Genomic DNA, 72,089 nt, shown 5'->3' with positions numbered 1-72,089 from the left:
AGGTAGCTTCTGGGTTAAGGATGAGGCCATTTTTCCACTTCTTTTTTCAGCTCTAGGACACCATCTGGTGCAGACCCATGCAGGCCCTGTGCATGCTGCCTTAGTCTCTGTGAGTTCATATGCTCATTGATCTTGTTGATGTAGAGGGCCTCGTTTTCTGGTGTACTCTATCCCCTCTGGCTCTTTATACTCTTTCCTCCTTCTCTTCTGTGGGGTTCCCTGATCCCTAAAGGGAGGGATTTGGTAGACATACTCCATTTAGGGCTGAGTTTTCCAACATCTCTCATTCTCCACTTAATGTCTGGCTGTGGGTCTCTGTATTTGTTCCCATCTGCTGCAGGAGGAAGCTTCTCTGATGATGGCTGAACAAGACCCTGTTAAAATTTATCTTTTTATTTTTATTTTATTTTCTTTATATACTTTTTCTTCTCTCTTTTTACCTTTGAGTGCCTTTGTATATATACATTTTGGCTCCCACTTTATTGTTTTTATGGGATTCTTGAGTGTGCAAATGAGTGGGTCTCTTTCTTGTGCCTTTTCTTATTCTTTTTTCCTTCTGTTTGTTTTGTCCCATTCTGATGTATTATTTTTTGCTTTATCTTCATATATTCTATTATAATCATGTAGAAGCCTGTTTGTTTTCTAATGAGAGACAGAAAGGGGGTGGATCCAGTTGGAAAGAGAGGTGGGGACGAACTGGGAGGAGAAGAGAAAGGACAAACCATAATCAGGATATATTATGTGAAAAAACAATCTATTTTCAATTAAAAGTAAAAATAATTAATTTTTACATTTATTTATATATGGTTTATTCTTGAGATCCCAACAGTTTTGCTCCTAGAGAGCCCTGATGGAAAGAAGGTAGGTGGTCTGATAGTCACTCCATTGCTCTACGTCTTCACTTGTTGGACAGATTGGCTCATTTCAAAGTGCTAGAAAGTGTAAGGGAGAGGTTACTACTTCCTTCTTAGTTTTAAAATAATCTTGAAGTAATTATATTTGTCACTGAGGTAACTTACCAGTAAACAAATTGCCTTTCTGGTCTATAAATCTGTGAAATCAAATATTATCATTTTATATTTTGGAAGACATCTGTAGTGTAACCACTCTTTGCAAAAATGATAATCCCTTATGTGTTAAAATGATATTCAGTTGTTAAAGTTCCAGTCACACTAAACACATCCTCTAAAAGGAATCCCCAAGTCACATTGTGCTTAGGTATTTGTTAGAGTGGATTCTAAGAGTATGTGGAATTTTTAGTATCATTTAGTTGAAGAAAACAGTGTCTGCCTTGTGGCCATGAGAGCTCAGAGGACCCCTTTGTCTGAATTAATCAGAGGCACATCTGATGTCCTGCAGGTCTAGAGATAGTGTCAGTCTAGGCTGTCTTTTAGCCCCATTTATCCCCCCTGGCTTTGTGCCTATGACTGCTTAACCAGTCACAGCACTTGGCAGGCAGAGGCAGGCAGATCTCTGGTCTACAAAGTGAGTTCCAGGAGAGCCAGGGCTAAACAGAGAAACCTTGTCTTGAAAAACAAAAACAAACAAAAAAAAAGTCACTCAATTTAAACAAATAGTAAACAAATAGCATTAGCCATTTATATGGTGTTGCTTGCATCGTTTAGATGTGGAAGACTGGTCAGTGATTTGGCAATTCAGTCAGTCGCTTGATGAACAGCTGTTATTAACAGTCAAGTCTGTGATGTTAGGTTTTACTTAGCAAGGTTCTTTTGAAGATTTATCATGTAAACTAATGAATTTATAAAGTCAACTAAGAATTTTGACACTGGTTGTTACTCATAAATCTGTTTCTTGAGACTAGAGCGTGGTACTAGGTAGTTCTGGTCTTTGGCTTGAGTCTGGTATGAGTGAGTAGCTTTATTATTTTCAGTGGTCATACATTAAGTTTCTAAGCATGTTAAATCATCAAACAAATGCTTTGTGGTAATTTGATGTCACTCATTTGGTAAGTTATGTTTAGTTTCAATTACAACTAATGCTTGACACAATATTCTATATATTTTCTTTATAGAAAATATTGTTCAACATTTCTTTCATAGTATAGACAATAAATAAGTTATGATATAAAGTAGTTTGTGTCTACTTATTTAGTTTGATGAAGAAACCAGATATCAATGTACATAGTTTTCGAAAGTCATAGTAGCACAAATCTAAAAATTATTGCACACCTTTAATCCCAGCACTCAGGAGGTGGAACTCTGTGAGTTTGAGGATAGCCTGGTCTACAGATTGAGTTCCAGCATAGCCAGGGCTACAAAGAGAGACCCTTTTCTGAAAAAAACAAAACAAAACAAAAAACAAAACAAAATAAAGCAAAACAAAAAAACAAATTAAGATATACGTTAGGAACATTTATGATGGACATGAAAGACACAGATTTTAGTGACCTGATGAAGCTGACAGCTGGGTGTCAAGACGGTTGTAAAAGAGAATCAAGCTTCTTCAGGTATTTAAAGTGCCCACTAGAATCATGTACTTACCAGCATTGTGAGTCTATTCTCTATATTGATGAAGAATATACAGAGGTACACACACGCACAGAATTACCCATGTTTTCTGCAGTATACTGGTAAATCATATGTGTTGTTTGTTAGGTTAAACGAATAAGCAAACACAGCTATCAACTTAAATGCTTGGGGCCATATAAGGAAGCACACCAGTGCAAGGAGATTGGGCACTCCTGACCAAGCCCATGCTTCAACACTATATAGTACCCTACTCCTATCATGGTCTTTTTTGTTTGTTTGTTTGGTAATTTGCAAAGCTCCATGAATTTAAGTACCTTATTTTTCAGTCTTGTTTTTACTTTATGGATCGTTTTCTGTGGATAAGCTTCAGACATAAATTCATGTCTTACAGTTCTTGTGGCTAGAAATCCAAGATGGCGGTGATAGGAGGCCCCACTCCTTCTTGCTGTACACTCCAGTCTTTGCTAGTGCACACACATCCCTGGTGACCCCACATCTTCACATTTACCCCTCTTATTTTGTCACCACTCAAACTTAATTAGGCTTTGCCCTGGTGGCCTTCTTTTAACTTAATCCTTTTAAATGACCTTGTTTTAAAATGTAGTCACATTTTGAGGTTCTGGTGTTTGAGTTGGGAACTTCTACTACATATAAATCCTGCAGGGACATAGTTCAGCCTGCAACACTTAGAGACTCTACTTCAATTCATTTACTAGGTTACTTTAAAGATTTCCATCTAGTAAATATTTGCTGGTGTGTGTATATCGTGTTAGTGCTGTGTTTGAGTGTGCTCACATGCACACAAGAATGTACACCCTAGTGTTCAAGGAGAGAGAGACAGGGAGAGGAAAGAGGGAAGGAGAGAGAGAGAGAGAGAGAGAGAGAGAGAGAGAGAGAGAGAGAGAGAGAGAGAGAGAGAGAGAACTTGTCCTTTTGTGAGAAAGATAAGGCATAATAAAGATTTATTTCACTTAAGCCTCCACAGTACCTTATTTGTATCTTTTTATGATATAAAAGCTGTCTGCCGTCTTTCAGTGTTTAGATTGTAAATTTTTGAGGAGAGACACTGACTCATTTTGTTTTTCCTAGTATTTCTCTGAATAAATGTTTATTAGGTTGAACTGAACCTAATATAATTTGAAAGAGAAATTTAGTAGGTTCCATAGCAGAGGTGCACATGGGGTGGAATGAAGAGACAAGGAGGAAGATACTCATCCTGACTCAGACATTTAGAGGACAATATAGTTAGCTAGTGTCTTGATGTAAATAGGGACAGAAGGAAATAAATTTGTACACATATAAATGCCCATATATTTATGTACCCTACTGATTATTTCCATGGACCTCCTTGACTAATATACTTTATGTGTTCTTCTTATCCTTGTATCCATACATCTGGTTTTCACCTAAATCTCTATATGTGATTGTTCCCAGAAGCAGATGATGTACTTCATATCTAGAATTTAAATTTATCTTGTCCCCAAATTTAGTATTTCAACTCATTTTATGCTATCATCATTCTCCCAGTTGCACATATCTGAAATCTCAGGATCTGAAATTGTGGATCCTTTTTTATATTTGTTTAATCAGTATTCAATTACAGTGTTTCCATTTCACAATGCTCCTTGCATTCAAGTTCTCACTTATTTTCAATTATCTCATTAGGGCATCTTTTCCACTTCTTATTGAGCTTTCTATTTTTCATTCTCCAGTAAACTTCAACCTTGTCTCTATCCCATTGTCTTCTATGATGTCATGGTTACTTCCCCAAAATTGATATTTGGCTGTTTTACCCTTCCCCAAACTTGTAATGGTCCCAATTTTCAACAATTAAGAATCAAAGATACTGCTTTGGTATTCAAGATACTTCTCTGTATGGACTGCACGCAACTTTTCAGCACATCTCACAGCTCACTGATTTTCTCCTGTTCTCTGCTATGAAATACTCATTCTTTCAATTACATACTTTCTGTTGCTTATTTCAGACTTTATCTTGTAAAACATTACATTTGTTATTTCTCTTTCTATGTACACACATATTAATGTATATGTATACTGTCTACTTGTATACTCTATACACACACACACACACACACACATATATATGTTATGGTATATACCCTCTCTATATGCATATATCCTATCTCATATTCTTATGATTTGATATTATAAGGAATAGCTCTTACGATTTTGGAGACTGAAAACTCCTATGATCTGTCATCTGGAAGCAGAGCTAGGAGTACAAATTCCAGTCTGAGTCTGAAGGCCTGTGAATCTGGCACTCTTGATGGTGTATGTTCCATTCTGAGGGCAGGAAGGTCAGTGTCTCTCAGCTTATGACTCAGGCAAAAAAACACATTCAATCTTTCTCTGTATTCTGGTTCTATTCAGTCATTTAATGGGCTGGATGATGCCCACTGTCTTAGTTACTCTTCTATTGCCATGAAGACCATGATCAAGGAAACTCTTATAAAAGACAACATTTCATTGGAGGACTCAATCATAGCTTCAGAGGTTTAGCTCATTATCATGGCAGGGGGCATAACTACAAGAGCATGGCAGAAGGCAGGCAAGCATGATGCTGTAGAAGTAGCTGAGAGCTACATCCTGATCTTCAATCAGTAAGAGAGAGAGAGAGAGAGAGAGAGAGAGAGAGAGAGAGAGAGAGAGAGAGAGAGAGAGAGAGAGAGAGATAGATAGATAGATAGATATGGGGAAGACCCTGCTGCTTAAGGTTGCAGTCCATCATGTCTGGACAGCTCCCTGAGCTCAGCACAAAATGGAAGACTCTCTTCCCCCAGCAGGGGCTTCCTCCTCTCTGCCTGACCTTATTTGGAAGCTGTCCCTGAGCTTGGATGCCTGACTTAAGTTTTAAGTGTGACCTTTGACACAGTTCCCTGCAAATGCTCTCCCACATCCACCAATGTGATAATTAGGTACTGTGGTCCCATCGATGTGATGGGACCATGCTGCTAAATGCAAATAAAGCGTAGTATGAGCACATACTGAGTCACAGCTGCTGTCCCCGTCCTATATATTCCCTTCACTCTGGAATAAAGTTGAGCTGACTCTGGGAAGGCTATTTCTGAGGTACTCACAGCTGGCCAAGCCCTACCTGCCACTCCACCTCTGCTCCCTTTGTCTTCATAGCCTGGTGGCGAACACACCATGAGGAGAAGGGAGAGAGGGAGAGAGGGAGAGAGGGAGAGAGGGAGAGAGGGAGAGAGGGAGAGAGGGAGAGAGAGAGAGAGAGAGAGAGAGAGAGAGAGAGAGAGAGAGAGAGAGAGAGAGAGAGAGAGATTGGGTCTGGCCATGGGCTTTTGAAACCCAGTGACACATCTCCTCCTCCAAGTCCACACCTCTTAATTCTTCCCTCCCTCACAGCTCATCATTGGGGGATCAAGCATGAAAATATATGAGTTTATTGAGTCCATTCTTACTGAAGCCACCACACCCACCAGCACTGAGGAGTGCCATCTGCTTTATTCAGTGGACGAGTGCAAGTGCTCTTCTCCTGGACAAACCCACTGTGTTAGTCAGATCTCCTTTTCTGAGACAATGTATAACTTAATTTAGAATGAGGAAGAGCTCAGTTTGGCTCACATTTCAGAGGCTCTGGTCTATGATAGTTTCTTTTGCTCTTAGGCATATGCTGGGAAGGTATGATAGAGCAAAGATGCTTGCCTCCTGACAGACAGGCAGAAATATGGAAGGAGGAGGAGACCAGATGCCATCTTCCAAGGTACATGCCCAGTGACTTCCTCCCCACCAGGCACCAGTTCCTAATAGTCCATCAGCTATAAACTCATCAATGGATTCTTTAATTACTCAGAATCCATCCGCTAATCAAGTTAGTCCCCCAGGCACCAGCCCTTCTGCTATAGTACTATGAGCTTCTTTTCAAGATTTGGACATATGAACCTTTCTATGAATACCTCATATTCAAACCGAAACAGCTAGCAATAATGTCATTTCTTGGCTCCATTGTCACGGAAATTAACTATCACACAATGTGAGAGTTTTAAATTAAAAAAAAAGCTTACCATGAAGATATGATATTTAAAGATGAAATTACTCAGGAAAAGAAAAAAACCCGAAATTTAAAAATAAAGTGATTATTAGGCAATTAAATAATGTGTGTTCATGTACACATATCAGTTTGTTGGGATATATGAGAGAATTATTACAGAAGAGACTACAAAGGAGCAAGCTAAGCACTTAAAAAAACTAATTTATGATTCAGTTAAACTGATTATTCAAAGTGTAAAGGAGAATAGATCCATCCAATGTCTTCCATAAAAATAAGCCTAGTGGTCAGTCACACTGCACTCTACAACAATAACTCAAACTAATATTAATTACAAAATGACTAGGATGCAGCTTACTGTTAGAATGTTTCCCGGCACATGCAAGGCTCTAGGTTTAATCAGCAGCACTACAGATTGGGTAAAAGTAAATATTTTGAGTTCAAAGTACTCTAAAAAGATCTATACATGAGGTCTAAATACTATTATGTCACATTTATAAACTAAAAATTTAGGTACAATCTTAGCCTTGTTTGATTGACTGATGTAGTAGTTTGAATGTATTTGGATCCCATAAGCTCACAGGGAGTGGCACGATTAGGAGGTGTGGCCTTGTTGGAAGAAGTGTGGTCTTATTGGAGGAGGCTGGATGGCACATGCCTTTAATGCAGACATTGAGGCTGGAGGGCACACTTTTAATCTGGGCCACACTTTCTGTTGGAAGTGTGTCACTGTCAGGGAAGGCTTCTCTTAGCTCCAGCACCACATCTGCCTGCATGCTGCCATGCTCCTTCTCATGATCACAATGGACTGAACCTCTGAAACTGTAAGCGAACCACCTCAACTAAATGTTTTTAGTTTTGAGTTGCCATGGTCATTCTGTCTCTTCACAGCAATAGTAAACCCTGTGTAAGACAACTGGTTAGATGTTTGAAGTCGTTGCTTTTCTGTTGCTGTGATAAAACACCCCCACCAAGGCAAACTATAGAAGAAACAGTTTGCTTTGGGTTATGGTTCCAGAGTGTTCCATAATGACAGGGACAGCACGGCAGCAGGTGGCAGAAACATGAAGCTGAGAGCTCACATCTTTAACCTAGAACATGAAGCAGAGGGAACCAACTGCAGTGTGGGGAGGCCTTAAGCTCTCAAAGCCAGACCCCAGGGTCGTGCCTCCTCCAATAAAGCTTTACCATCTACATCTTCCCATCAGCACTGCCAGCTGCCAGTCAACTCTTTAAAAAACTGTGAGGGGGCATTTCTCATTCAAACAGCCATGCATTTTAGTGTTGTTCTCACTAAAATATACCCAAAGAGGGAAGGACATAATCAAATGTACACACATACCCATGGACATATGCGCAGACACATATACATGCACACAGACACACACACATAGACAAACATATACACATGCACACACAAATAAATGTGCACATACACACAAATATTTTTGCTAAGAAACTTAGGTCCATTAAAAAAACTTGTCCATTTAAAAATAATCATTGTTCTGAAAGTACCAACTTCCAAATGCAAGCATAATATTTTTATTATTGAGACTAATGTCTATCAGGTGTGGTTACTGTATTTATAGAATTTCCTAGTATCAGAGAAGATAAGCTTATTATATATATATATTATAAAAATAGAGGTTATAGCAACAATCTCCCCAGGGATGACTATGGCAAAATAAATCCATGTAAGAGAATGATGATGTAATACTGTGGAGGACCATTAAGGTCCAGAAGTATTTCTGTTTCTTGATTTAGTGAATGATTTGAAATTTCAGTGGTACCAATTCTTAGTTTGTGTTCTATGGGAACACTCCAAGTTTGTGCTTTTTATCTTGCTTAATTGTGCTATGATTCTACTTGCAGGTAGATAATTAGTGTACCTGGTACTTTATCTAGGCATTTATATAGCAGCGATTTTGGAGTTGGGAATGTTTGTGAAGGAATTGGGTATAGAAGTGCACTATGAAATGCCACACAGGGACGATAGAATTTTGTAAGGATAACAGTTGTCTGGCTTGTGAAAAGTTGCTATGACTTTATATAGGTTGTTTAATCTCTCAAGATAGTGTTTCTCAATTTATTCCTAGCATTTATTTTCTGCCTGGCAGGGATTTTTAGATGACTGCCATTTACTGACATCCAGTTTTAAACCCAAGAGATTAGTACTTCGTGTTCCAAAAATGTCTCTCAGAACAGGAAACCTTCCAGGTAGTGGAAATATTTAACCATAAATAGCAGAGGTATTCATCCTAACCAAGTATGTGGGTTTGGAATAAGCACATCTACATGTCTATTAAAAGTTTTATTATGGTGGATCCCTAATATGTGATGTCTAACTTACTGCTTTATAAATATTTATGGTAGATACTTGACTCAATATCCATGAGGTAAATTTAACTACAAAACAATTTTCTCCAGATAAACTTTAAAATTACATTTAACGAAAGCAAAACAAAACCAGAAAACATTCAGTGATGGTTCCTTTAGACATATAGATTGTTTTGGCTAGGGAGTGTAGTTGGGTTTAGTTAATTATCAAGAAAACGGAGGTTACAAGTGTGAGCTCTTGCCAGCTGGCTTCCTAATACTCCGGAATTCCATGCTTCCAGGGACCTGTCTCTGCTTTCAGGTACAGTATGAGACGTAATACCAAGATCTCTTTTCTTTTTTCTTAGAAAACTCATTATAGCATATTGAAAAGAGGTCACGGACACCATCTTCATCCATTGTGGGGTATTTTTTCAATATGCGAATGTTAACATTTCCAGTGAGAAGCTCTAGTCACCATTTGAACATACTCAAGGCTCTTAATATCTTCTTGTCTTGGATAAAGTAGATTTAAGGTAAAACTTATGGAATATGATTATTTTCATAGCCAAAATTATTTTGTATTATTTCCTGAAGATATTGTTGTCTAAGTTATAGAATACTATTAAATTTACAAATTGTATTAAATACATAAAGCAAAAAATGTGTATGCTAATAAAATTGTGACTGTTTAGGTAGAATTATCTCAGTATCTCCTCAAAGCACAGTTGTGAAGTTGGATGCTGTTGAGTAGAAAATGTTTGCCCAATGAATGATCCATTTTCAAGTTGGTCATTACTTTCAAAGTTTTACTTTTTCTGTATCAAAAACAGCATTAGAGTAGGATATTATTTCTATAATCCCAGAACTTAAGTAGGTGAGGCAGGAGGATCACCATGAGTTTGAAGGCAGCTTGGGCTATAGAATGAGTTCCTGGCCAGGTGTGGCTATGAAGTAAGGCCTGTTTCAAACAAAAACAGAAACAAAAACAAAACAAAACAAAACAAAACAGAATAGAGCAAGCAAGGCAGTAAGCAGGCTAGCTGAAGAAGCTTCCTCTTCCCTTTCTCCTCTGTGGAGAACTGAAAAAATATAGAAATTTTCATTCCCTTGGCATGGAGAGCGAGTGCCTCATCCCAAACTTAGAATACCGATAAACAGAGAGAGGGACTATGTCTCATTCCACATGTGAAGCACGCAGCTGTCATTTTGCAAACTTATTGTTAGAGCAGAATTCCCTCCAATTATGCCACAGCATGGTTGAAGAGAGAGACAGCTTGGCACTAGATAGTTCTGCATCTGAATTACCATCCACGATATCCTCACTGAGTGTCACTGGAATCTCACAGTTCCTGTAAGCCTCAGTTTCTTTAACTACAAGGGGAATATAAAAATGCAATGCAAGATTCCATAATATGACATAAGATACAACATGTTTAACATGATGATTGGCAAATATTTATCACTCTGAGTGGGTATATCAGAATGCAATGATTGATCTCATTGTTGAACATTCAGCACATGAAAAACTAGATTTCAAAAACAAGATCCGAATACCCAGGAAACTTTTTCATGATAAGTTAGGAAGAAATAAAAATGGAAAAATTATCAGTAAAGCAAAAGACCTAGAAGAAGGAGAAGGAGGAGGAGGAGAAGAAAAAAAAAGCATACCAGAAGGACTATTGTCTTAGCCATACTAGCTTGTATTTTACCGGTTCCATTCTGAGAAAGGTGTGGAAGTTTATTCAGCTCCTCCTTTTTCCCTTAGGATGATATTATGTGTAATATTATGTTATCAACTTGTTTAATACATTCACATATGTTCTAATAGTGTTTAAATATCCATATGCATTTTATTCAACTTGTGATTATGCTTACTTAAGTTCTCGAAGTCTTGATTACCTCATTACATGCTGGAAAAAGAACACCATCAGTCTGATTACACATAAAGAGTTAAACTAGATTCCTTTGCTGAATGAGAAAGCCAATGAGCCTGAAATATTGCAAAACCTTGGGCTTGAGCTCAGATATGCCTGCATTTGGGTTTTACATTTTCCTAGTCAGATCAGATAGTACTCTTATTTTCTCTGAGATTTCATTTTTTTTTTCACCTATGAACTGAATAGAACATTGCCTCCTATGTGTAAAAATAAAAAAAAAAAACACATGTGTGGGGAAGACTAACCTCTTCCATCTGGGTTCAGGTAGAGTCTCTTTTAGCTTACACTCATTACATGCCCCGATGTGTCACTGTTTCCACTGTGTGCTGTTAATCATTACCATGGTATACCTCTCCTCGTGTTGATTACACCTCACCGAGAACAGCCACTGCCCATCTAACTTTATATTTTGCCAACACTTTATGATGTTCTTGATTATGATAGGATTTATTTTTAGATACCTAAAAGCAGAGAGAGATAAATTATGGTCCTTGGCTTACATTCTTCTTTTCCTTCTTTGTTCAATCTGGGACCGTGGTCCATGGATGGGGCCACCCACATTCGGCGGGGGGGGGGGGCTTCCTTGCCATTTAAACTTTGCTGGAAAGACATTTTTAGAAGACACATCTAAAGCTGTCTTTTCTATAAACAAGTATTTCTTTTATTTTTTTGAAATTATAATTACATCATTCTGCACGTCCCTTTCCTCCCTCCAAATCCTCCCATAGACCCTTCCTTTCTCTCTTTCAAATTCATGGTTTCATTTTTTATTAATTGTTGTTACTATAAATGCAAGCTGCTCAGTCTGTATAATGTTAGTTGTATGTTTTCAGGGCTGATCACATGGGATTGCGTTAACCAATTGGTGTGCTCTTTCCCAGGTGTGCTCTTCTCCTGCTCTCAGTATTTCTTAGTCGCCTGTAGTTTCTTTCTTTCTTTTTTTTTTCTTTTTACTTTTCTGTTTTTGTAGGGCTGAGGTCTCATGGGCTTTTACCACTATGTGTGTTAACATGTTTCTTGGTGTCTCTCTTGTTCAACTCATGTTTAGTCAGTCATATTGGTGAGACTTTTTGAGTGTAGCTTTTGAATTTCCTATGAGACATTATCTCACAGCAAAACACCTGATCATCTGGCTCTTGCAATTTTTCTGCCTTTTTTTTTTTCTGCAATGATACCTCAGCCTAGGTGTAGAAGTTGTGTTGTAGATGTGTCCATTGTGACTGGGATCCACAAATGTGCATTTTGATTAGTTGTGGTTTTCTGTAATGGGCTCTGTCTGTTGCAAAAAGGGTTTCCTTGATGAGGGGTGAGGACTACACTAATCTGTGGGTATAAGGACAAATACTTAGAATGCAGTTAAGGATTGTGCTGGTTTAATAAAGTGGTGGTTGTAGGTTCTCCTCCCAGATCCATGACTAAATTATCCCTGGCTAATTGGCTGAGTTTCCAGAACTAGAGGATTTCTCTTTTGCAGAGGGGTCTTAAAACCAATTAGGGAGCTTTTGGTTACTGCCAAGGTATGCATGCCATTACCATACCCTTAGATTTATCATGCCATATTCCTTTTTGTTATGGTTCATAAATGTCATAGCTGGGTAGGACTGTTGGTTACTTCTCCCCTTTAGAAGCTTGCATGGTGCCTTCTGGTGCCATGAAAGCTAGTCTTCAGGGAGGAAGTTTTTCAGGTCAAATCCAGCTTAGGGATCTCTGGGCCCTTTGTCTGAAATGCATGGTGTCTTCAGCAATAGGGACTTAATTTTCAACCTTGCAAAACAAGGGCAATAGCAATAGTCTATGATGTTTTGGGAGTCTCTTGGATAGTCTTGACTTTTGTGCCTGATGTTGGGGTTTTAGCTAGATAGTCTTTATATCTTGAAGGGAACATTGTCAGCCAAAAATGGGAAATTTTTATTTAAGTTATATATGTACATTTGTGGACAGCCATGTGTGTTATATTATTTTTGGAAGATAGTAGTATGATTCCTTGTGACTTTTTCAGACATCCTTACTTTTATTTTACCCTCCTCCCTCCTGTATTTATCTTCCTTTGCCTTCCCTAATTAAAGCCCCCCAATTTTTCCTATATGATACCTTGTATCTGGCTATTTCCATCTCTCTTGATTCCCCACCTCCTCACCCAGCAATGGTCCTTTTTACTTTCCTGATTTCTGCAGTTACTCAAGGATGTATCCTCACATCTGAACACTTGGAGCTAGTAGCTTCCGATGAAGGAGAACTTGAAGATCACGTTGAGTGAGCTAACCCAGACCCAGAGAGATGTGTCTTCTAAGTGATTCCACATCCAGCAGTGTTGACGATGAAGATTAACCGTCACAGCTAGCCGCCCGTAATGCACAGTCATGGCCGGTCATCCTCTCATTGGAGTTATCCAGTCAAAATTGCCAGTAGGTGATAAGGTTAGGGTTCTCTGCTCTGCCTAGATTAATGTGTGTGCTGGAAGAACTGGAGATGGTAAAGTTTTATGTTATGTGCTACAATTTGCCATTAAGACATTTTGGGATATTAGGTGCCTGCTAATTTTAATTTATACCTCAACATCAATTAGTTAATTTAATCAAAACTTGCAGGTCAGAACTGGTACATGAATGTTCCAGGCAGAAGCAGAGGCAGTCCCAGGACTTTGGTATCTGTTGTTAATATAAATTGCATTTGGGTTAGTAAAGTGGGTGTGACTTTTTTTTTAACATCTGTAAAATGCACCTGATCAGGCATAGGTTTATGGAAACTGGTCTAAAAGTGAGATACTGGGATCCAGTGTGCCCAATATGTTCAATGCTTTAGGAAGGCGTTCCAGCTTTGGAACACTAACCATGTTATCTGTCCAGCTGTGTAATTAATCACCAAGAGTTTAAGTGACATGTAGAGCAACGATCCAGAGCATCTGAGACTAGTTAGTGCAGGTGTACTTGCTGAGATTGGTGTGATGATGACCTTTAGAATGTACATGTTAGAGACAGTTTCATAGGTAAGAGAGAACAGTGCATGTGGACCTGCCAGATCTGAGATGATACAGGCAGAACTTTGGAGGAGGTGTTGACGTATGAACTGCTGTTCACAGTATCTGTCAAAGCCGAGCCAGAAAAGATAAGAAGAGCCAAAGCTCTAATCCCACTAAATTAAAATGTATTTTCTTGGATTTGTGTTTGTTGTTTATTTTTTTGTGTGGATTTATTTAACTTTTAGTGCTTCAGTAAAACTAGATAGCAGCTGCTGAGTTTTATTTTTCTTCATAAACTGTGTAGGAGTCAGGTCCTTTAAAAGTTTGTATCAATTACATCATTTTAAGCACAGTTTTTAAACACACATCTCTGATAATTACATGTATTAAAATACAATGTTGGCGGAAACAAAAGCATGAGTTTCAGATGACTATAATTCCAGGAAATTTAGGTTATATGGAACTCGTGGTTTCTAGGTGTATAGTCTAGATACACACTTTATTCCCTGATTTCCACATTTGCCACTCGACCTCAAAGGATGAGTCAGAACCTTCCTGAGAACTTTGTGGAAGACTGTTGTAGCTCCTCAAGGGGCTTAAAAGTTTCTTAAGTTCAGGGCATCAGTACTTCCAGAGTTGTTATGGCAAACAAGTCAGACTGTCTGATCCTTGCCTTTGTCCTGAGGCCCAAGTGCTGGATGCCAGTGACAGACCCAGTCACTGGATGCCAGTGGACACACCCAAGCACTGGACTCCAGTGGAAACATCCAAGCACTGTACTCGAATGGACAGACCCAAGTGCTGGACTCCAGTGGACACACCCAAGCACTGGACTCCAGTGGACAGACCCAAGCACTGGACTCCAGTGGACAGACCCAAGCACTGGACTCCAGTGGACATACCCAACTGCTGGACTCCAGTGGACAGACCCAACTGCTGGACTCCAGTGGACAGACCCAAGCGCTGGACTCCAGTGGACACACCCAAGCGCTGGACTCCAGTGGACAGACCCAAGCACTGGACTCCAGTGGATAGACCCAAGCACTGGACTCCAGTGGACAGACCCAAGCGCTGGACTCCAATGAACAGACCCAAGCGCTGGACTCCAGTGGACAGACCCAAGTGCTGGACTCCAGTGGACAGACCCAAGCACTGGATTCCAGTGGATAGACCCAAGCGCTGGACTCCAGTGGACATGCTCACAGTCACTCCTGTTGTGTCCTGGAGACACTGCTAGACATTTTACAGAAAGATGGTTTTCCATGTTGTCCTTCCTATTGACTTGCTTACTGTCCTGATGGCATTGCCGTTCACTTCCTTAGCAGCCTTCACTTCTAAAGTTGTCATCTGTGCTCCATCTTACTGTACACTGATTCTCCTGTGGAAATGCAATTGTGTTGATATCCGGGGGCTTTGTTCTGTCTTTAGTGCCTAAATGAAAGTCTGACACATTGTAGGAACTGAGAACTGAGCCTAATTCCAATATCTTTGCTGAATGCTACTGAGAAGTTAAGATCAAAACTGCTTACGTATAAAAACTAACTGCTTGCTAATCCAGATGCCTTTGTAAACAGCTTACTCAATGGTGGCTTTAATACCTCATCTTGCTGAACCTGTCATTAATTCTGCCTGATCTTGTTTGGTTTTTAGGAACTATCTGAGTTCATGAGAAGTTTTAACTGAGATGATACTCATTTTATTGAGTGATTATGTGCAAAATAAGTGTTGACATTTACCCTTTAATAGCTATACACACTAAAAGCTTACTTATAAAAGTAAGCACTTCTTTTTTGTGGTTATGTAACATGAATAAAAAAATTCTTAATGAAAAAAAGTAAAAAAAAATAAACACTTTAGGTCAAAATTTTTAGTCTTTTTATAATGCAATCTATATCTATATCTATATCTATATGTGTGTGTGTGTGTGTATGTGTGTGTGTATGTATGTGTGTGTAAAGGTTGTGTGAACCTGCCTGAATATGCATTATTTGGGTGGGAATGTGGAAAAAGGAGATAGAGTGTTTGTATGTGCTGTCTTCTTCAGGGGATGGATCTTACCTTAGGGAAGTACCCATTTCACCAATTCCTACTATGGATGAGTTTGTGAAACTGAGTAAGAATATATAATTTAAACAATGGTAAAGAAAAAGTAGGATGAAAACTCTAGTTAACAGTCTCAAAATGAATGGTATTATCCCCAAGGGATAAAATTGATAGCTCTGTGCATAGTAGATAATATCTGTGATATAAAAATTTCATGGGTAGAAGAAGGCGAGGGAAATTTTGTCAAGGCATTTTAGGGGAGCATCACATAAAAATGCTCAGGAGACACTGTTCTTGTGGTAATTTCTTCTGGAGGGCCACGATTTCAAACTCCTTACTTTGGATTCAAAGTCTTAAAACCTATACTTGATGTGGTACAAACCAGTTATGGCTCACACAAGATATTGGGTCATGTAGACAAATAAGCTTGTATTTAAAAATCAATCTTTTAAAACAATTTAAAGATTACTTTATTGTGTGTTTATCCACTTATTTATTTACTGTGCATGTGTGGGGATGATAGAGGTGTGTGTGCATGCCACAGCATGTAGAGGGTGGGTAGTGGACAATTTATAGGTGTTGGGTTTCTCTGCTATTTCAATCCCAGGGATTGAACTCAAGTTGTTAGCTTGGTGTTGCCTTTACCTGCTGAACCATCTTGATGGCCTCCAAATGTATTCTAACATAGAAAGAAGATAATGTACTGTAGACGAAATTCTAAACAGTCTTATTAAATAAGAAACACAGAGCCAAATACAGGGGTAATAGCTGAAGAGATCAGAGAATTAGCGAAGAGCCACTGACTACCCTTTAACTTACCACCAAGCCGTAGTTTCCCACACGAGAGAGTTTCTTCCTGTCTGACTTGTGTTTTTATTGCCTTTCTGTTCTGCCTTCTCATTGGCTCTAAGCCCAGCCACATGACTGTTGTCTATTGTCACTGACTGTCTATACAGACCTCCAGGTCTCTGTGGTTGGCACTGGAATTAAAGGCTTGTGTCACCACGCTTGGCTATGTCCTTGACCACACAGAGACTCTGCCTGCCATGTGATTGGATTAAGGGCATGAGCCTGACTCTGACTCTGCTTATGGCTTGCTATGTGACCTCTGATCTCCAGGCAAACTTTATTTATTAACATACGAATAAGATCACATTTCAGCACAATTAAAACATCGCCACAATGTATATATAAACCTCTGTGGGTTTAGCTTTGCATAAAACTGAAGTGTGTGAGTTAGGGCTATCAGCAGAAGATGTTTGGGAAATTCAGATGGTCAGTGTTGGAGAAACTCTGCCAGTTCACCTGTCTTGAGAATACCACCACTCTCTTGATGTGAAATTCACTTAGAAAAAAAAGGAAGATTACTTGAATGTACCAGAACATTGACAGATTGTAGAGAAAGCTACAAATGAAGCATGTCATTAGTGAGCATGATTTCCTTGCCCAGGAAAGAATAACAGACCCTAATATTTACTGTACTCCATAACATTACAAGATGTACCAGTCAAAATCAATCAGTCACAGCCACTAGAGAGCAAATAATTAACATATCTCATTATCATTCATCCTGTTAGCTGACAGCAGATTTGATAATGTGTGCTGTGTGACATGACTGTTTGCATTTAATTTGGATTGTAATCAGAAAATACTCAAAGATTCTTAAAACATTAGATGGCAAAAGACACTAGCCCAGGCTTATTGACATAACAGTTGCTCATTTGTTTCTAAATAATTGGTTTCCAGGAAATATTAAATACTAAAGGATACACTGTTATATAAACATATTTACTAAAATGAAATTATCCTAAAAAACGTTCTTATAAATACCCTGATATCATCTAGGTGTGATGTGGGAGAAGAGCTGGTTCATAATGTAATAAAAACAACAACCAGCTCTTTTATGAGTTTTTTTTCTTAGTCTACATTACTCTACAAGTATAGATGGACATCTGAAGTTATTATTCATAAAAAATACAGACCAATACACCAACATGTCTCTGAATTTTCAGACTAACAATTGTGTTTCGTGCTTTTCCGTTTATAATATTGAATAAGCACACCCTAGACAGCTGTATTTTCCCATCTATAAACAACAGAATGGCACAATAGAAACAAAGTGTGTGTTTATAAACATTTATTGAGAACTGTTGTAGGCTGGTTGGCTTGTTGGAATTTTAACATAATCTACCAGTCACCTTTCTGTTGCTATGACAAAATAAATAATTTAAAGGAAGGGAGATTTATTTCAGCTCCTGATTTCTAAGTTCATAATCTCTGGTCTCTTGCTCTCATTGTTGTGGTCTTATGGTGAGGCAGAGCATTGTGAGGGGGAGTACTCTGTGGAGTAAGGCTGTTTATTTCATGTTGGGAGAGAAGCAGAGAGATAGATAGGAAGAGCCAAAGAAATAAGACATGGCCTTCAAGGCCACACCTTCAGTGACATACTCTCTCTCTGTTATACTTCCTCACAATCCATTGAGCTATGAATTCATGATGGATTAATCCATTGATGGTGTCAGGGCTCTCCTTATTCAATTACCCCTCAAAAGCTGCCAACTAAGACGTTAAAACGTTTTAAAGTTGAAGCCATAACATGTACACTTCATTAGAACTTTGGGATGTGACTTTGCTTAGGAAGCACACCTGCAGATCTCTGCACAGTCAGTTTCCTTCTGTCGTGTCTTTCAGTCCTTAGAAATCTCCTACTTTTCAATCTGTAAGGAAATGGAGGCTCACGGATGTTAACTTCCCTAACTATGGTAAACTTCCAAGAAACAGTAGATTCTACAAGTGCTGATTGTGAAAGGTTTTCTTTCTTTTATTTCACTTATTTTGCTTAAAACATGTGGGGTACTAAACAAAAGCTCAAATATATAGATTGAGATTAAAATATTGATTATTAGGCAAGGCAATAATTACAGTTCAAATGATACAAAGTCACAGATATGCAGGGTGATTAACCAGAGTTATTAACCTGACACAGAGAGTAAATAAAATTGTATGGCATTAGGGTTTTTTTTTTTGTGTGTGAAATGAACAGATGTTAAGTGTTCTTGCCCTTGGCTAAAATTTCAAGTTTTCTGTCTTCCCAAAATTGGATGGAATTTGTTCATTTGTTTTACTTTAGCAAATTTTACCATCTACCTGTATCCGCATTATAAACTTCAGTTATGAATAGAATAGATTAAAGGGAAAAGTCCAAGCCTTATATTCTTTTCCTATAATATGATATATTGGAAACTAAGATAAATTTTCAAATCTAGACTTGGTCATGTGGATGCTTAACCAAGTCCTTCCTCTTTGGGGCAGAGTGAGACTTGTATGTAATAGGGATTAACAGAAAGCAAACATAAAATATGTGACAGTTGTAAGAAGAATTCAATCAGAGGGTAGAAGGGGGGGGGCTGCAGCAATGTTAGCTTGCATGGGGTCATCAAAGAATGTCTGGGGCATTGGAGCAGAGAACAGGCAGAAGGATGATGAGTGTGTGTATCTTTGGAAAGGAAGGAGAACAAGAGGCCCCCCCCCAAGTTTTCAGATGTAAGAGGGTGGTTACATTCGTTGTGGTGGTTTGAGGGTAGTAGACAACATGAGAACAAGGGATTAGTTTGCTGTTGGGGTACTAGGGCCCATGTAGAACATGTCAGGATTTTGGATATTTTTCTGTATGTGCGATGGAAATTACTTGAGAGCTCTGAAGAGTGTGACACGTTTTCAAATGAATGCTGGTGTGTGTGTGTCTGTGTGTCTGTGTTTGTGTCTGTGTTTGTGTGGTGTTGGGCACAGAAGTGCGATTGGGAGGTAGAAGGTGAAGGGACTGTTAGGAGCCTGTTGTAATAATCCAGGCAAAATAAGGCAGTGGCTTGGTTGCTGGTAAAGCTATGGAGGTGATAGAGAATGGGATCTGTAGGATATATTTCAAGGGGAGAGATGACGTGATGGCTTGATTAATGGCATATGAGATGTGAAAGATAGATTTTAAGAAGAGTCCACAGCTTGGGTCTTAAAGTGATATTTTCTGCCGCCAGGTAAAATAGGGTAAAACAGGTTTTGGAGAAGATAAAGTCCACTTTGGGGATATGAATTTTGAAATGTTTTCTCAGAACCCTCATTACTATCCCTCAGACAGTTCGTATTCCCTTTACTGGTAAGGTTTTTTTTTCTTTTGCCTATCTGGCACAGTAAACCAAGAACAAACAGTACTGAACAGTACTGCACTCAAAGTGCCTTATAATCTCCCTGTTCTTATTTTCATTATTTCTGATTCATGCAGACGAGTTTTTGCCAAATTCACATTCTATTAGGAGGCGTTTACTGAAGAGAGAAACTGCTTCACTGTATCATGGTGATTTAGTTGACAATAACTCTTTCATACAAGCCTTACTTTTTGACTACCTCATTGTCCTTCGTGATCACTACCAGCTTGATATTTTGAATTCATTGTCTAATATTTGTGAAATCATGACAATTTGTTTAGTGTTCTGATGTACTTTATGTTTTGCTAGGGTGATTTAGTTTTTCCATAAAGTTTTTATTTCTTCATTAAAGCCATGAGCCAATGTTACCATCATCCATGTTTTATATTATGGAATCTATGCCAGAGGGCTGTTTCTTTGTTCCTGGATGACAGTTGCTGATAAAGAATGTACTTCCTAAAACTTTTTTATTCTGTCTGTTTCTGATAAAATCAGAGATAGCAGTTAAATGGAAAATGCAGACAAGTAGACATACAATCATTTTTAACAAATAACCATCAATATTATCCATTATTCTTGTTTTGATTTTTTTTTTTTGAGACAGGGTCTCACTATATAGCTCTGGCTGACCTGGAACTCATTACATAGGCTAATGTGGTCTTGAACTCAAAGAGTTCCACCTGCCTCTGCCTCCTGAGTGATGAGATGCTGATTAAAGGCATGCACCATTACTCCTGGTAGTCCCCATTATGGTAAGTAATACGGAAAGAAAGCAGAGTTTAGAACATGAACATATTTAGTTCTGGGTATAAAAACCACTGAGAGATATTTAGAGCAAGCAAGAGTTGGAGTTGTGGTGAGAGGAAACAGGTAATGCAGAAATGAAAACTTATCTGGGCTTCATCACTTGTGAGGGTATGACTTCAGGGATGCTGCATTCCACCCCTGAAAAATGGCGGTCTAGTTGCTAACCCTGCAGAGGTTCTGAGGGTGGGTGACAGGCACACATCACATGGTGTGTTCCCCAGGGAGAGAAACTACTTCTGGCCAAAGGCAGTTTGTCCAAAGTGTCTTGATTTCTGAATATGTTTGACCTGCATGGTTATTCAGGTCTGTGTCAACTGAAGGATTCCCCTAGTTTGGGGTGACAACATTAATCTTAAAAAATGTCTCTTAGACTTTTAAAATTAGGCCTTTATGACTTCTTTTCTTAGATGACACCTATTGACCTTTTTTTCACAGAATTTTCTAGTATGTGTATGTTTAAGATGATAAGTGCGGCCATGCTCAAGATATCACTGCAATGTCAACAATAACCATCTTGGGATTTACTAAGACGATCCATCGTAAGTTGTGCAGTGACCACTCAGTGTTAGTGGCTGCTCTCCATGCAGTGACTCAGCAAAGGAAGGTTGCACTTTTGGTCTTTACTGTGCAATCTTGCATTTAATTTATTAGAAAGCATGAATTTGGAGTTAGTCCGGTGACTTAGTCTTGGCTTGACTTTTCATTGCCTTGAATGAGTTTGGATAAGTTTTTAATATCTTTGTGCTCAGTCTTCTCCAGGTTAAAGTGTAGTTAATAATAACATTGTTGTACATTTATTATGAGACAGGAGATAGGAGGAATGAAATGACCATCTGTGGTGCCTGGCATCCAGGAGCGTCCAAGCTTTTCCTGGAAATGAGATTTCAGAATCTTATTTTTTTTCTCATTCTTTTCTCAAGAATAAGCTCGCATGACACATTTCACCAAACTTTTCAGCTAATAATAAAATCCATCGTGGCAGGTCGAGATACAAACTGCCAAAATGAGGCATTAAAAACTCCTTACACACACACTCCAATTTTAGATTGAGTTGCTTGGGATGGACTTTGGGTATCAGTCACCGATAGGGTGGGTGCTGCCAGCTCAAGACAGACTTTATTTACCTTAACTGTCACTTCTCTTTCTCGCTTGCAGAGTCTTGTGAGAAAGAACTTGTTGATAAGCGTTGCCAGAGGAACAGGTCTGAGTGTTCAGTAACAGCAAATACATTATTAGAAACAGCAGGTCATGCTATAATCTTGTCCAGAAATCAAGATGCCCCCACTTCTTTCTGCACACTGTTCATTTTAAAGGACACATTCCACATTTGAAGTTCACAGCTCTGCCATACTTCTTCATTTCTCCTTATTTCTTTTCCTTGCTGAGTCCAGGCATTCTCTAGATGATGAATGTTTACCATTGTAAGTATTACTTGTTGTATGACATTTTTTGCATTGTGACAATTTATTCATTTATCTTTCCTTCCTTCTTCTATCATCTTAAAGATTTAGACCTAATTTTATTTGTCTCCTGCACACCATCTACAGCTAGCCAAATACTCACATGTTCTAAATGTTAATGAAATGCTAATGAAGCAACTCATAAATTTGAGCTTGATAAATTGAGACACACTGGCTCTATGCATACTGTTTGACATTGGAGGATTACTGCTCTCTTCTCTTTCTCTTCACATATTTCTTTTCTTTCTTTTTTTTAAAATTTTCTCTTGTAACAAATACTGTAATCCATTTTGGTTTCCATCATCTATTTTCTCTAAATCCACATGTTCTCTTTTAATACGTGTCTTTTTAGGATTATAATTCTCTATTACATACTGGGCACCTACCCACCTGGGTCTAGCACCTATCTCTTTCCTTTGTTCTGCTTTCTTTCTGTCTTGTATTGCTTATGAGAATGGATAATGGTGTTTATTAGCGGTTCATATGATTGTATGTCAACTTGTCTATTATGTACTGGTTCTACACCTCTCAACTCACTTCATTCACACAGCACTGTGCAAAACAGGTTTCATGATCACAGTGTGGCTAGATCTTTATGTGCTCACACCTCACCATTTAACCACCAGTCCACAGAGCACCAAGCATTCTGCCACTTGGGCTCCATCACTCTCCTCCGACATATGTCAGGATAAAGATGCATTTATAATGGATTTAGTTTGAGGCTCAAGTCAAATGAGACCACTGAAGGCATTCTGTCCATAAAGTGTTAAATATGTATTGATAGATTTATGCAAATAAAGTCAATGTATACTTTCTCTATACTTTTCTTGTTTATGGGAAGCTGCACTTAAAATGGATAGGGTATGAATATCAGGAAATAATCTTGGTTCTCATTAAGGTACACTGAAGAAAAGTTATTTATTAAGATCCTTAAACAATGTTAACATAGGTTGTTAGGTCCCCCCCCCCCCCCCGCCCCCTCTCCCCCCCGGTTGTAGGAGTTATATATTTGGATACTAACTTCTTATCAGAAGTTTGCAAATACTTTCTCCCATTTTCCAGGATGACGTTCACTGTGTTTCCCTGTTATTATTTTCTTTGCTTTATAGAGGTGTTAGGTTTGATGTAGGCTGACTTGTCTCCTTTTATTTTTGTTGTTCATGTTTTGGTGTAATATGAAGGACATCATTGCTAAAGCTGGTTTCATGAATCTTTCCCTTGGATTTTTATGTGGGGAGAGGGTGCAATTTAACTGCTATGTTTGAATTATGTTTATGCATTTTGAGTTGAGTTTTATGTGTGACATAAGATTAAGATATGCTTTATTCTCCTGTTTGAATGTATCAATTTCTCCAGTACCATCTTTTCCCTTTTGTTATTTATTAACAAATATTAATTATATCAATTAAAACATTTTAGTGATGACATTTCTGTACATGAAGGTATTGTGCTTAGAGCTTATCTGCTTTCCCTTCCCTTCTCTACTGCCCTCTCAGGTCACCTTCCCCCTCTTGCCTTCTTATTTCCAGTTATGGTGTTTAATTACATTGGTTCATGTATTTACTTTTATGCAAGTTCCATGTTATAAAGAAGATAATGCCATGCAGAGCAAGTAATTATACAAAACCATGTTAAATGTTAATAATCATCAAGGAAATGCGAGCAGAACAGAACACAGACATTATGACATGACTGAATGGGTAAATTAAGCCATGTTCCCTTCTTGCAATAGAATATTATTTAACATAAAAGGTCCTATATTTTATAACACTATAGATGAATGTTCAGAGCATATTGCTAAACAAAAGAAGCATGTCAAAGAAGGACAAACATTTCATGATTCTAGAAATCTGAGATGTTTACAGTAATTAAACTTGAATAGCATGGTGCTTTCTTGAGTTCAGGGGAAAAAGGACCTGCAGAGTTGCTAATCATTGAGCATGAATTTTCAGTTATGTAAGATGAATAAAATCCATAGATTTACTGTACAATATTTTGTTTGTAGCTAATAATACTGAGATTTTAAAGTACATGTTTTAAAATATGCAAAGAGGGTAGAACTTGTGCTCCAATATAACAAGCATATACATGCACACATATACATGTTAATTAATTTCCTAAAACCTTGGATTCCTTGCCTTTGGTTAGTAATGCTAGAAAGTGAATTGTGTGTGTGTGTGTGTGTGTGTGTGTGTGTGTGTGTGTACTATGAAAACATAAGCCCAACAACTTTCTCCAGTACATCCCTCTGCTCCTCTCTCATTCTCTCTATTATCTAGTTTTTACTTTATTTATAGAACTTATTGTAATCTTATGTGATTTTTTTTAAAAAATAAAATTTTTATTTTATTTTATTTCTTTTACTACCTAGAGACATTGTAAGGTTCATGAAGACATTTACTGATTGGTTTGTTGGTAGTAGGTTCGTTTCTACATCTGATCACCATACTGGTTCACATAGATGTTTGACTATTTGTTGAATGAATCAGTGTGAAGACACTGCATACTACTACTTAAAAACCTAACAGATTATCTGTATCATTGCTGTAACAGCATAATGAGCCTACAGTGAACATCTAGGGATTGTTAGCCCATTGCTCTGTTTCCTAGGTTTGTTTGTGCCTTGTGAGTTTCGGCTTGCTCTCCTGCACAGCTCCCCCTCTCAGGGTCACTCTCCCTCAGTGACTCCGTCCTACAAATGGGTCTAGTCTCATTTCTGTTGCTTTGATAAAACACCTGCATAAAGAGCCACTTAGGAGAGAGGAGGTTTATTTTAGCTTACAATTACAGGTTATAGTCTATGACAGCGTGAAGTTAAGATGGCAAGAACTGAAACTAGCTAGTTGCATTGTCTCCACAGTCAAGAACAGAGAGCCATGAACGCATGTACGTCTGCTTTCTTGTTTGCTTCTGCTTTCTTCCAATTCTCCACTCTTATGCAGTTCAGGACCCCTCCAGTTCTTCCCCCTTAGGCAATGGTGATGCCCACAGGGGGCTGGGTCTTCCCACATCAGTTAATAAGTCACTGAGACTCTCTTCTCGAGTGATTGTGGATTGTCCCAAGTTGACAAGGCTGACCATCACACTTAAGGGTTCCAGATTTGTAATCCGACCTCCACCTTGTTCCTGAGTCCCACTTACAGCATGTGATCACTGCACCCTCAGCATGTTCTCCAAATCCTGCTTACATCACTTTCTCATATGATGGTACTTGAACTTATCATGATGGTTGCTTTAGAAACCGGATCATCCGTGATCTCTCCCTCGTTCAAATATGATCTGTTCACAATTTCTCTCTCAGAAATATTTCTCTTTTCCTCATTGGCAAGTCCTCCACTTGCATTTCCTTTCATTTGGGCTTTATAGGTGACTGATATGTCTACTTTCTGTGCTCCTTCTGAAGAGAGAAGCCTATATCAGTAAATTAATTGTGTTATTTCATAGACAAGAATAGAATAAATTTCCATGAGGTTAAGTGGTTTTCTGAAATGTGCAGAGCTGCTAGGCTTTGGAGCCAGGCTGTGAACTCGGAGCAGCCTCAAGCAGACCCCCCCCACACACCTTCTGCATCTTCCCAAGTGTCACATGCTCTCCTGCCTCCTTGCCCCCCGCCCCTGTTCCAGTTCATACAGCCTTCCCCTCTTCCCTGAGAGATCTCTTAATTATTCGTCAAAGCTTCTCTCGAACAGCACATCTCCCGTTCTTTACAGAGTCCACTGGGTAGAGGAAGGTGCTTCTGCTGGGTTTCCAAGGCAGCCTTTGCCCATGTGTGCTTGGTCATCACTGCTGTGTGCTTTTGTTATCATCACCCTTGTCCTTGAGAGCAGAGAAGTTGCCTTAATTAATGGCTCTCTGTATGGTGTCTTGGCCCACTGGAGCTTAGGCTTTTTTTTTTTTTTTTTTTTTTTTTTTTTTTTAACAAAGGCCTCTATAGACGTCACTTATGTAATATCTTCACTCTTTTCTTTTCACAGGGACATTATATTTTTTATACTAAGATACATAATTCTCATGAAGCTTATTTCTTCATTTAATCTTTTTATTAACAACCCTGTGAGGCTTTTATAAATAAGACACTCTGTTTGCCCCCTTCACTGTCTTCAAGCCCACAGTGTCCCTAATTAATGTCTTTGTTCCTTGAGCCTACATACTTTCCTATTCTATACTATATTACTGCATTTTATTTTTCCAAGTTTTATTTTCTGCTAGGCAACAGCTAAGCATTAGTGATTCATTTTTCTTGCCTCTACTATGAGTTTAGATGCTATTTTTCATCTATGATCAGTGGTGGGAATTTCAGGTCCTAGATATATGAAAGATATTTTTGGACAGCGGGACTTACTATTTTCTCTAAATTACAATCTTTTATGCCTTTGAAGAAAACTTTGTATATGCCTATTCTTTAGTCATTATTCTAAAATTAGTATTAAGTCCTTTGAGATGATGAGATTGTTGTATGCCTGGTGAATTATAAGTAGAAAAATGTTCATCTGTGCCAAGATGCTTGAATTCTGAGATATTCCTTTATCACGATTTTCTTACTGAAAAGATTGTATCTTTACTCAAAATTAATGAATTCGTGTGTGTGTGTGTGTGTGTGTGATGTTTTTATATGTCCATGTACACACACACACACACACACACACATACACACACATACACACACACACACATACACACACATACACACACATATGCAGGTGTGCATGCATATGTGTGCATGTGGCAGTCAGAGGTGTCATGTGTCTTTCTTGATCACTCTACACCTTATGATTTAAGAAGTTTAATGTTTTTTAGTATGTGTGAATGCTTTGCCTGCATGTATTGGTGCACCATGTACATGCCCAGTGACTTCAGAAGTCAGAAGAAGGTATCGGATTCACTGGAACTAGAGTCATAGAAGGTTGTGAGCCACCATGTGGGTGATGGGAACTGAACTGAGGTACTCTTCAAGAACAGAAAGTGCTCTTAACTGCTGAGCATCTCTACGGCCTCCATCTCCTTAGTTTTTGAGGCAGAGTCTCTCACTGAACCTGGAACTCACCCATTTAGCTAGGATGTCTAGCTAATGATGCTCAGGGATCCACCTGTCTCTCCGCGACCCTAGTCCATGGGTACCAGCTGTGCACTGCCGTACCTAGCTTTGACATGGATGCTGGAGATCTGAACTCGGCTCTTCGTGCTTGTGTGGCAGGCACTTTACCAACTGAGCCATTTCCAATTCCCAGGACAACAATGTCTTTTTGTTTACATCCTTAATGTTTGAAAAAATTTCTATAAAAATGAAAAATAATAAATATATTTGGATTCTGATCTCAAAAATTAATTTTTAAGTAGATAAGTCTCCAGATACTAAGGATAAAGCAGATAGCATGTAAAACGTATTAATATTAACATATCTGTGTAGCCATTTTACAAATGTCAATTTTTGAATTGTGTTTAACAAAACAAAAATATTTCTCTAATAAATTTCTAGAAAAATAATAGCATGTGAAATATTAATGTTAAAGTCATCTAAACTATTTTAATTATGAGCAAAATGAAATACACACTTCTATAAAGAATTATTGGAAAGATAGCTCTTATGAAAAAGTGGAGGTAGAATTCAAGTTTATAGTTTCTTTTTTTTTTTTTTTTTGGTTTTCTGAGATAAGGTTTCTCTATATAACAGCTCTGAATGTTCTGGAACTCACTCTGTAGACCAGGCTGGCCTCAAACTCACAGAGATCTGCCTGCCTCTGCCTCCGGAGTGGTGGGATTAAAGGCGTGCACCATCAGTTTCTATTCTTGTTTGTTTGTTTGTTTGTTTGTTTTTGTTTTCTTGAGACAGGGTTTCTCTGTGTAGCTTTTGAAGCCTGTCCTGGAACTCACTTTGTAGAACAGGCTGGCCTTGAACTCACAGAGATTCACCTGCCTCTGCCTCCCAAGTGCTGAGATTAAAGGCGTGCACTACCACTGCTTGGTCCAGTTTCTATTCTTTTTTTTTTCTTTTTTCTTTTTGTATTTTATAATTTAATTTAATTTAATTTTACATATCAGCCACAGATTCCCTTGTTCTCCCCCCGCCTCCTGCCTTCCCCCCAGCCTACCCCCCATTTCCATCTCCTCCAGGACAAAGACTCCCCTGAGGATTGAGTTCAACCTGGTAGATTCAGTCCAGGCAGGTCCAGTCCCCTCCTCCCAGGCTGAGCCAAGTGTCCCTGTATAAGCCCCAGGTTTCAAACAGCCAACTCATGCACTGAGCACAGGACCCGGTCCCACTGCCTGGATGCCTCCCAAACAGATCAAGCCAATCAACTGTCTCACTTATCCAGAGGGCCTGATCCAGTTGGGGGCTCCTCAGCCATTGGTTCATAGTTCATGTATCTCCATTCGTTTGGCTATTTGTTCTTGTGTTTTATCCAACCTTGGTCTCAACAATTCTATTCTTTTTTTGGGGGGGGGGGCGGGTTTTGAGACAGGGTTTCTCTGTGTAGCTTTGTGCCTCTCCTAGAACTCACTTGGTAGCCCAGGCTGGCCTCGAACTCACAGAGATCCGCCTGCCTCTGCCTCCTGAGTGCTGGGATTAAAGGCGTGCGCCACTACCGCCCGGCTTCAACAATTCTATTCTTAAGCTAAGTTTTTCTAAAGGTTTCTATGACTCATTGTTAAATGCAAAGTAAACATTTAATCATCTACTTTCTCATGAAAACTGTAATATTGAATAAATTACTCCTTAAAATGAGTCCAAGATAGTAATATAGAAGAAAACAAGGAGCAAATTTGTAATGGGATGTGATAAATCACATATATCATTTGTTTTACCTAATCATGAGATTGTTATAATTTTATTTTGTAGATGAGAACATTGAAATATACTGAAACTAAAAGTTCAAAAACATCAGGTTAATGAATAGACACTGATTCAGTTGTTCCATACCTTCATTCAAATAAGTTTTGTCACATATATGTATTCATACACACACACACACACACACACACACACACACACACACACACACACACATGAATACAACCAGTTGTGTTCATTTAGTGTTCTTTAGATGTATATATGTTTTAGGCTGACGGTTTGGGATTGGATAACCTATCAAGAGACTAATCCCTAGTCCCTTGAGAGGACTGATTCTCCATCTCTTAGCAGCTTTTAATTGCCTCTAGCTCTTCATCTAGGGGTGGGACATGATGAGATTTCTCCCATACACATTGGGATATCAATTGTGTTGTCATTGTATAGGTCTTGTTTAGGTGACAACACTGTGAAGATTTCATGGCACATATGGAAGGCACTATCTCCCAGCAAATGTCCTGGTCTTCTGATTCTTACAGTCTTTCTGGCTCCTCTTTTGCAGTGCTCTCTGGACCATAGGTGTGGGGGTTGTATTGTAGATTTATCACTTGAGGAGGTTGCTGTGGGATGTTCTGCATGCTGTAAATGTGTTGCTCCAATTGGTGAATAAATAAAGTGCTTATTGGTCAGTAGCCAGGGTAGGAAGTATAGGTGGGACAAGGAGAGAGGAGAATTCTGAGAAGGAGAAGGCTGAGTCAGGAGTTGCTGCCAGCCACCACTGTGATGAGAAACAGATATAAAGTACCGGTAAGCCACGAGCCACATGGTAAGGTATAGATTTATAGAAATGGGTTAATTTAAGATATAAGAACTAGATAACAAAAAGCCTGCCACGGCCATACAGTTCATAAGTAATATAAGTCTCTGTGTGTTTACTTGGCTGTGGGACTGGTGCGTGAGAGATTTGTCCTGACCATGGGCCAGGTGGGACCAGGAAAACTTCAGCTATAAATGGTGCCCAATGTGGGACAAGAATTTCCACCTAAAACCTGAAAAAGCTTAAAAAAAGATTCTAAAATGGAGCTAAAACAGCTTCCTAGTTGTCTCTCTCAAGTTAGCCACAGCCTGTGCGTGCTTGACCTGTAGTATGGCGGGAATGTGGCATCTTCAAGCTGCACATTACGCTGCTGCTGCATGGTGGATTTAGCCTTTGTTAATACAGACCAAAAAAAAAAAAAGGTTTCTGGGCTACACGCTGTTGGATGGAAGAACAGATCCACTGCTTCTTAGAGTCTGTGGAAGCATGGCAGTAAACTTACCACCACGATGTTGGGAAGCTGAGATGGGCGGAGCATGCTACAGTTTAAAGCGATAGATTCACAGTTAAGATAGTTTCAGATGGAATAAACCTCTAAACAGTTTACAATACCCCCAAATCCAGTTGTTCTCTGTATTTTGACCAGTTGTGGTTTTCTATGATGGTATCTATCTGCTGCAAAAAGAAGTTTCATTGATGAGGGGAGAGAGCTGCACTTATCTGTAGAGATGATAATAGGTATTTAGAGTGCAGCTGGGAAGTATACTGGTTTAGGAAAGTGGCAGTAGTAAGTTCTAGAATCCATGAACTTACCGGCCATAGAAACTTGGCTAGGTTTAAAGTACCAGGCATGAATTTCTTCCTATTTAGTAAGCCCTTCTAATTTGATGACTATTGGTTACTAACAAGAAAGAAGTGCCACTATTGCACTCTTGATTGTATCTTACTATGCTGGCCATTGCTGTGGTTTGTAGGATGGTTGATTTCGTTTCTCCCTTAACAGTTTGTGTAGCACCTCTAGATGCTATGAGAGATAATCTACAGGGGGAAACTTACAGGTCAGTTCCAACTGGATTCTTCCAAGTTTTGTGTCTGAAGCATTTGGTGTCTTTAGTAGTAAGGCCTTACCTTCAAATTCTGTAAGGCAACCAAGGGCAATGGCAGTTGTCTATAGTTATAGGAGTCCCTTGGGTGCTCAAGCCTAACCACTCAAAGGAAGATTTGCCATGCCTGGCACTGGGGTTTTTGTTAGATAGTTTATAGTTCATGAGGAAAACATTCTCACCCTAAGTGACATAACTTCATTTAAATTATTCATATATATATGCACGCTTATATATATTATATATGTATGTTTAAGTAAACACAAAACAATAGGTTTCCCTATGATTTTCTCAATCATCCTTAGTGTTCTTTATCATCTCTCTTCCCTCCCTCCCTTCCTCCCCGCTTCCTCCCTCCCTCCTTCCCTCCCTCCTTTCTTCCCTCTTTCTCTCAGTAGTGCCTTCCCTCTGCCTCCCATTTTTCTCATCCTCCTTCACAGTAGTCCTATTATACCCTCTTTCTAGACCTCTCTCGAGCTCCTTCTCATCTCTGCATCTATGTTCCCTTCTTATGTTCCTGGTTTTCATGGTTACTCCAGGTTATATACTCAGATCTAAAGAGTCAGAGCTAGGATCCACAAACAAGAGGCATTTGCCTTGCTGAGTGTGAGTTACTTCACTCAGTGTAATATTTTCTAGTTTCACCCATTTTTTTCTACAAATTTCATGATTTAATTTTTGTTACAGCTGGATAGAATTCTGTCATGTATATGCACCACATCTTCATTACCCATTTATCTGTTGAAGGACACTTAGATTATGAACAGAGCACAAATAAACGTGGCTGAGCAAGTAAATCCAACATGCCTTCACGATAAAGCCTTAGAGAAAACAGGACTGGATGGAATGTACTTAAACACACAGAAAAGGCTCTATATAATAAGCCTATGGCCACCATCATCCTAAATGGAGAAAAACATTAATTTACAAGTACTGAAGTACTGGCCTTGATGGTACAGGCCTATAATCCAAATTAATTCAAGACTGAGGCAGGAGGATTACAAGTTCCAGGTTTGCTTTGGTTACAGAGTGAGTTGAAGACTGGGGCAGGTGACGTAGGAAGACTGAGAAAGTAAAGAGAGGGCAGAGAAAAGGAAACTCGATCCTATGAGATGTCTTAATGAATAAAGGTGCTTGCCATTAAGCCTGATGACCTGATATTGATCCCTGAGACCAACAAGGTAGAAAGAGAGAACTGACTCCCTTCTACAAGTTGTCCTCCTGCCTCTGCAATACACTGTTGCATGCACGTGTACCCACCCCGCTATAAATAAAATGTAAAATGAATAAAAAAAAGACAAGGAAACTGAAGAGCAGAGAGATTGTGACATTTTCGTTTCTAACTTTCTATAGTATACCCAGATCTGAATAAATTCATGTAATAGTCATTTTTGGAACTCCAAAGGGAAACTTAAGTTTCTAGTAGTAAATTTAGTATTCTTTCCATGGTTTTGTGTGGAGTCCCAGTATTCATTCACTTCCTCACTGTCTTGCAGTGGTTCTTCACTGAGTCACTTACTGTTCTGTTGATGTCTCTGGAGCTGGAGGCAGGTGGTTGAGTGACGTAGCACTTTTTGTCACCTGAATACACTGTGGTTGGCTGGGCAGTTACTCATCTGCCCCTTTAAACATGGAAAGCTGTAGTTAAAATGCCTGCGACCTTGTGAACCGTGAAGGTACAATAAAACACACTAGCCCACGGAGTAAGGACCACGGCAGTATGCGAACAATAAAACACACTAGCCCACAGAGTAAGGACCACAGCAGGATGCGAACGTGGGAGTCACAGTGAGAGGAGACGCTTGATTTCATCAGAGGGGTAAGATGCTCTGTCAAACCAAGACAAGACATGAGTATTGAAGAGTGATTCTGGAATAGGATGAGGATCAGTTTCAATGTTTCCTGTCCATCAACAGCACAAGACTTGATTTTCTTTTAAAAAGTATAAAAGTTACAGTTCAAACTCTGTACCTGCGTATGTTTTGTTGAACCCCCAGAACTCCAAATCTGAGGGTTGAGTCCACATTCTTCCAATGTTTTAAAATGACAGAAAGGTGACACCAAAGAAGTAAGTTAAACTGCCCTCTGTTCTATTTTCTTACTTTTCACAAACTTCAGCCCCTTTGGAATCTTTACTGCAAGGTACAATAAGGCATCTTTGAAAAATATGCACATAACCTTTTAGTTTTGATTTATTGGCTCCCAACACCATGATGATTTCATACTGTGAAGAAATGAATCCCTGAATAAAAAGACATAATTTTATACCCCAAAAGCAAAGTAAACAATATAAATGAACAATGAGTCACACATAGTAACCGCTTAGACTCATCACAGCGATTTTACATGTAGAAGGTATATGTGATATAGGAGGTCAATTACGGACATTCTACTAGGAAAAATTTATAGCTAAGTTGTCTCTTAAGAACATATTTTCATACATCTCATGCTATAATATAATTGATTATACCATGACTATTAAGCTTATATACTAATTCAAGTTATTTTGAGCATATCTGTAGAATACATAGAGACATAATTTAGAGAGCAAGGGTTTTAAAACAAGTTGTCTGTGCTATGGCTGCTAAATTTCTTTAATGAGAAAAGATCATGAGTTGCCTCGTCTAGTAAAAATGTTATAGTGTTTGTATGATGAAGCTAGCTTCTTTTCCTTCTCTGTTAATTCCTCTCTGTAAGTATGCTATAAATTGTGCTGCAGTATTTGCGAGCTCATTATATTTGGAATGCATTTCATTTGGGAACTAGAAATCAATTTATGGCTTGAATTCTGTTTCATTTCTCCTTTCATTCTCATTTTGTATTTTTTTCTAAATTTAAGTTAACACTTGCAATGTGCCATCTTCCGTTTGAACTTCTGGGTAGCACTCAAGGGCTTTTGGGTTGAACAGTTTTTAAAAGTTTTTGGTACATTTCAGACTTCAAAAATCTGGGATAAGAATCCATTTCCATATGCATATACACAATCTTTTGAGCCTCTTCAAAGCATGTTTGAGTGGGTTCTTGAATGCTTTTGATGATAGCTTCTCTTGTTGTACTGTCGATGTTAATCTGAAAAATGAAATTATAGGTTAAGCACAATGAAATGTGTACGTCTGCAATGGTATGCTTTAATTACTACCCTCCTTTTCAAAATAACAGCCTAGTTTTGGGTGCAGTTTTCATAGTTATCTAAAAGGACTTTTAGGAAGTGGAGTCTTTGCTCTTTTTAAAAGGAAAAAAATCTGCCTTTAGCGTTCCAGAGCAATAAAGAAAGCATGGAATCCACGGCCAGGAAACTCGAGAAACCACTGCTTATCTGGGAGATGCCGGTGGTTTGTTAGTGGTAGTCTGCCAACATGGAAGTTTATGAACTGGAGGGCTCTTTTTAAGTAAAAAGGAAGTTGGTGGCTGCTTTCAACTTTACCTTCCTTAATAGTCACAAATGCTGTGTTGGCCAAGCAAGTCCTGAAATGGGAAGCAGGTGCGGAGAAGTGAAGAAGAACTAGAGGGGGGAAGTGGTTATCTCAGACGACTAGAAATTTCCATAAGGATTTGTGGGAATAATGAATAATATAGGGTTATGCTGAGTGACAGAAATCTCCTATGGTATCCTCTACCCTTGCATTCAACATGAATTGTAATTTTTGCTTGTCTCCCTGTCAGGAGTCTCAGAGTCGGACAGTGTAAGCGACAGCAGTAATGGCAACGTGGATGTCAGCTGAGTTTGTGGGTTTACACTAAAGTGGGGTGGCACACAGGACCAACACCACTGAGGAAGTGCTCATGCCCATTCATGGCATTTCAAGTTTATGCTGCCAGAGAACTATTCCAGCGACCCCTTGGTTCTTTTTAACTCTGCTAGGAATTAAGATAAGCTAATGGATAGAGGACTTTGGATCAAACAGCTCACCTTTGAATCCTAATGCTACTACATAATGACTGTACCACACAGGGGGAATTCATTAAGTTCATTAAGTTATCTAACTCTTAGGTTTTGTGACTGAAAAATATGATTAGTAATTCTTTTTCTTTTTCTTTTTCCAGACAGGATTTCTCTATAGAGCGCTGACTGTCCTGGAACTCACTCTGTAGACCAGGCTGGCCTCGAACTCACACAGATCTGCCTACCTCTGCTTCCTTAGTGCTGGGATTAAAGGTGTGCACCATCACCATCTGGCAGATTAGTAATTCTTAGTTTATACAATTTTTAGGAGATGTTGGGATAGAATATGTCTGGCATGTAATGATGCTCGAGTTATTAGTATTTTCTAAGGGATATCCCGACTGCCATGTCCTACCATTGTTACCTCTCTAGGGGACTGTGGCTGGATGTAGATATTGTAAAGCTTCTTTGCTCTAGAAATTCTGCCCCTCCGTGAGGCAATTTTCTTGTAGGTTTCACATGCCATCCAGAATTTAATGTTCTCGTCACTGTGCTCCAATTTTAAATATGCTGTGTATACTCTTGGACCATCTAAAATTAGAAAAATGTGATTGTTTTCATGGGTTAACAGTTATTAAACATTTAAGTAATAATTCATACAGTTTAATACAGAAGCCTGAAGAAGAGCTCCAAAGATACAGAACAAGTAAGTGGATATCTTCTAACAGAGACTTTATTAGCCCCACACTCAGGGCTCTATACATCTGAAGCACATTTAACGATGCTGCCAGGTGGTGAAGTTACCCCTTTGTTCTGAGTCACTCAGTGGAAGATGTTTGTCAGTTCAGATGTGCCTGTGACAGAAAGGCCAGGAGATGTCATAAGAACCCACACAAATGGCTTAAGCTACCTAGGCAGGCAGAACTCTCCCCATAAAGTTATATAATATATTGAGGACCTCACAACCAACTGATAGGTAAGAACTAGGTTAAGAATCTGGCATGTCAGGGTTGGGAGGAAACTATTCAAGCTATGTATGAGTGATACTTTGACGAGACAGAGTTGTCTGGAGTGTTTCTCAGTGTCCAATCAGCAGGAGAAGAGGAAGATGAAGAATTGAACATCATATTCATAGTTTATTGTTCAAACCAGAAATAAGGACCAAGTAAGGAATGGAATCTAGAGGGATGTTGGATATCTTCTCAGAACCTAGCCCAGGGCAATCTGTTGTGCTGAGCATAACCATCAGATGACACTCAATGCTAAGATGGTTATCTTCAGCTCTGGTCTTGAACAGCCTCTAGGGTGAGTAGATGAGCAGAGTGGAAGGACTTTTATTCAGACCCCATTTTTCAGGAGCTTATGCTTCATAGATTAGACATGCTCTCATGAGTGTAACTTGTTACTCATCATCCCTAGGAGTGTCAAGCAGTCTCAAGGTTTCAGATACTTTTGGTGACTGTGAAATCTTTTGTCATATCTGAGACATTTGATTGCTAAATGATACAATGACAAAGTAACTTTCCATTGATGTTAATAGAATTGTGCTTAGTCAGACTGAATACAAGACCACTCACAGACTGACAGTGTGAATTTTTTTCCTTTTACAACAAGTGCATCATTTAATGTTTGCAAGTTGATGAGTTTTAAGGTCAATATCTGTCCATGAACCTGTTACCACAAGTTGTTCCACCAGTGCCCATTAACTCCTAAAGTACAGGATTTAGCTAACAAAATTGGTATCATTAACTGTCATGAGAAGTAGTGATAATCAAATGGAATAGAAGTGATGAGTAAAGTTATATTTTCCTGCATTTTTATAGAAGGCTATGTGCTCCCTTGATTTTCACTGATTATATTAGCAGTGATATAAGAAGAAAAACAACATTCTATATTAAAGGAAAATGGCACAGATAGTGGTATCTACCACTTATAAAAACATCAGGATTGGGGAAGACTGGTAATCTTCAAGAAATATGGCATGCGGAGGATACACAGACCTAGAGCATGGCTCACTGTGATGTGGGCAGGTGCAGCCTGCAGCACAATGGATGGGAGAGGTTGGAAGGAAACTTCACCTTGGCTGAGAATACAGATCAGATGAGGGCATAGAATATCTAAACATGTAGCCTAGGAAGTGACATAGGTTACATATTACTACCCAGTGGAAAATACATTATAACTTATATTTCAAACAAGAAGTTTGTTTTCCTGCTGATATGACTTTGTGATAGTCTCTGCCTTGCTATAAGCATTGAAAACTGGGAGCAGAGAGCACAGTTGTGGTTATTAGTGCTTCTGCCAGAGAAGCTGTGTGCAAAGTTAAAAACAAAACAAAAAGCCATTACTGCATTAATAAGATAAATTGAAAGCCCCAAATTTCCAGTACACACTGAAATAAAGTCTTGTGAAAAATGAAGGAATTTATATAGTTGGTTCTTAGAGGAATTTTGACTGAAGACTTAAAGTAGGAATAGAAAACAAGGGCTTTGAAATGAGGAAATAAGCTATAAATTAGAAAATAGATACCGGTGAAGTCCACAGGTCACTGTATGAGATGATTCCTGGCCAGCTGGATGGTTAGGTGGGTGGGTGGGTGGTTTGGGGTAGAAATACAGTCTGGAAACCGATATTAGGTTGTGTATTATATCTGAATTTGTATTTATCATATTAATTCTTACTCCAGAAGCCAACTGTACCTACCCCCGCCTTCTCTAGCCTCCTCATGTGAGAGATGAATAATTATCTTTTTCTCTTTGGCTGGAATAATGGCTTCACAACTCCTAATGTAGCCACATCTTTTGCCAATGAAACTTCTGAATTTTTTTTTTTTGCATTTCCTAAATTACAGTATACTATATGTGACAGATGAAACATCCTGAGTATAGGTATTTGCTGCAGTAGTACTTACTATTCTTCCCAGTTATTTCCTGGTCCTCTATTGAGAGAGTCACATTTCCATGTCCCATGCCTCTACACTGACCACTGGATTTGTGCTGGCCCGTGAGAGTCATGCACAAGTGTGTTTTAAGGAGGAAGCAGAAGGCTCCTCCCCTCATGTGACTCTTTTTTTCCCCCTTGTCACGAGGGGAATCAATCTAGAAGAAATCTGCTCCGTTAGCCTAATGCCAGAACTAAGGCATGGAACAGAGTTGAAACTGACCTCAGTTGTCATAAATCATGAATGAGAAGAGAGCCTTCTTTATTATAATCAACGGGGATTTTTAGGGTACTTATTATTGCATTGTAGTTTTGCAAAAGCTGACCCAGACTACTGGAACCTAGACATTACTCTAGTGTGCTGAGTGACTAGGCTTACAAAAATCAGTTTATTTTGCAGACATTTGTGTACATCAGGTGAGTTTTGGTCTGAGAACACTAACTAGCTACTTAAGCAAGCAGCCGGAAGAACATCTGTGTGAAAACATTTCTGGAATCTTAGTAAACGTTAAATAGAAAATTGCATCATTGAGTTTATAGTTGTATTGACTCATATCACAAGTGAATTACAAGGTGGAATGTTTTTTCCTAAATTAGGTGGTGGAGCCCCACATAGCCCATTTTCAAGTTTTAAATGATGCTACTTAATGCTACTTAGTGAATGTAAGATAAAGACAGGACTGCTCAGTGGGGAGGATGAGAAAATAAGTTTGTGTCATATGTTGTGTGTGAATTTTCCTTTAAAATTGTGCATGGCCCCTTTAATAATCTCCATATTGCTCTTTGAAAAGTAGTCAGTGAGATGAACATGTCTCTGACACAAAAGTGACATGTGACAGTTATCTTGATGGGGACAGAACATGTGGGATATCTTTTAACTGAGTCAGAATAGTGCCCTATCTTTCATGGAATCGAACTTACTGCACAAGGAAAATCTTAGCCATTCATTAAACCTTGCAGGTGAGCAGTGGTCATTAGTACATATTGAAATATGTGTGAACTAATTTTAAATTCAGGCACTTTCAATCTGCACCACTGGGAATACAGAAGTTTATAATTCTACTAGAATTTCTGTAAGCTTTTATAGTAAATCTTCTGTTTTATTAAAATTTGTGTTTTGTAGTTAGAGTTTTCCTGATTTTCTATTGTTTTTATGTGTTAATAATACTGTGATATTGTTGCATTATCTTCTGTTATTGGCATATTATTTTGAGGTACATTTGTAGCCATCCTATATGAGAAAGCTTCAGTCAGTCTACTGAATACTCCTTTCAGTATTGTTAGGAATTTCGTTAGAGGAAAAAGTCCTTTAAAAGGTCTGATCATTATTATACCCTACCAACACCTTCCCATGACTCAAATGAATAAGGCCACAGCTTTTAACTGTAATTGCTAGACTCACTGGACATAGTACTCTACCCTCATACCCATCTTTATTCACTCCTAAATGTAATACCTGAGCCATGTTCAGGCACACTTCTCTCAGCACACTTTGTGGCTATGTGGTGTGTCATTCATTTACATAGCTTATTTCCTATGTTGTGCTTTATACCTTGACCCGAGACTTGGCTTTATAGATCACAATGTCTGGAAAATGTTCTCTGAACTCCCCTGGTTACCTATATATGCACTGTTAGTTGTCAAACAGACCTAGGATAGAGAGAACATATAATTCCAATAAATACATCATGTTCTATTGTATTTGTTAATTCGCTCCCATTGTCAGCCCATTCCGCTGAGAGGCTGGAAGAATCAGGACTGCGGGCTGTACAGTTCCTATATACTGACCAGCAAATGGCAGCGACTGGTGGATGAATGTTTTATAACCTCGGCTTCTCTACCCTTCATGCCTCTGCATTTTAAAGGACTCTCTTATAAGCCTTAAAAAGGTGGGTAGGTTCTAATCATTCCACCCACGGGAGGTACTGAAGATTGGAGGGTTCTAACTGTACGCGATGGCTTTCCATTTTCTCACAGTGGAGGGAAAAGTGCTAGCTGAGCAGCGATGTCTAAAAAGGCCATTTCTTTCTTTCTTTTTTTTTTTTTTCCACCCTGCCGGGTTAAAACCGTGCATGAGAAATTGGAGAAGACAAGAAGTGCTAAAAGGAAAGAAGAGCCGAGGCAGAGTTGCACCGTAATGACTGACACGTGTGGTGGAGGTAACCATGGCAACAGCAGTGGTTAGCGCAGATTAGGCTAAATGACAGCGTAGAAGCTGCCAATCCCTCATGGGTGGCAGGGAATCTCCCACAGATGAGGAGAGCTGAGACCGTGCACAGGGGCGAGCAGCAAGATCCATCAGTAGCTCCCCATGTCAGCTCTGCACCACTGCATCAGTAAAGACGCTCCACCAGCCCGATGCTTTATCAGTCCGGAGAGGTTTCATTGCCTCGAGCAGCTCGCCAGTCCTACACTGTTAAATCCAGCATTTTTAAGATTGTCTACCTGTAATTACGATAATTTGCAAGGGGGAGTATAAAGTACGTTTAAGTGTAATTTTGACCCAAAGTAAAGGATAAATGCCAGCTCTTATTTTGAACCCCTGCCTATCCAGAGAATATTGGTGCGGGACGAGATGGACAGGTCACAGGAAAGGCCACAGCTGTGCTTTCTGAGTTAAAATGATCATTGCAAATTTTAAATGATCTCTCAGCAAACCGCCGTCTCCCTGATATCCTAGCCCTAGAGTTTTCCAGAGGAGTTATGACTCCTTTTGTACCGGCTAAATTTTTTTCCGGGCTCTCTTATATTTTTGCTTTCTTCAGTGCTTTACATTTCCCTGTTGCTCTTACCATGTTATTCCCCTCTCCTCTCTGCCATGGCGTCCTCATTGTTAGCTGTCCTCACCAGATGAGCATGTTGTCGTGTTTCCCAAATGCAACTAAAACAATTCTTGACCCCACACTCCTTCCTTTCTGCTACTGACCACATGTCCCCTTCCCATCTCTGTTATTCTCTCTCTCTCTCTCTCTCTCTCTCTCTCTCTCTCTCTCTCTCTCTCTCTCTCTCTCTCTCTCTCTCCATATGCATGTGTATGTGTGTGTGTGTGTGTATGTGTGTGTGTGTATATACATACGTGTGTACATGTGTGCCTTTCAGTGGTCTGGAACTGGCTAAGCAGGTGTGTGGCCCACAGGCTACAGCAGTTTACCTGTATCTGCCTTTCCTGTACTGGGACTGTAAGTATGCACAACTATGCCAAGGTGTTTTTCTTTTTTAAAAATGTATGCTCTGTGTGTGGGATCTGACTAGACCCTTTGCATACAGGAGACAGTTGTGTAGCTTGGTCTGTTTGAGGAGCCCCTGGCAGTGGGATCAAGAGCTGGTGCATGAGCTGACTTTTTGGAGCCCATTACCTATGGTGGGACACCTTGCTCAGCCCTGGTGCAGGGGAGAGGGGCTTTGTTCTTGCCTCAACTGAATGTGCCTGGCTTTGCTGACTCCCCATGGGAGGCCTTACCCTTTTGTAAGAGGGTGGGTGGGGGTGAGGGAAGGCTGAGGTGAGTGGGAGGACGGATGAGAGAGGGATCTGTGGTTGGTATGTAAAGTAAATTTAAAAAAATTTCTTAAATAAAAAAATATAGGCTCTTGGGACTGAACTCAGGTCCTCATACTTGCAAAAATGAGCATTTTACTGACTGAGTTATTTTTATAAAGCCTCCTTTCTGTTTTTCTTTAATGTCTATTTTTATTTTTAACTGACACATAGGACAGTACTTAGTATGTTGTACACATGTGATATTCAGCCTATGTGTACTGTGTGTAATGATTAAATTAGAGTAAACATATTTATCACTTCAGACATGTATTATTTGGGAGTGTTCAAAATGTTTTCTCCTACCTATTTTGAAATACTCAATTACTGGTCTTCAAACATAGTTATCATAATGTGTTACATTAGAAGTTTTTTACAGACCTTGAAAGAACAATACTCACATTAATATGGAAAAACAAAAAAAAGCCAGGATAGCTGAGACAATCCTGTAATATAAAAGAACTTCTGATAGATCTATGGTAATAGCCCATGTGGTTTGATTTGCATTTTTTTTTGAGACTCAGTGACAGTGAGCCTTTTTTCATACTGTTACCAACCATTTGTACATTTTCTTTTGGGAAATGTCCTTACAAGTCATTTATCCATTTTAAATTGGATTGTTGTTGTTATTATTTTTACTGTTGAATTGTTTTCTTATATATGCTGGAAATCAATCCCTCTTTTAATGAATAGTTTGTGTTTTATCCATCCTTTAGGATGTATTCTTACTTTCTTGACTGTTCCCTTGGCTGTATTGAAGCCTTTCAGTTTGGTATAATCAGTCTGGTTTATCAGTTTTTGCTTTTCTTATCTGTGTGTGTGTGGCATAAATACATAAACTTGTGCCTATACATAAATTTTGAAGTATTTCTCCTATGTTTTCTTCTAGTGGTTTGATGTAGTTACATTCAGGTCTTTTGAGTTGTTATTTGCATATGATGAGAGAGAGAGGCCAAGTTCCCTCTGCATTTAGATATCTGTTTTTAATCTCCTCAGAAGCACCAGTTAAAGATCATTTTCTTTCTCTAATGCGTGTTCTTGTTGCCTTTCTTAGGAAAAATCAGTTGGCTGGAAAGTGTTGATTTACTTCTGAAATGTTCTATTCTATTCTGTAAGATTCCAGACCTGTTTCCATACCAGCACCTTGCTGTTCAGACGCTATCCATCCCTCTCAAGTGTTTTGAAGTCTGGTGTTATAATGCCTCTGCTTTTGGTTTATTTGTTTTCTGTTCCTGGTTGGTTTAACAATTTGGGTCTTTTATGGTTCCATGGAAATTCTAATTATGTGAAATATAATAGATAATTAGATAAGGAACTTTGAAAAAACAAGTATTTTTACAATTTCCAAGTTTCCAAACATTATGGATGCCTAGTTTTAGTCCACCATGATCAGAGAAGACAATACAATGATTTCAAGTTTTTCAGCTTTGTTGAGAATTGGCTATGCAGGCCAACATGTGAAATATTCTGGAGCATGCTCTATGTGATAGTGAGAAATGTGTATTTTGTAGCTCTTTGATGCAATGACCTATAAACGTCTGTTCATCAGTCTGTATTATAGTCTAGTTCCAATTCTGGTTTGTCAATTTTTGTCCATTGTTAAAAGCAGAGCACAGTGGAGTCTATTTCCCTAAAGAAAACTTCATAGATTCAATTGTTCCAGCTTTGGGTACACATACTATTTACATTTTTCTTTTTGCTATCTCTTTATTGTTATATAGTGATCATTTTGTTTCTTTCCATTGCTTTGTATTTAAAGTATGTTTTTTCTCACACATGTGTAACTATTCTTGCTTGGTTCTGGTTTCCATGCTCATGATTTATCTTTTCCTTCATTCACTTTTCGTCTTTGTAACATCTCTTTACTGCTAAAGTAACTTTCTTAAAGGAAATATACTGTTGGAGTATTTGTGTTATTTTTATAAAAACTATTCTACTCTATTAGCCTATATACTTTAGTTGGGGGATTTAATCTGTTTATACTTGGTATTATTAACGATGAAAAAGGACAATTTTGTTATTTTTTTCTGGTTTTATCTATCTTTTTTGTTTCTTCCTCTCTTGTTCACTTTTGTGAACTTGGTGGTGTCTTTGTCCTGATAAAGTTAGAGTCTTCTTTCACCTTTACGTTTTCACTCCATTTTGTGGCGTTTTTCTAGTTTTGTACATTTTTATAGTGGTAGCCACACTTCTGCTACTAGAAACTACTCCTTTGAACATCTCTTGTAGAGCTGAGAAAATGCTGACAAATTTCTTGAGTTTTTGTTTTACCTAGGAAAGTTTTTACTTCTCTTTCATCTTTGAAGGATTGCTTTGCTGGGTATAGTATTTTTGGCTGAAATTTTTCTTTCACAGCTTTGAGTTTATTTTGCCATCTTCTCCTGGTCTGTAAGATAACTATTGATAAATCTGCTGTTAGTTGGGTGGGAATTCCTTTCTATGTGACTTGCTGCTTTTAGGAAAGAGCTGTTTATTTATTTACTTGCTTACACACAAAAAAATACTTAACACATATACATACATGCACACTCATATGTACATACACACATGCCCCCCCCCCCACAAATAGTGATGGGAACTAAATGCACAGCCTTTTGTATGATATGCCAGATCCCTACCACTGATCTTCAGAGATAGCCTCTTCTAATTTATGGAATTCTATTTTCCTTCTAATATCGACAGTTTGACTACAACATATTTTGTTACAGAGGAAAACACAAAGACTTCTAGCTAGCCACTGTTCAATCTCTATTCTTTTATCTTCTCATTTTCACATAAAACTTTATATAAATCACATTATATATCCTACCTTGCTCCCATCACACACTATAAATGCTTCTGTTGAGGTGTCAAGGGCTTCTGTGTTATCATACCCCATGGGCCCTGCTCTGACCTGATTTCTCTCCAGTCTCCACAGTTCATGGCCCTTTTTCTGAAAGTACTGTCGCCTTTGGCTTCTATGGTAATACACTCTTTTTATTCATCATTAATTCACTAGATGTTCCTTTTGCCATCCCTGGCTCTTGTTCCTGAACTCTGGAATATCACCATGTACCCAAGCACCACCTCTCTGGCTTTCTTCTTTATCTTAACTCTTCCAGCAATCTTTTGGACCCATAACTTTTATGAGCATCTAGATGCTAATTATTTCCAAGTATGTCTGCTCTCCTGAGTTCTGGTCTTAGCTGGTTTATTGAATTATCCTTCTAACTAGTTTCCCTTTGTTTTTCTTCAGAAAAGAGCTGGCAAGATCTTTTAAGAATATATTGATTTTTTTGGTTAGTGTTCAGGGTAAGGTCATTTACATGACCTCATGAGGCCTTATGAAGCTGACATATTAAATTTTCTTTTAGTTATTTGTAGACACCAATCTCACATCATCGGACCTTTCAGATGTGTTTTCCTGCTACTTGGCTTCATATCCAAAGACCTCAGCACAGACGTCTGCTTCTTCTGACTCATCTCTTTGTTCCAATCTTATCCCTTCTGACAGTTTTATTCTCTGTCAGAGATTCTGGCCATTCTACTCCTTCTGACAGTTTTGTTCTCTGTCCATAATTCTCAGTTGAATTATTCTAGTCTTGCACCTTCTTGCCATATCACTTGATTTTACTATTTTGAAAGCACTTACCACTTTATGGAATTATCTGCCCATTGGTCTGCTTGTTCTTTGTCTCCTCTGTTTAAGTGGAGTACATGGGCTGAACTCATATATACCCATTTCATCTCATTTCCATCCCCATGTTGTTCCCCAGATACATGGTAGTATTGTTTGAATCATCCAAGTGATCTTTTTATTTGAATAAAACAAAATATATCAGTGAATAACTCCTGTTGTTATCTTTTAAAAATTAGTTGGCTCCCAGAGGTCCCTATTACTGAAGACACCATGTCCTATAGACACAGGACCTCCCTGAAGACTGGCTTTCATGGTACAAGAAGGCACCATGCAAGCTTCCAAAGGAAGGAAGCAACCAACAGTCCTACCCAGCTACAACGCCTGTGAACCATAACAGTGATCAGCGCAGCATGATAATTCTAAGGGTTCAGTAGTGCAACACATAACCTTGGCAATAACCAACAGCTTTCTAATTGGATTTATGACCCACACAAGAAGAGGGAAATCTTGCCTGGTACTGGAAACCTAGCCAATGACCCAGGGCTAATGAAGTCATGACTCTTAGAGGAGAAACTACAACTGCTGATTTATTAAATCAGCACAATTTCTGTCTACATTCTAAATATTTGTGCTTATACCCACAGATAAATGTAGTCCTCAGCCCTCATCAAGGAAACTTTTCTTTGCAGCAGACGGAGACCACTGCAGAAAACCACCACCATTCAAAATGCTGAGTTCTGGAGCCCAGTCCCAGCGGATACATCTACTGTACAATTCCCCCGCCTAAGTGTCAGATATCACTTCGGAAGAGGTGGCAGAAAGATGGTAAAAGCTGGAGGAACAGTGAGTTTGCAGTGGTTTTGTGTCTCCTAGGAATTTCAGAAGCTACACCCATAAAGTCTCACCAGCACGACTGCTTATACATGAGCTGAGCAAGGACAACATCAACAGATGTGCTGAAGTGAATGGGGGAGGGGGGGAAAGCCCAGTGAGGCCTCAACTCTAGCCAAAAAAAAAAAAAAAAAAAAAAAAAAAAAAAAAAAAAAAAAAAAAAAAAAACTACAGAAAACAAAGAATGCTGAAAGCTAGACAAATAGTCTTCCTAGGGAATAGCAAAGTAACAAATTGGTTACCCAATACCAAATGGTCAGCCCTGGAAACACACACACAGGTAACATTGTACAATATTGAACAGCTTGCATTTATGCATTTAAGAATATCTATGCATGTGTGTGTATAGGAATAGTTAATGAAAAAGACACCATGAATTTGAAAGAAATAAAGGGGGAGGGTATATGGTTTGGAGGAAGTAAAGGGAAAGGGGAAATGATGTAACTATATTGTAATATAAAAAAATAAAAGAAATAATAAAAAGGAAGCCATTACTAAAAAGAAAAAAAGAAAATTGGTTAATGTATCTAATGTATTTATGTGTCTTCTGTATTTTCTGGCATTATAGATTCTCATTATTTTAAAAAACTTGACCTTTCTAGTTTGAAGAGTTCTGGGATTTTAAGTGATTTTGGTCTTCTATGATTTCAAATGTTCCTTTCTGTATCTTTCTTTGCATGTATTCATCTCATTTAGTGTTTAGTAACCAGAAACACCCACACAACTACACTTTTCCCTTTTCATGTGAGTGAAGCCTGATGCCGTGATAGCAATTTTGGATTCAGTGGCAAAGTCTGGGTTCCTATCATTTGTAGGAAAATCTTAGATAAGTCTCACGTATTTTCTTGGATAGATGAAAAAATTTTTTCTTTACATCCTTATATTCTTGTTACTTCTGGAAAAATATTTTCTAAAAACTTAGATGTTTGAAAGATGAAAAAATTTTAGTCATCTGTAGACTTTTAACATCTGTAGAGTATTTCCTGTTTCATTCACTGTGGATGGTTTTTAAATGACACTGACTTTCACATCAAACATCAAGGAATCAACACACAGTATTGCTTCATTTGAAAGACAGCCATTTATCTACACCAGGCTTACTCTTAAATAATTTCCTGTATTCAAACTACTGACAGTCAGCCCTTTATGTGGTCTTGAGAATTTTTTTTTTGTCAAAAGATATTATTTTTTCTTTTTTTCTTTTTGGTTTTTCGAGACAGGGTTTCTCTGTGTAGCTTTGTGCCTTTCCTGGATCTCGCTCTGTAGACCAGGCCGGCCTCAAACTCACAGAGACCCGCCTGGTTCTGCCTCCCGAGTGCTGGGATTAAAGGTGTGCGCCACCACCGCCCGGCAAAAGATATTATTTTTAAAAAGTATTTTTGTTGCCTTTGGAATTCCATTCATGGTGCTTGTAAAAGTTGGTTTTATAACTACTTTCTATCTTTCCAAAGTTTATCATAAATGGTGATCCTTTTCATTCTTTTTTAAAGGACTTTCAGATTTTGCAAAACATTTTTTTTTCTGTGCAATTTTATTTGTATGATAGACTGATGGGATTTTCCCCAAGCATGCTACCTGATAACTAAAACAACCTTAGTATGTTCTTGGTAAATGAATGTATACACATTAGTTTAAAAAAGTATCATCTATGTTTTGAAAACTTGTTTGCCAGCAGCTTATCACTGAATAACATCTAGAATGTATTTAGGTTACAAACATTCCTAATTTTGAATCACCATCTGACTGTGTAGTTCTCTTCTCAACTTGGTCCTTTTCCTCTTTTCTTCTTCTTCTTCCTCCTTCTCTTCTTCCTTCCCCTTTTTTCTTTTTCTTCTTCTCTATCTCCTCTTCTTCCTCCTCCTCCTTCTTTTTCTTTTTCCTTTACTCCTCTTCCCCCTCCTTCTTGTTCTTCTCTTTTCAAAAATATGTTTTTTTAACTGCAATAGAACTGTATAACTTTTCACCCTCCCTTTCTATTTAGTCCCTTCCAGCTCAGCTAACCTTCCTTGAATCCCTTCCATATTCTGCTTTTTCTTTGAATCATTATTGCGTTCACATATATATGTACATGCGTATATACTACACATACACACATACACTGCTGAGTCCATATTTGTTGCTTGTGTATAAATGATTTCAAGGCTGATCGTTCTTCATTGGACAAACCAATAAGGGGCTCATCCCTGGTAGAGACTATTTCTCCTTCTTCCATCAGTTATTAGTGGTCTATGGCTCTTTGTCTATGGATGGGACCCCACCACATTTTCCTCCTTCCATGTTAACATGTCTGTTAATACTAAAATTGTTCTGATTTTGGCAAGAAATGCATTAAAGTACAGTAAGTGGCACTTAAATGTTGATGGTAGCCAAAAGCACTCTTGTAGGACCTAAGTCCCACTCAATAGGAGGGAAATCATGCCCGTTACTAAAAACCTAGCCTGTGTCCTAGGATAAGGAGGCCATGGACCTTAAAGAAAAACCTATTGCCACTATTTTTTTAGGCCAGTATAATTATTTCCTACATTCTAAATATTATTCTTGGACACACAGATAAGTGCCACTAACACCCATCATCAAAGCAACATCTCTTTACAGCAAATGACAGAGTCCCAACTAGACACAACACAGATATTAATAGGTTTTGGTCAGCACAGCCTCAACAGATACATTTACATCACAGCTCCTGCACCTATGGCTCAGGAAACATTTCAGAAGAGGAAGAAGGAAGATTGTAAGAGCCAGAATACCAGGAAGTCTGCTATGAAACAGTCTCTCCTAGAAATGACTGCACAAACTTGGTCCTTTCCAATTCCCACTTTTTATAAAGCCCTTAAATTTAATGGCATTGTGTTGAATATAACTATTACTTAATGGTTTTCCAACAAATATTTCCTATGTTACTTTCTCATCATATCCTTATCCCCATGTGAGTTTAATGATCTATAAATTCCCCCTCCCCCCCCCCCCCCCCCCGGTTTTTCTTTTTCTTTTTCTTTTTTTGGTTGTTCGAGACAGGGTTTCTCTGTGTAGCTTTGCACCTTTCCTGGAACTCACTCTGTAGCCCAGGCAGCTACAGAGATCCGCCTGTCTCTGCCTCCCAAGTACTGTGATTAAGGGTGTGCGCCACCACTTCCTGGATTCCCTCGGTTTTCAAGACCAAGTTTCTTGGCTGTCCTAGAACTCACTTTGTAGACCAGGCTGGCGTTGAACTCAGAGATCTGCCTGCCTCTGCCTCCTGAGTGCTGGGATTAAAGGTCTATGCTACTACTGCCTGGCCTGAGGCTGTGCTTTAATCTCTGTAACAATAGCAATTTACATCTTTTAGTTTACCAGACATGTTTTACTGGTGTCATTTGTTAGTGTAAACACACTTATTCTCTAAAACATGTAGTGTTTGCTTTCTTAGTTTTTCTAGTTGACTAGTCCTATCTGTAGAATGATTTATTTTTTAATCATTTTTTAATTATTTGATTGTAGAATTTTTAAATGAACTTCATTCTGATTTGATTTCATGCTTCCACTGGCCTTTTTAGGATTCATGTGATGCCGTCTTGCCCTCCGCTTTTCTGTACACTTTGCTTATCCTTTGGACACTATCTCTAAATTGCCCAGTCCAGCTAGGCCAGTGCCCACTTGATATTCATGTCAAATAATTTACTCTGTTCATTTTGTCAAATCCTCAGCACTGGCACATAATTTATATAATATATCTTTGTGTGTTGATAGTTTCCTATTAATATTTGTCTTTCATTGAACTGTCATACATGCCTACTAGGTAGAAATGACACTTTGAGCCTCTCAGTGGGATCTGAAATGAATAAGCAATATCCATTCTTCAAAGACTTTTACAATTTATTGAGCAAGCTACTTTGGAAATAAACTCCTTACCCAAACTGGTGGCAATTAAAGGCAGAATAAATAATGTACTAACAAAATAGAAGAGGAAAAATATTTCTAAATCATTTCATAGGAAAGATGGAACTTGAGTTTTAATTTTAAGCGTGTGCAAAAAATTGGGTGAGAAAAAACCGACACCGAGTAGAAGCCTGTAACAGGAGAGTCACTGATGCACAAGTAGGGGATGGAGCACACCGGTGGAGGGTCTGTTACAGCTAGGTGTGCATTTTAGAAAACACGTTGGGTTAGGGTATCATGGATCCTGAATACTAAGAGTTTGATCTTTTGGTAGGAAGGAGAGAAAAAAAAAAGATTGTACTCAGAGATGTGTACTTTATTACTAATAAGAGTAAATGGCAACCATTTTCTGCTCAGGCTGTATAGTGCACCAAACTGAGTCTTTTGTGTTCAACCAGTACAATAGTGTTGAATAGTGAGATGATATTCGCACTTTATGGAAGAGATGTCTGTAACTCTGAAAGTGAGATTAACCAGGCGATGTGGCAAGCATGGGTTAGGGCTGATATTAAAACTGTTTGGAGAAGACTCAATATAGCCGACTTAACAGGCAAGTTTCTCTTCTCCTTCAATTTAAGTGCCCTAAAATTTAGTCCAAAGATATAAAATTTAATTCATGATCATGCTGGCAAGTTACACCAGAGAACTATGAGTAATACTTGATATGTAAAAGGCATAGTTCAAACCTTATTGCAAATAAATGAAAGAAAGAAAGAAACTATGATGTGTACATTTTCAGTGGGATGGCTTACAACTAAAAATGAATGCTTAGATGGTGCCCAGGTCTGGAGATGTACAACACCAAGGAAGGAGTCTCAGAGTCAGAGCTAGAAGGACTAAGGAATTCTGATAGAAAAAGCCAAGAGTCAAGGGTTCACGCCTCCCACCATTGCTCTGTGAGTCAGAAATAACAGAACTAAAGAATGTTCTTGAGGCAGTGAGAGCAGGTAGAGTCCTAGGAACACAGAGATCCCCATGAATGATGGGATGTACTCAGTCAATAATAACCCTACACACCCACTAATTAAAACATCGTAGGAGCGTGGTTAACTCCTGTTCCTAATCAGGACATCTGAAAAAAACCATTCTTCACAGAGAATCTCACACAAGGAAGTCCCTAATAAAGGGATAAGCCCACAGACAAAAATTAGCCAACATTTGATGGTAATAGCCCTGCCAGAAAGGAACTAAGCTCAGTAGAATTTTCTTTAGTAACCTCTACTTTTTTTTTTTTTTAAACTTGTCTTCTGGTTATCATTTTCTATCACCTACCATTTTCTGTTCCCAACACAATAGACAATTCCCCCAGTGCCCGTTATCCTTCATATTAACTGTATTGAGCTTCTAAACTTATATTTTCCATCTATCTACATCACTATGATCTTTTATTTGTTTCATTTGAATTCTCATGCTTGTGCCATTGCACATGGGACCCCAGGAATCAGAGACTGAAGGACTCCAAGGAGTTTTAGAACATCAAGGCTCAAATTGGTTGTTGCTTTTGAAAGCACTTAGAACAGCAACTTTTTAATAGTTTCCAAGCACTAACTATAGCAAGCTATGGGAAGGCAGTGTATTTCAGTATGTGTTACTATTTCAGCATATTCCCCATGGGTTTTACACATATACTTGTGAAGAATAAATACCCTCAGTGACTAATCTTGTTTTAATTAACACCAAGGAAAATAACGGTGGTTGGCATGACAAACTATTTTCAGGTTTTCCTTTTTTAACTATGTCAGTTGCCACTTAGGAGGCGGCAAGCAGAGCCGCTTACACTTGTCATCTGGCACGCGCCCCACCCCCTTCCTCATACGAATGAAACAGGACTCTTCTTCAAAGATGACATATACATCATACTCACATTTTGTAGCCATCAGACTTTCCAAAGATTGGGCCCATCCTAAAACCTCTTCTAAAGTAAGGCTTTGAAAAGAAAAAAAAAAAAAAAAGCAGTGATTAGGCTCAATTACTATCAATGTTTTGCTGAACTAAGTAGATATATGCAATCCTGAGAATAATAGCAAAATATAATTACACTGCTTTTTGTCCTTTGACCCTTTATGTTCTAGTCTTCACTGAGTTTTTAAACTCTAAAAAATATAAAAGGTATATACTTGAGAATATAAAATAAATATTGAAGATAGGAACCATAGTTGTATAATCTCCTCACTTCCAATTTTCTATTAAAAGTGTGATAGATTTAGCCTTTGTTATGTATGTTTGTGATTTTAACTAAGAAATTATATTTTGCATACATCGTTTCCATGTGTATGCTCTTCTTATACACATTTTATATGTGGTTACTATGGTCTCATTCCTTAACTTATAATTATAAATTAATCACCTGTAGACCATTTACATAGTATAATATTCTACAAGGGGCCTTCTGGAACTTTCATAGTCTAAACAATTTTGCGTATTCTTCTTTTTCACCATTAAAACTACACGCAGCCAAGCTTGCCCGCCCATGCGGCTGTGGTAATTTTGTAGATTAGTAGAAACAAACTGAAAACAGATGAAAGGCACACACTTTGAAGGTTCCAGGTGCAGACTCGCACATTGCCTCTATAGGATTGTCTCATGTTTTTCTGCCACTGCGACACACGCACCCACTTACTAATCAATGCCGGGTTTACCTTCAAAGCTTATGCACACATTCTCATGTAATATCTTGTCTATTACGTTCGCACTTTCTTATTTGATAGGTATGCATTTATATATTAAACTTTGAAGGCTTTAACACCAACGAAGGTAGAATATGTCAAGTTGTATTTGACTTAAACAGAATTAACAGAGGCACATTTGGAAGATGTCCGTGAAAGGCGCTGGCTTGAAGGTTCCATTTCTGTTTCTCTTGGTGAGCTTCATGGGGTGACTGATAAGTGATCCTACTTTCTCATGACAAAGAACTTTATTTCCCTGTATCAAAGTCACCAGTATGTCCATCACTACTCAGCTTCTGCTTTGCATGTTTCTTCCTTCCTTTAGCACCGGTATAATCTAAGAAAACAGAAGATAAAAGCAAGACCTGCTCCTTGTTGTTCTTGTTGAATCAGCCTGAGTGTTAATCCTTCAGGAGTGACCATCAGCATTAACTGGTTATGAATGTAACGAAAGATTTAAAAAGTTAAATAGTGCACAACGTAGAACAATATTAGTCCTGTAACAGCTCTGATGGTCCTGTCAGCTCCATGTAGACTTTCCCAGCAGTTTCGAGTTTCATTGTGTTCAGTGCACTCAAAAACGTTTCCATGAAAACTGTTTCTGACTCATTGTCCTTTTCCCTCACTGGAACTTCAGAAAGAATAAGCTAAAATAATGTTTTCAATCTATTGAAGTAGGACGTGCAAGGCAGGTTTCTTGCATACTTTTCTGTCTCACTGATTCCCATTGTAGAGAAAAGACTGAAATCTCCAGTGAGGGGAGACAACGTCACTGTGTTGAGAAATTGTTACCAAGAGAATGCCTTTGCCTGTAAGATTTATGAGATTTACAGATACAGACCATGGTTGGAGATATTGGGTTATTTGAACTTCATTTCTGCTTTTGCTTATGTTCGCTCTCACAGTATCATGTTGGCCCATGACTGTGAAGATGGTATACTCAGAGTTATGTGAAGATTATTTTTAAGCACCTTTGCCCCCAGATCAGCCTGAGTTTCTTCTTTTTGGTGTCACTTTCTTTTTTTCTGGACAGGTAGGTGGCAAAAAGCAATCAGACATGAAGACATTTTGAAGCCCATGGCATTGATGCTTAGAGTCTGAGGGTTGGGGGATCCAATCCCAATGTTGGACTTAATACATCTCCACACCTTAGTTTTGTTATTATCTCTCTATCTGACAAAGTTGTAATGAATGCAAAGCTCCTATCAAATGACTTTAAACAGCCTTCTATGAATATGAATTCTCTTTTCCTGAGTTCCTCCTTTCTATGGAGGATATACAAGACAGACAACAGGAAATCCAAGTTCTGATTGTGATAGGCCATAGGGATCATCCATAAAAGAAAGCTGGTCCCAGTCAGTCTATTATATCTTCGTCCATGGGTGCACCTCCATAGTTCACAAAGTTGAACTAGTCACTAGAATGCTGAGTGTTGGGTTTTTGCCATCCATCACTACAGCTAACTTTTTTGACCAAGCAGTAGCTTGTGACATTTTGAGATCTTCTCTACTTCAGTGGGAGGTCAGGCTGGTCAAGAGCTCTGACCTACAAGGATGTGTCAGAATTGAAGCCTCCACTTGACCTAGGTTAGGCATTATGGTTAATCTAACAGGGGGCTTCAATCTGTGAATTCTTTGTGATAAATCTAATTGTTTTATTATTCTTTCAGTCACACTTTCTATTTTAAACTATTTGCAGATCTCAGAAAAAGGCTGGATCTTTATAATATAACTTATCCCAGTGCTTGGGAGGCTTAGGCAGTATGATCACAAGTTTGGGGGTGGCCTGGCCTGCATAGCCAGACCCTGTAAAAAGCAATGAAGCAGCAAATTTCCCTGCATTTAGAAAAAAACTAGAAACTTGGTAGGCTTCCATTCTTGTAAACCCCATGAAGAAATGAAGGTTTCTGGCATCTCTTAAGAAGGTGTTAGTTGTGAAATATATTGGATTAAAAAATCCCTTTAATATAAACAGCACTAAACTGTTCTTAAAAAGAATGTTTTTAATAGTCTCTAAAACATCAAAGTTGCTGAATTCTTAAGTGTACACCATGAATAATGGAAATGAATTTTAGTGTGATACATGACTGCTCCTCTGCTGGAGTTTCTCATGTGTAAATATAAATTTTACTTTCTCAGCAAAATATATTTAGAACACAGTTAAATATGTATGTACCTATTTATCATGAGACTAAAAATGCTTTAAAATGGTTATGATATTCAAAAGCTACTTACTTTGAGGGGAACCTCTTAGATTCAGCTCTGCATAGCTTACAAATCCAACAGATATGCCTGCTCATTTTTCTAAAAACAAAAGCGTATAGGTATATAATTTAGTCATATAAAATGACTGCCTGATGAGTCAATTTTCAAAGAACATACAAAATTATAAATCTCCAAAAAAGGATGAGTTCTTAAAGTTAATAGAAGTCACTGTGGGTCACGGAGGAAGGAATAAAATGACTCACCTCATACATATTTCACAAGAATATAGGTGATTAGATTTCTCTGTGACTTTGGAATTCTTCTTACCCACCAATTCATTAATAATAGGATTTTTTAAAAGAAAGTTCTCTGAAAGATGTATTTTAATTAGAACCCAATGACAATGAATTCCTCAACTTTTAAGGTTTCCTTTTTGGGACAATTCTTATTTTTAGAATGCTCCCTAAATATATGAAGGAAAAATTGCCTCTTTGTAATTAGTCAAATAAAATAGCATAAACATCCACATAAAAACTCCTTAAGAATGAATTCTGAGAAGAGTAGTTTTTACATAAACTTAGGCATTTTGGACATTGTAACTTTGAAATTCTGGCAGAGTTGACTCAGTCTAGGCTGAGTGTATATATAGCAACATATGTCATGGTTGGTTTTTAACTCGGGACTTTGAGAAAAAAAAAACAACTAAAAAACATGCTAGGGATAATTGAATACATGTTTTATACATAATCCTGAAATAGTTTGGTAGTTATACATAGGTAGTTATGTGAAGTGAATTGCTGAGGATCAGTTGTGAGCTTTTACGACTTTATCAACTCATTCCAAGTGTCATCTGAGCTCCTGTCCTCTGTCAAGCTCAATGTTAGTGAATGATCTCTAGAGACCCCATTCTTCTCTTCCTATCTTTATGGGCAAGCCATGAAAAAAAGCATGCTGTGGAATTTTGTTAGAGAGGCTGGGTATATCTGCAGGAGGAGAACTGAGTCAGACTTGAGAATGGTCAGTGAAGCCATACTGGTAATGTACCATCTGAGCGGGAATCAGTGGGATATGCTGAGAAGTGTTGAATGGAGGAGGGATTGCTTAGGCAAAGGTTAGGAAGTAATGGCTAGCTGAAGAACAGAATTGGGTTGTCTAGGATGAAAAAGAGAGAGAGATCTTGGAAGAAAAGGTTAGAGAGTTAAGATTGGCCCCCATATCATCTTTGGATGTATCTTTAGAGAGAAAGAATGGAAACAATTTTACCTGAGAGATTTGCCTTGAAAATAAAGTTGGGTATTTTCATAAAGACTTAAGAAAAGTAAAAAAAAAAATAATGAGATGTTTTGGGACAAAGTGTGAACTGAAAAGACACACAAAAAGGCTAAGATGATGGCCACATAAATACACATCTCAGTAAGACTGAAAAAGAAGTCCACTAGACAAAAATCAAAATAATACTGCATCATAAGCACCAAAGAACATGCTTCTTATTGATGAACTCGTAATTCATGATTGGGTTTCAGGAAAAGCTATCTGTTGTGCACTAACATTTAGAGATCATTTAATAGCCAAAATATTGTATTGTAAATGACTTGTACAGTTTTAAACAATCAAGATTTGGAAGTATAAATTTTTTTTTAAAAAAATGAATGAGTAATCATTTTGGTGTTAAAGCCAGAAAGAGTGTAAGAGAGAAAAGGATTTAAAGATGTTGTTATGCTTGTTAACAAGAGTGCTATTAATGACCGAAGTGAAGCAGAGCAGGCAGCAACAATGTGGAGAAAGTAATAGAATGGAGTGCTCATCCCCTGCACCTTTTGTTTTGTGGAAGCTGCTAAAGATTGACCCAGTAGAGATACAGAGGAAGGACTCTGCTACTTGGCCATTCTAGCTTGCATGTTTGTAGTGTGCACCACTGAACTCTTCAGTATGACTCTGAATTTGGTAAAAGATGTCCATGGGTAGAGGTAGAAGACTTGGGAGAAGTGGAAAAAGAATAAGCATCATAGCTAAACAGATGCACATGAGTGAGCAAATGGGAGAGAGGGAAGTTAACCGGTTAGCTTAGCCTCTTTCGATTGTAGATACAGTAATGTAAGTAGAAAGAAAAGTTTATTATGGGGCTATGTGTGTATGCGGCTAGATTCTAGATGACCTTAAATTCAGGAATGAACCATTGCATTATAAATTGTTGATAATAGACTTGGAGTTTTAAAATCTCAAAGTGGTGAAAAAGAAGTTTTTTTTTGAAAGATAAACCTGACTAAAGATGATTAATAATGATATATCTGAGGCTATGGGAAGTGTGGCATTGGCCGGTTTATTTATAATTATCCTGTGTATAATTGGGCCCCGAACTCTATCAGTGAAGCCAAATTTCCGTACTCAATGGCTCTTGCTTATTCTTGAACATCCTCACTGTCAATGTAACTGTTCATCCTTGTCTCCTACAAGGACTCACATTTCTTCTGGAACTACCGATTTTTGTTTGAATGTCTGTCTGCTTCATCTCCTAGAGCCATGCATATCCATTTTCAAATTTTCATCATCTCTGTAATTCTATGTCTTTTATAGATTCTATAGCTATGATATATAGGTTAGTAGCTACAGTGGGATCAGACAAAACCACAACGGTCAGGCTGCAACCCTCACTGAGGTCACATGCACAGTGAAGGCACTTTGTGCTAGTGCTCAGGGGTTTCCCAGAGCTCCCGGGAGCAGTCAGAGTATATTCAGAGAGCTCAGGGTTCTGAAACTAGAATAACACACACTTTAGTTGAGGCTTTTATTAGCTGTGTGACCTTGGGTGTGTTAATTTACCTCTCAGATGATCTATTTCCTTTTTCTCTGAAACGGAACAATGAAGATTAGAAAAATAGATGCATGCAAAGCATGTTTCTGTTCCAGTTCGCCTGACCTTCAGCTTCTTGTACTCTGACACTCAGGAAGTATTTCCCAAGCCCCTTTGTAGGAAGAAGCACACATTCTACCAGAGTATATTCCTTCTTTCTTTTTAAATTTCAACTCAGATGAGCACTTTTCCTTATTAATGTTGCTCATTTTTCTACATGTAAATATACTCTCTGTAAATCTTGTTTCTTTTCATTTTTTTTAAGAATTGCTATCTCATTTCTGGTTACTGTTTTTAGTAATTAGGTTGAAGATTGAGTTAGCTGAGTAGCTACAGTTATTTAGAATCCTCCAGGAAAATATGTCATACCAAAGGTCAGAAGCCACAAGATAGAATTTGCATGGTCACAAGTTTGAGTGCTGGAGTGGAAAGGTGAGAGAGGAGAGTTCTTTTAGGTTGTCCTCTTGGAGATGATTGTGTGGGTTGTCTCAAGGGAAACAGGAGGCCGAGATCCATGTGGGTGCCCTTGCCAAGCTACAGGACCCCAAGATGCCATGTGTCCCATGTGTGGTCCTGATTTTTCTAACACCCGCAAAGCTCTGTCTAGTTCAACAATATCCTTGTGCTCAGTTAGGTGGTTGATACAGAACAACGTTCTCTGGTACAAGCTATTCATTAGTTAGCAACATGGGAAGGGTCTGAAATGTAGCTATAAATATACATACACTAAGTACATACACATGTTGTTTAAAGTTCTAACTTACCTACTCTATGTTTTCTCAAATGTTGTTTGATAAACATGTGTAAGCAGTTGTTTTTATGTTGTTTCAGATTCCAAATCATCCTCAATTTGTTAGATTACAGAATACAAGTAGAATGCAATGTCTTAAATTACCAATGATTAAACTGCAGAAAATATTTAGTGAAATAATTATGCCAAAGGTGTATTACACAGAGAACAGATAGAGCATAGAAGGAATTGTTTGTGTTTTATGATGTCTTCTGGCTTTCAGTCCACAAACAGCTAGGACCTGATGCATGCTGCCTTAGCACTGTAGGTCTGCTCCTGAGTCTGCCGAAGACCTTGAGCTCTTTCTTGCCCATTAAGATTTCTCCTGGCAGTAGGATCAAGACCTATCCCTTGTGCATGAGCTGGCTTTCTGGAGCCCATTACCATGGTGGAACACTTTGCACAGCCTTGATACAGGGGAGGGTCTTGGACCTGCCTCAACTGAATGTACCAGGCTTTGCTGATTCCCCATGGGAGGCCCTACCTTTTTGGAGGAGGGAATGAGGGTGGGTTGGGGGGGAAAGGCTGAGGGGGTGAGGGAGGAAGGAAGAGAGTAGGATCTATGGTTGGTATGTAAAATGAATAAAAAATTTCTTAATAAAGAAAAAAAAAAGATTTCCAGAACAGAACGTCCACCCACATGCCCATGTTCCTCCATACTGATTTCTATTAGATTCATTATCACCATGCACCACACCTTTGCTGGGATGTAGGAGAACCCTTTTATATCTCATAATGTTCTCTAGATTGAAGCAAAGAGGTAAGTCACAAATATTTAATTATAAAAAAAGGTCAGATTGACCAATTGAGTTTATTCTCTCTTCCAACCAAAACTCTTGTAAAAGGAGAGGCAAAGAACACACAAGACTTAAACGTGAAAGAAAAAAGAAAATTAAAGAAGAAAGGAAAAGTAGCAAAATATTTCAAAGTAGTCTTGGAAGATGAGAAGCAGATGGAGAGCAAAGTTAAAATTCGCAAACCTCTAAAATGAGAAGAACAAACGCAGATTTTGGAATTTCATTTGACCAAATGAAGACCATATAATTCGCAGTCTGAGGACAATGAATTTCTAAAATAAGTATTTCCTAAATACTTCTAATTTAAAAATAAAAAGAAATAGCTGCAATTCTACATCCTACAATGTTTTGTCATTAAATCATATATTTTCATCTTTTGTCTCCACCAAAATATAAAACGGCAGGGTCAAACGCTCTTGAATGTACAATTGAGGAACTTTAAATAAATGTAGTTAGTATTAAAAGAATGGTGAATTCTAATTTTAAAGGGACGTGTAATAAGCATTTAATTAATGTACTCAGTAAACTTAAATTTGTTTTACTGAATAAATGCAGCCAAGCATATCTTTAGTTACAGTGCACTTTGCAAACTAGAGCACAAGCAAAAAACAAAATAAAATAAAAATTAGACTCAAATGCTCCATAGAACTTCAATTATATTTTGATAAAAAAGAGAGTTCCTAGTTTAGTACGATCTACACTGACATGATGTAGGACTGATTTGTATTGTGGATAAACTCACCAAGCTTCAAATCAGTGGTAACCCTGTTTTTTTCATGCTGGTGTAATAATGTAGAAACAGTCATTAACCTAAGAATAAAGAATGATAAAAACAAGAGGAAGCAAAAAGAAAATGCGTATTTCACAAGGATTTATATAATTACTTGGCCATTGTTTTTATCCAATTAATTTCTATTTTATGGGTCCTTGCAGTCTCCATTTGTTCATCTCTAGAATTTTGTTAATTTCAAAGATCAATGTAAAAGTACATAAAATGCACTTAATCTGTCTTTCCGTCGACTTTCACTTAATGATCGTATGATTATTTCAATTATGTCTTACTTTGCTTATCTTTTTTTCTGTACTCTGCTGGTAAAATTAATGTATACTTTTTTTAACAAGTCTTTAAGCATAGTATATTTCTTCTGATAACTTTAAAAAAGAGTACGTCTCATCCACAGACTAATCATAAATATATTGGTAAGAGTATGAGTTGTGTACATACTATGGCATGAATAGATTCACATACCCTCCTGCCTTTAAGTCTTAGAGTAAAATAAAAATTAATAAACTTAAGAATTAATCACTTTTTACATATTTAAATTTTGGTAGTGCTGACAGGTAACCAAGAAAGTCTTTCTGCTCATATGCAAACAAACAAACAAACAAAAAACCCACCCCATTCTCTTTTATTTTAGTAGGTTGAATATAGTTTTGAAAAACCTGGACCACTTTACATTTTGACCAGCCCTTTTTTGCAATGGTACAAAAAAAATTCCTACCCTTTAAGAAAAATTCATTTTGTGAAGTTGTTCTTAGGTGCAGCATGAGGAATAAAGACATTCGATACAACAAGGATTAACAGTCCTTCAGACAGACCTTACAACAAACTGGCATGGGAATGAACAGAGCTAATAAACTGATAGAAATAGTAACTTTCTATCAGTGGTCAATTTTTTTTAACTCTAAATTTTCTGATTATTGTATCTCTATCATTCCACATCCAGATAAAGACCACATAAAAAGAACATACTCTAAAACTGCAATAGATCTTGTTTCCCTATTTAATTTTTATAGAAAGCCATTCTTAGTGTTAGTTACAGAAAACCTAAGCCAAGAAAGAAATATGTGTTTACATTTTTGTTTGTTTATTTCTTGGAAAAAAACACCTTACATGCACTCCTACAGCCCTGCTACTGAAGTCAGTATCCACTAGGCATTTATATCAAGACAACATTCTTCTTTACCAACTTTTTAAATGAATCTCATACTTACAAGTATTTCCCGTGGAGCAGTCTACCAAGCTACATTTTATTTTCTCCTTGTTATGATCCTTTTGAAATCAGGTTCTGAAATTGCTCGAGACACCAAGTGCTTTATTTTTCCTGGCATAAAAGGACTCTACTGTCTGTATAATTACCTTCTATGGCACTCCAGCCTCTGTGCTATGAAATTCTAGTTTTACAGACACATATCTATGCAAAGAGGGGTTTTTTGAATATGAAAATAGTGCTGTGGGATTGCAATGCCTTGCTGATAAAAGAGGTTTTATCTAAACTTATCAGAACATCTGATATGTCCAGATGGCTGGAAGCAGCAGCCCCTTAGAATTTTCAACTGTTGTAGTCAAAACTTCTCTTCTGAAAAATTGTTTTTTCAAGCTTTTGACAATGTGCAGCCTACAGGAAAATCCCTTTTGAGGGGTGGAGGGAAGAGACCTGAGTACAAATAAGCAGACTACCATTGCAAACACCTAGTATCAAGTGATGGGAACTATTGACAGCAATCTGATCACAATAGTCAACTGACCAAGGACTGGTAACAAGCTAAGGGCTCTCTTTTCTGGCTAACCCTTGGAGAACTTACTGCTGGTCCTTTAAGGCAGTATTTTGACTGTCAATCATTTTTCTGTCTGTTAAAATGCCTACCAAACTTTGGACTGAATACAGTGCTTCAGATGAGCTGTTCTACTGAATGCAGACTATGGGGAGATGTTTAGTGCCTTTGTCTTGTGTCTAATATGGAGTGTGTGTGTGTGTGTGTGTGAATGAACTCTCAGCACTGTCTCATAGAAATGCTGGAATAAAATAGCAAGGAGTAGCAGAATGTCATTGAGTGAACACTTTTAAAATATTTAGGAACCTGCTTCCCATCACCCCCCTGTCTAGAGCTCCTTCCCACTATTTCCATTATCCCTTTTCCAGCCTCTGTGGTTATTCCAGGTTTTATACTTGAATCTAAAGATTTGGAGTGAGGTCCACAAATAATAAGAGAGGGCACGAAGTGTTTGTCTTTCTGGATTTGGGTTACCCCACGCAGCATATTTCCCAGTTTTGTCCACTTACCTGCAAATCTCATTATTTCATTTTTCCTTACAGCTGAACAAGATTGTATTGTGTATATCTTCATTTTATTATCCATCAATTCAAGGACATTTATATTATTTCCATTTCACAGCTATTGTTAACAGAGAGACTACTTAAGAACTACAGGCAATCTATGGTTGACCAGAGAGAAATAAACATTTTTCTCTAAGGACATATTCCATACTAGGTTTTCCAGTCCCAAGTGATTAGCCCTTTATTTTTCTTTCAGTCAAGTCAAAAGTAATAAAAATTAAAACATGCACAATAGATATTGTTTAATATTTTTCTGTGGGCTATTTTGATAATTTTATAGAGTTAGGATCTAAAATGAACTTTACAAGAACAGAATAATGACCTTTGAGAAACTAAAAATACCAAGCTTTGCCATTTTTAACAACTCCCTGAAAATGAGATTTGTGACTACTTCATTATCAGTGGCTTATTGGGATATAAACCTGTTTCAATGCACTATGTGATAGTGTATAGGTTTTGCATGGCACCCACAGAAAGCACAGTTATTAGCTGATATCAGGGCATCTCTAAAGGTATTCCAGTTTCTTTTGTGCTTGGACAGTTGAGCAGAGACACACAGTTGCCATAGAAGCCAATAGTTTTTTTAAGGGATAGTACACTTCTAGGCTTGAACAGAATAGACTCAGGCACATAACAAGTTGAGCCGTCCAGCAGACCTACGTCACTTTTTGCTCATTTGCATAGTGTGGGCTGTTCCATGTAGGTCTACATACAACTTTATGCCTCGCATATCTTATTAGTATCTTACATCTTTACCCAGGGCTGAGTGTTTTAGTATTATATGGAGCCATGGGTCCCTCGAGACGCTTAAGAGTGCTCTGTGACTATGTCGATAGCTGAATTTATTCAACCTTGGCAGAGGGGCTTTCCAGCCTTCCTCTTTGCCAACTTGTTTTTTAATATGCTAATTTTGTAAGGCTCTGTGGAAGGCCTTCTGACCTCACTCTTGGTCCCATTCTCCTGCCTCATGACTTTTCAACTTACTCTGTAAGCAGGATAAGCTCTTAGATACTAGGGAAGTCTTAGTGAAATATACCCAGCAGGCAGCTGCTGCTGACGTTTGGTGGAGATTATCATCTGCTACTTTCCTGAACTCTGGGCCCTTGCCTTTTAGCCTTCTGTTAGTCTTGGCTCTCTGTGCTGAATTTCTTCCCAGTGTCTTATCTCTCAGAACAACTACGGCTTGTCTACGTACACACATTGCCTAGATGTCCAGGATGTGGCCCAAACAATTGCCATCCAAAGTCTCGACCCAAGAGAGCGAAGGCCTGTTTCTAGTCTTTCCCCCTCTGGCTTATTGATGAATAGACACAGTGTAACTTACTTTGGCTTCTGGCGTGTAGAAACACCAAGCATAGTGGCAACAATAGTTGGATTGTTGGATCTATCCAACTCTGTTAACTGCACAAAATTCATATAAACAGCAACGCAAGCTAGCAGCCAGTTTTATCTGTATCGACTCCAATGACCTGTATTAAAGGTGCCTTTAATTAGAACCATTATCACACCATTCCATGAAGATCAGTCACTAACTCCAGTCATTCTTAATTTCTCCCGAAGCTGCTATAAATCCGTTCTTTTGACTCTCCCATAGAGTCAGCACAGCCTTTGGACCTGCAGCCCAGAGTTAGATCACAGTCCTTTCTAACCAGATTCCAACTGATTAGTTAGGATTTCATTGTTGCCTCAGTGTGGTAAAGGCAAGCACTTCCTTTGGGAGGTAGAGTACTCTGAGGACTGGGTTGAGTATGCCCCTTCTGAGGATGGTTTTCACTGGCTCTGCTAGGTAAGCGCAGGCTTACCGTGGAAGGATTGCATTGCTACTTTTTATTTTTAATTTTGCCATAGAGTTCCTGGACTATGTAGGAAGGAGGGTATGTTTGAATGATAAATTTAGAGAATCACAGAGCTACTTCTTTGTTATCAATTTTGGCAGGTTTCTTTTCTTTTTCTTCCTTGTGTTTGTTTCTTTCACTAAATGCTTAGCAGTTTAAGGACTTTTTAAAAAATTGAAAAAAAAATTCTCTCCCTCTCTCTCTTCTTTCTCTGTCTCTGTTGCTCTCTGGGTCTTGGTGATAAGGGCATGTGAGTGCAGGTGCCCATGGAGACCGGAAGAAGACATCGGATCCCCTGGAGCTTTAATTTCAGTGGTTGTGAGTCACCAGATGTGGGTTCTGGGAACTCAACTCAGGTTCTCTGCTGGAGCAGTGTGTGCTCCTAAACCCTGAGCTATGTCTCCAGCCCAGTTTAAGAATGTTAAGGTCAGCTTTCATCAGACATAGATCACATCTTGTAGCTTGCAAGGAATTCTTCTTATTAATGTATTTTGAGATGATATCTTACTATGCTGGCTTTGAATACCCTGGCTCGACCTCTAAAGTAGAGGGACCATAGGCGGATGGCACTGTGCCTGGCTGGGTACAAAGGATTCTTAAAAACTGGGTTTCTAGGTCATTATTAAATGCCGAACTGGCTATATTTTAAATCTAGGCTACCTTTCTGGTTTAGGATTCTTACAATTTTTTTTTTGAGGGGGGATCATTTCCCTTTGGCAAACTTCACTATGTATTTAATGGAAGATGTTTACTCTGTGTGTGTGTGTATGTGGTTGTGTGGTGTGCATATGTCCTTGTGTGTTCATAGGTGTGTGTCACAAGAATGTGTATGTGTGTGCATGTGGAGGTCAGAGGTTGACCCCGGTTGTTTTCTTTCATTACTCTTCACCTTGCACACTAGGCAGAGTATCCCACTTGAACCCAGAACTCACTGATTCAGCTCCTTCAGGCAGCCAGCTTGCTCTGGGGATCCTCTGTCTTTGCCTCTTGCATGCTAGGGTTACAGGCAGGTTGCCATGTCCCCAGGCATTTACATGAGGACCCAAACTCGGGTCCTCATGGTTGCTGAGCAAGTGTTTTATCTACTGAGCCATCTTGCAGCCCCTACTTCTTCCCCCTAGGATTTATAGGTGTTCAGGTGTCAGTAGACAGATTTTTTTTTTTTTTCGAGACAGGGTTTCTCTGTGTAGTTTTGCGCCTTTCCTGGAACTCTCTTTGTAGACCAGGCTGGCCTCGAACTCACAGAGATCCTCCTGCCTCTGCCTCCCAAGTGCTGGGATTAAAGGCGTGCGCCACCACTGCCAGGCTAGACAGATGTTTTAAGATATGCCTTCTAGATTTTAAATTTCACTTTATGTGAACTAATGTTAAATATTCACTTTTAAGCAAATGCAGTGACATATGAAGGAGAGTAGAACTTCAGAGCTTCTTTATTGTCACAGATGGAAAGTAGCATTCTTCGCTTCTTCAGCTGAGGAATGTCTTGAGTATATAGGGCTCCAGGATGTGTAGCTACAAAGCTTAGGCCTGTCTGCTTGAAATCACCCAGTCATTTCATTGTCATTATTCTGTACATATGCCTCGTCCTTTTTTTGTTTTTTTTTTTCCTATAACAGAGATTAAAATGCCTTTTTTGGGGGGGGTGGGTGGGAGGTAGGTTACTATTTAAAATCCCACTGACTCAAACTTGAAACAAATCTATCCCCAGTGCAGTAATAAGTGGTGGTAGTACCCCACCCATTCTAGGAAATCCCAAATGGTGTCCAGTCACTCAGGAAGATAGACAGCAAATGTAATTCTTTGGGGAATGCCATTGGAGAAGGAATCTCCCACTTCTGATGCATGCCTCCCTTGCACATGTGGAACTGATGTTGAGACTGGTATAGTCAATTCCCAATGAACATCTGAACAACAATGAAGTGAAGTTCTCTCTCCCAGGATTCATCTGAGATAAACAATGAAAGCACCCTTCATGTTCTTTGGAACTCATTCTATTTACATAAAAATTTGGGGCGAGATCTGAGAACGATTATGTTTGTCTCTATCTCCTCCCCTCCTAAAGGATAGTCCTGCTTTTCTGCTCTAATCTTTCATGTCTTGTAATTAGTGTGGTCTTTATGATCCACATTTGGAAATACTAAACTTTGTAAGTATAATTTACACAAATACATATTTCCATAAAGCATGCAAATCCAAACGACTGAGTCCTTTCGACTATCAAATAAGGAAACACAATGAAACACAAAGCCAGTGTTTGTCCTTAGGATCTGAAAATAACAGACTGAAATTCTGTCTTGGAACCTCTGGAGAGACATGATATGCAAATAAGATTGGGTAAACAATTTCAGTACTAAGGAAAGGCAAGAAACAAAACATTGTAATCCTTGAGGCTTCAGAAAGTTACTTGGATTACTCCTTCACTAAAAAAAAGTACATGATTTCCCCTCCAGTTTGAATAGTTGGGGATTTGCCTTAGCAGCTCTAAAACTAAAGCTAACCAGCAAGTAAATGGTTTTTCCTTTTCTAGGATGGAAAAAATGTAGTCTTATAACATTTTTATGTGAAAGAAAGACCACTTTTGTCCAGATAAAATTCTATCCAAAGGAAAATGAAGAATGAGTGCTGTGAGAGGAGGCAGGATCCTGGATGCTGTGGGGGCCACCTAAGAGAGGAGACATGATCCTGGATGCTGTGGGGGCCACCTAAGAGAGGAGGCAGGATCCTGGATGCTGTGGGGGCCACCTAAGAGAGGAGACAGGATCCTGGATGCTGTGGGGGCCACCTAAGAGAGGAGACAGGATCCTGGATGCTGTGGGGGCCACCTAAGACAATCTGCATGCACAGCACGGGCGGGGGGGGGGGGAGGGATACAAGAGTGAGTGTTACAGAGAAAGCTGAGACAAGACCAGAATGAAGATACAGAGAGGGGGACCAAGACACACGTAAAGGACGACTTTCATCTGAAGAGTAAAAGCATCTAATTTTCCTAAATACATTTAAAAATGCTACAGAAAATAATTTACAACCATACATACATTGGTTTAATTTTATTGAAAAACTCTATCTTTGGAAATTTAGGAAAACCAGCTTTTATTCCCAAGCAGGTAGACAGTTACCCCAGTTTACTGCTTTTCCAGGTGAGCAGGCAGAAGGCAAACAGAAATGAAAATTTGTAACAGTCATTTGCTCTCATTCTGCCTTTGTGGGACTAGTTCGGGGCGGGGAAGGTGACCATTATGATAATGGGAGCATTTTTATACTTAAATGTAGGTTCTGTGTATAGGAAACAGCAGGACATGTTTTTAGAAACAGCTTTCCCAATTACATTTTAAAGTTGAATTTCCATCCCTAAAATTTAGAATCTGAAGGACGTTTGGATAAGCAACTTCAAAACTTCCGTGGTAATTGAATAAAGAAGCCAGGCCACGGGTGTCACCCTGCTGCGCACAGCATCTGTGGTGGAAGCAAAGCTGACGTTAGACCCCCCAAACCCAAGGTGCTCCGCTAACTTCTTTATATATGGTTTTTCATTTTGCTTGTTTTATGTTTGGTTGAAAAAAAAATCAAACAAATACATACATCTTTCCTTCTCTGTCTGTGCCTGTGTTCACATGTGTTCTTCCTTCCTTACCAGAAATACATGACACCAATGCTAGGTTTATATGAACTCTGCCCACTTTTACTGAATCGTATGCATTGTAATTACTTTATTCTACACTGGGACAATGGTCTCTTAACTCATGTGTTGTTAGCTTGACGCTGTTGAGTTAAATCTAACTTGTCTGACTCAGCTGATAAGATTGGAGCATTATTCTTAAAAGGAACATGATACATGTTGCCTAATATCAGAAATATAGTAAATTACCTAAGAGAAAAATTAGAGCTTCAGGAATGATTACTATAAACAAAAATATTTATTTTAGAAAATATTCCAATAAAAATTCCTTAATGAATCCTAGCTTAGAGTTATGATTCCATTTATGACCAGTATTTCAATAATATGATATAAGGGGAAGAGAGATGGCTCAGTAGTTAAGAGCATTTGACCCGGGTTCAATTCCAAGCTGTGAGGTCATGCCAGGATAAATAATGATGATGATGATGATGATGATGATGATAATAATAATATAAAGTGAAGTACATTTAAATTCAATTTTACATAAATACCACTCAGACTTTTTAAAGTAACTCTAGCACTTCAAAACACTAGTCACATACGATAATTTAACAAACACTATACTTTGTATATTTCTTTTTATTTTGTTTTTACTTTCTACCAAGAGCCAGGGTTGTTTGGTAGAAGCAGTGATACTATCTTCAGCTTGGAAGCAGGCTTAAATTACTAAATACAATGCCTAGAAATACCCCGGGGAACTACAACATGCCTGAGCAGAAGGGGTCAAAAAGCATTACAAAATAGCAGTAATTAAGGAATATTCCACTTGGGTCTGTTTTAAGTCAAGCACTTTCCCAAAAGGATCATGTGGTGGCTTTATTTTTAGGCTCATTTATTGATTCAGGCTGTAGCCTCTGTGAGCTGGCAGGGCGAGTCCTAGCCTACAGACATACTGTTGGCTCTAGGTATCGAGCATTTGAAAGTCTTGTCTGCCATGAAATCAATCACTTAGCTGAAGCATCTTTGTCCAGGGTCAAGCCTCATTCCTAGGAGGACTACCTGCAAGATTACTTAACAGATAACTGAGATTTACACTGCTCATGCGCACAGAAACTCACTGGCTAACTAGTGATGGGTTCGTCAGTAAAAAGGTAGCAAAATTTTAGAAACCATACTTGAATGGGAATGGAAGGCTTAGATGTCCCAGGTCTCTTTAGACTCATTTGGTCCAGTGAATTACCTTACTCACAGCTTTGTCCCTGAGCATTTGACACAGGAAACTAGCAAATAACCAGTAGACTACAATATAAAACTATGAAGCAAAACTATTGGTGAAGACATTATTATCATTTGTTTTGGGAGACAGGAAGTGCTTTATGATTGAGGAGGACAGCAGAGCTTACATTGTAGAGGTGTCATAGGAGCAAGACACTGACTAGACTCCATGAACAGTCAGCCCTTCTTAGAGTGTGCCACATGGCCCAGAGGATCAATGCCCTGCTGTCAGTTTCTTAAAATTCTCGATAACCTTTAAACAAAGTCCTCTTAATTTTCATTTTCATTTGCATTGGACTCCACACAGTATCTAACTGATATTTCTGGAAGAAGATAATAAAAGATCAGGAAGTAGGCTCTGGAAGGCAAAACCATAGTGTTTACTTAAATTTGGGTTGTGGAAAATTCTTTATTATAGGCTTTAAAGACAAACCATTTAAGTAACACACCTAATGATTTAGTTGTGAAAAGTGTCAAGAGGGCGTTTGTGTGCTGCAGTGTGTGGAAGGGAAAACACGGACAAAACACTGTGTGGAATTTCTCAGGGTAGAATGAGGAGCTAGTGGAGGAGGCAGAGGCAAAACTGGGGCCTCAGAGTAAGTGGCATCAGCCACCAGGTAGAAGATCCAGAACAGCAGTCATCAACTTGGACAAGTGACAATTGTCTTCATTAGGAGGCTTGACGAATACATAGGAAATAGACACCTAGTTTGACCCGAATCACTGGTACTGAAGATAAAGTCACTTGACTGCTCATGTTTCAGATTACTCATCAGACTTTTTGTGCAAGCTGCCCTCAGTGACTGACAGTTAGGCTGTGATAGCATTTGTGAAGTGCTGCAGGCCCCTAAGAGATAAGTTCTTCACCTCCTTGCACAGTGGCCTGCTCCTCACAACAGAAATGAATGAACTTGAGGTTGAGTAGAGCTGCCTAAGAGGATGTGGTCTGAAGGTTAGTTCAAGTGTTCTTGCTGGCAGCTCCCTAGGGAGACATCATGTGCTGTGACCACCATCGTCTATAAAAATCTGTCTAAGATCTAGTTATTTCCTTTCAAGTTAAGTATTGGGTCACACACAAGACAGTAGATGTCTCGGATGGTGTTGGAGAACCATGATTAATCTAGAGGATCCATAAAATTGATTTGATGTGAGCTCTTGGTACATTATAATGCATTAAGGTTGACTCCTTAAAACTGTAAATGAGAAAGCCTGAAGAGAGACAGGAGTAAGTAGAGCAGAGCCTAGGGTCCACTGTCAGAACAAGTCTGGTGGTGAGGCTATGCATTGGTGCGTTCCCCTTTTACATTTTCTAGTAGTCCAATTCAGTAGGTGTGTGTTTGAAGACCTCTGCTGCAGAACGTGCTTACAGATTCCTCATGGGTATTATAGTATATTTCTTAATCCCAATGCTGTGTAGGAACTGAGATGTACACAGTGAGCCAAGAACTTGACCTGGTCCTTTCAACAACATTAAGAAGTAGATCTTACCAGCTTTACTTGTGGCAGAAGATGAACTTGAGAGAGTCACATGACTATTAGTTCCAGGGGCTTCAGGATTTTCTTCAGCCTTCCAGAAGGTTTTGAGAGCTATTCTAATCTGAAAAGACCCTAGTGCATTTTAGGATTATTGTCTATTTTATTCCCAGTGAGCAAAAACTAGAACACAATAATATTTATTTTATAATATTTAGTCTTAATATTCAGCATGAACCCAGTCATAGCTTGTCTCATGTTGATACCTCAGAAAAAATCGACAATTCTATATATTTGTGGCAAAGTTGTGGATAAACAAAGCAAAACAAAGTGAAGGAAGTTTATTTAAATTTATTAATGATACTTTATATTAATTTTACTTTCTGTTGATGATTTGGAAGACTTCTATCATAATAATCACACTTCTCAGTTGCAAAGTGTCCTTTGTGTGTGTACATGTGTATATGTGTGTGTGTATTAACATATGTGCATGTGTGTGGAGTCTAGATGTTAATATCAGTATTTTCCCTTATCTCACTCCACAGGGTCTCTTACTGGATCTGGAGCTTACTGATTCAGTTAGACTGTCTGGCTTGCCAGCACGAGGAATCCTCTTGTCCCTCCCTCCCTAGTGCTGGGAATATAAGCATGCATTATTATTCCTGGCTTTTTCCATGGTGGAGGGGATCAAAACTCAGGTTCTCAGGCTTTCCCAGCAAGCAGTTTACTGACTGAGCCATCTAACCAGTCCAGAAGGTACTCTTTTACAAAGATGTCACATGTGAGTCAATGCATGGATGACACTTTTTTTTTTTTGAGACAGGGTTTTTCTGTGTAGTTTTGGTGCTTGTCCTGGATCTCTCTCTGTAGACCAGGCTAGCCTCGAACTCACAGAGATCCACCTGGCTCTGCCTCCCAATTGCTGGGATTAAAGGCGTGTGCTACCACCGCCCGACATGGATGACACTTTTATGTAAACACAGTTGCAGCCTACAAATATGACAGGTGGAGGATTCACAAATGGTATTTTTATTATAACACAGAACAATTATTTTAAATTAATTTGTGCATTGGGCAGAGTTGATCGGAAATGGGAAGAATCCTAAGGAAATAAAAAAAAAAAATTCTAAGTTGCTCTTACCAAAGGCATGCCCAGTTTACACTAAAAGCAAGCAAAAGTCAACCTGTGCAAAATTACCCCTCTTGGGTACAAAGAAGAACCAGGGGTGGGGTGGGAGGAGGTTAAGAAGAAGGGAAGGGCAAGCTGACCAGGGGACAGTCCGCTTGGCTTTCTCTCCTCTGCAGCTCCTTACCAACCCTGTGCAGCGGCAGAGCATGGCACCTTCCAGTGAATTCCAGGTCTTTTCACTGATGTCATTCATGTTCATCGTGAAGCCATCAGACTCCATTTACCTAAAATTATGTTTTTATTTCCCCATGGCGCTCTGGGTCTCCTAAGGTTACTGTACACCGGTTCCTCTTTTAAAAAGCAGAGTATCAGTTTCGCCTCACTCCCCAAAGGCTGTTCTAGGGAGAAATTGTCTTGTTAGCTTGGAAACTTTTCCACTTGCCACCCCAAATGTCTTTCATTATTTTGCTTTTTAAAATTAGCATGCTGTCTCAGAAAATGAAGAAAACAGGCTTTAGAAGCACAAGGAGGGCATCTGCTTTGCAGAAAGAGCTAATCAGTCCCCGTCTCTTCACATTGAGTTTTGTTATTACCCAAAATAGGA

The 72,089-nt window shown here is 38.6% G+C and overlaps 1 protein-coding gene across 1 annotated transcript; it reads right to left on the bottom strand.

The window, feature by feature from the left end:
- Nucleotides 1-33,436: 33,436 nt before the first annotated feature.
- Nucleotides 33,437-54,695, bottom strand: Rgs13 (regulator of G protein signaling 13). The gene is made up of 4 exons (XM_059281048.1): nucleotides 54,631-54,695; nucleotides 51,595-51,656; nucleotides 35,255-35,421; nucleotides 33,437-34,016 (listed from the first exon to the last, which is right to left on the bottom strand). The coding sequence occupies exons 1-4, from the start codon at nucleotides 54,693-54,695 to the stop codon at nucleotides 33,834-33,836; spliced, it is 477 nt and encodes a 158-aa protein (XP_059137031.1). The 3' UTR covers nucleotides 33,437-33,833.
- Nucleotides 54,696-72,089: the final 17,394 nt, after the last annotated feature.

This window comes from Peromyscus eremicus, chromosome 15, assembly GCF_949786415.1.
Source record: "Peromyscus eremicus chromosome 15, PerEre_H2_v1, whole genome shotgun sequence".
Classification (NCBI taxonomy): domain Eukaryota; kingdom Metazoa; phylum Chordata; class Mammalia; order Rodentia; family Cricetidae; genus Peromyscus; species Peromyscus eremicus.
Note: the sequence above shows the minus strand (reverse complement) of the source record. Positions and strands in the feature narration are given on the sequence as shown.

What these genes read in the sequence shown, in the direction of transcription:
- Rgs13 (XM_059281048.1), bottom strand. Translation starts at nt 54,695, where the DNA reads ATGAGCAGGCATATCTGTTGGATTTGTAAGCTATGCAGAGCTGAATCT. An exon ending in AAGTCTGATGGCTACAAAAT is followed by an intron (nt 35,422 to 51,594) that starts GTGAGTATGATG and finishes TTCTAATTTTAG; the next exon opens with ATGGTCCAAGAGTATACACA. An exon ending in AGCCACAGTCCCCTAGAGAG is followed by an intron (nt 34,017 to 35,254) that starts GTAACAATGGTA and finishes TTCATTTTTCAG; the next exon opens with ATTAACATCGACAGTACAAC.